The sequence below is a fragment of the Perca flavescens genome, chromosome 5 (genome assembly GCF_004354835.1).
Source record: "Perca flavescens isolate YP-PL-M2 chromosome 5, PFLA_1.0, whole genome shotgun sequence".
Taxonomy (NCBI): domain Eukaryota; kingdom Metazoa; phylum Chordata; class Actinopteri; order Perciformes; family Percidae; genus Perca; species Perca flavescens.
In genome coordinates, this window is record NC_041335.1 from 38,895,700 (window position 1) to 38,966,464 (window position 70,765).

Consider the following 70,765-nt stretch of genomic DNA (forward strand, 5'->3'; position numbering starts at 1 on the left):
GGAGAAAACACAAGACTTTCACCCAGGAAACAGGTGTTCATGTAGTGGAGAAGTTAAAGAGAAAACACAAGACTTTCACCCAGGAAACAGGTGTTCATGTCCTGGAAGAAGTTAAGGAGAAAACACAAGACTTTCACCCAGGAAACAGGTGTTCATGTCCTGGAAGAAGTTAAGGAGAAAACACAAGACTTTCACCCAGGAAACAGGTGTTCATGTCCTGGAAGAAGTTAAGGAGAAAACACAAGACTTTCACCCAGGAAACAGGTGTTCATGTCCTGGAAGAAGTTAAGGAGAAAACACAAGACTTTCACCCAGGAAACAGGTGTTCATGTCCTGGAAGAAGTTAAGGAGAAAACACAAGACTTTCACCCAGGAAACAGGTGTTCATGTCCTGGAAGAAGTTAAGGAGAAAACACAAGACTTTCACCCAGGAAACAGGTGATCATGTCCTGGAAGAAGTTAAGGAGAAAACACAAGACTTTCACCCAGGAAACAGGTGTTCATGTCCTGAAGAAGTTAAGGAGAAAACACAAGACTTTCACCCAGGAAACAGGTGTTCATGTCCTGGAAGAAGTTAAGGAGAAAACACAAGACTTTCACCCAGGAAACAGGTGTTCATGTCCTGGAAGAAGTTAAGGAGAAAACACAAGACTTTCACCCAGGAAACAGGTGTTCATGTCCTGAAGAAGTTAAGGAGAAAACACAAGACTTTCACCCAGGAAACAGGTGTTCATGTCCTGGAAGAAGTTAAGGAGAAAACACAAGACTTTCACCCAGGAAACAGGTGTTCATGTCCTGGAAGAAGTTAAGGAGAAAACACAAGACTTTCACCCAGGAAACAGGTGTTCATGTCCTGGAAGAAGTTAAGGAGAAAACACAAGACTTTCACCCAGGAAACAGGTGTTCATGTAGTGGAGAATTTGAAAACACAAGAACCCAGGAAACAGGTGTTCATGTCCTGGAAGAAGTTGAAGGAGAAAACACAAGACTTTCACCCAGGAAACAGGTGTTCATGTCCTGGAAGAAGTTAAGGAGAAAACACAAGACTTTCACCCAGGAAACAGGTGTTCATGTCCTGAAGAAGTTAAGGAGAAAACACAAGACTTTCACCCAGGAAACAGGTGTTCATGTCCTGGAAGAAGTTAAGGAGAAAACACAAGACTTTCACCCAGGAAACAGGTGTTCATGTCCTGGAAGAAGTTAAGGAGAAAACACAAGACTTTCACCCAGGAAACAGGTGTTCATGTCCTGGAAGAAGTTAAGTAGAAAACACAAGACTTTCACCCAGGAAACAGGTGATCATGTCCTGGAAGAAGTTAAGGAGAAAACACAAGACTTTCACCCAGGAAACAGGTGTTCATGTCCTGAAGAAGTTAAGGAGAAAACACAAGACTTTCACCCAGGAAACAGGTGTTCATGTAGTGGAGAAGTTAAAGAGAAAACACAAGACTTTCACCCAGGAAACAGGTGTTCATGTCCTGAAGAAGTTCAGACAAAAACACAAGACTTTCACCCAGGAAACAGGTGTTCATGTCCTGGAAGAAGTCGAGGAGAAAACACAAGACTTTCACCCAGGAAACAGGTGTTCATGTCCTGGAAGAAGTTAAGGAGAAAACACAAGACTTTCACCAGGGAAACACACAGAAACACAGAAACACACACACGGTTTGTAGCACTATCTCTGTGGGGACCCGTCATTGACATAATGCATTCCATAGCCCCTTACCCTAACCTTAACCATCACAACTAAATGCCTAACCTTAACCCTTACCCTAACCTTAACCATCACAACTAAATGCCTAACCTTAACCCTTACCCTAACCTTAACCATCACAACTGATTGCCTAACCTTAACCCTTACCTTAACCTTAACCATCACAACTAAATGCCTAACCTTAACCCTTACCCTAACCTTAACCATCACAACTAAATGCCTAACCTTAACCCTTACCCTCACCTTAACCATCGCAACTGATTGCCTAACCTTAACCCTTACCTTAACCTTAACCATCACAACTAAATGCCTAACCTTAACCCTTACCTTAACCTTAACCATCACAACTGAATGCCTAACCTTAACCCTTACCCTAACCTTAACCATCACAACTGAATGCCTAACCTTAACCCTTACCTTAACCTTAACCATAACCTAATTCTAACCCTAATCCTAAAACCAAGTCTTAACCCTCAAACAGCCCTTTAAAATTGGGGGGGTCCAGCATTTTGGCCCCACAAAGCTGTCGGGACCCCACAAGTATACTGGACTCCCAGTTTTTGGACCCCACAAATATAGTTAAACACAAACACACACACACACCATTAGCATTCATGCATTCCTGCAATTCTTTACTGAGTGATGAGCTGCAAAACATTAATTTTCTCTGGTTCCACTTTCCCTCTGCCCACATTGTCTACTTCTGCTTTAGATAATCATCTCCTATATTTCCCAGAATTCCACAGTACAGCCCCCGCAGGACAGGCGTGAACTTGTTGCATGCAGCGCTGTGAGTTGTGTAAACTGTGTGTGTGTGTGTGTGTGTGTGTGGGCAGAGGCTGTGGTAACAATAGAGAGAGCGAGAGCCAGCGAGCTGAATGTTTTCACTCAAGAAAAATGAGTCACACTCCTACTCACAACACAGGACGGAGAAAAGGCTACCTCGGCTTCTTCTTTCGCTTCATTTCTCCATGTTTAACTAACGGAGAAGATGGAGAGCCAAAGAAACAAGCCTCGCGCTTTAATGTGGAAGGATTCACACACTTTGTTTTTAACTGCAGGTGTGTTTAGGGCATGTCCAAATCCACTTTTGCTAGTTTTGATGGTGGTAAAAAGTGTCTGTGTTTAGGGTGCCTGGTTCTAAAGGGTTGTCCTTAGTGTCTTCATTAATCAGAGGTGTGTTTTGGGCGTAACATGCAATCAACCAATCAGAGATCATCTCCCATTCCCTTTAAAAGCCAGGCGCGTTTAGACCTTGGAGCATTGCTGTTATGATGGAGGATTTGCACCGTAATATTTTTATTTGTAATCTTCTGCATGTGTGTGTGCTGCTGTGCGCGCGCTGTGCACGAGCCTAGGAGCATTTTACACACACACACACACCCACACACACACACACACACACACACACACACACACACACACACACACACACACACACACATCTGCAGCTGTTTCCTGACATGAAAAAACATTACTAAACGTGAACTTTCTGTCTGTTAACAATGAAGAGAACAACTCCCACGATCCCGCACACAACTTCATCACATCACCAAAAGTCTGTACCCACCCCCACGTTGGAGAGACCCTATATGGTCCTATAATCTCATCTGTGTCTGTATCCACGATGGAGAGACCCTATATGGTCCTATAATCTCATCTGTGTCTGTATCCACGATGGAGAGACCCTATATGGTCCTATAATCTCATCTGTGTCTGTATCCACGATGGAGAGACCTTATATGGTCCTATAAGCTCATCTGTGTCTGTACCCACGATGGAGAGACCATATAGGGTCCTATAAACTCATCTGTGTCTGTATCCATGATGGAGAGACCATATATGGTCCTATAATCTCATCTGTGTCTGTATCCACGATGGAGAGACCCTTTATGGTCCTATAAGCTCATCTGTGTCTGTACCCACGATGGAGAGACCATATAGGGTCCTATAAACTCATCTGTGTCTGTACCCACGATGGAGAGACCCTATATGGTCCTATAATCTCATCTGTGTCTGTATCCACGATGGAGAGACCCTATATGGTCCTATAAACTCATCTGTGTCTGTACCCACGATGGAGAGACCATATCTGGTCCTATAAACTCATCTGTGTCTGTATCTACGATGGAGAGACCCTATATGGTCCTATAAGCTCATCTGTGTCTGTATCCACGATGGAGAGACCCTATATGGTCCTATAAGCTCATCTGTGTCTGTATCCACGATGGAGAGACCATATATGGTCCTATAAACTCATCTGTGTCTGTATCTACGATGGAGAGACCCTATATGGTCCTATAATCTCATCTGTGTCTGTACCCACGATGGAGAGACCCTATATGGTCCTATAAGCTCATCTGTGTCTGTACCCACGATGGAGAGACCCTATATGGTCCTATAAGCTCATCTGTGTCTGTACCCACGATGGAGAGACCATATAGGGTCCTATAAACTCATCTGTGTCTGTACCCACGATGGAGAGACCCTATATGGTCCTATAATCTCATCTGTGTCTGTATCCACGATGGAGAGACAGACCCTATATGGTCCTATAAACTCATCTGTGTCTGTACCCACGATGGAGAGACCATATATGCTCCTATAAACTCATCTGTGTCTGTACCCACGATGGAGAGACCATATATGGTCCTATAATCTCATCTGTGTCTGTACCCACGATGGAGAGACCCTATATGGTCCTATAAGCTCATCTGTGTCTGTACCCACGATGGAGAGACCATATAGGGTCCTATAAACTCATCTGTGTCTGTACCCACGATGGAGAGACCCTATATGGTCCTATAAGCTCATCTGTGTCTGTATCCACGATGGAGGGACCATATATGGTCCTATAAACTCATCTGTGTCTGTATCTATGATGGAGAGACCCTATATGGTCCTATAATCTCATCTGTGTCTGTACCCACGATGGAGAGACCCTATATGGTCCTATAAGCTCATCTGTGTCTGTACCCACGATGGAGAGACCCTATATGGTCCTATAAGCTCATCTGTGTCTGTACCCACGATGGAGAGACCCTATATGGTCCTATAAGCTCATCTGTGTCTGTACCCACGATGGAGAGACCCTATATGGTCCTATAAGCTCATCTGTGTCTGTACCCACGATGGAGAGACCATATATGGTCCTATAAACTCATCTGTGTCTGTACCCACGATGGAGAGACCATATATGCTCCTATAAGCTCATCTGTGTCTGTATCCACGATGGAGAGACCATATATGGTCCTATAAACTCATCTGTGTCTGTATCTACGATGGAGAGACCCTATATGGTCCTATAATCTCATCTGTGTCTGTACCCACGATGGAGAGACCCTATATGGTCCTATAAGCTCATCTGTGTCTGTACCCACGATGGAGAGACCATATATGCTCCTATAAGCTCATCTGTGTCTGTATCCACGATGGAGAGACCATATATGGTCCTATAAACTCATCTGTGTCTGTATCTACGATGGAAAGACCCTATATGGTCCTATAATCTCATCTGTGTCTGTACCCACGATGGAGAGACCCTATATGGTCCTATAAGCTCATCTGTGTCTGTACCCACGATGGAGTGACCCTATATGGTCCTATAAGCTCATCTGTGTCTGTATCCACGATGGAGAGACCATATATGGTCCTATAATCTCATCTGTGTCTGTACCCACGATGGAGAGACCCTATATGGTCCTATAAGCTCATCTGTGTCTGTACCCACGATGGAGAGACCATATATGCTCCTATAAGCTCATCTGTGTCTGTATCCACAATGGAGAGACCATATATGGTCCTATAAACTCATCTGTGTCTGTATCTACGATGGAAAGACCCTATATGGTCCTATAATCTCATCTGTGTCTGTATCACTTGCAAACAGAAGACCTGAGGAATCTATGGGTACCAACTTAGAAACACTGCAAAGTCAGGCTGCACAAAGTTTTTAAATCAGATCGGTAGCCCAAAATTAAACAGCTGACTCTGCTGCAGAAACTCAGGACAGACATCTGGATGCACAAGTCCCCCCCCCCTTTATTTTTTTCACTCTCATTCACTAAGACAGCTGATGACGTTCGCTCGCCTGGAATCTGCGACTACTGCCAACAAGAGTTGTGAATGGACACACACACAGACGCAGACACACACACACACACACACACACACACACACACACACACATGCACAGACACACACGCAGACACACACACACACACACACACACACACAGACAGACACACACACACACACACACACACACACACACAGACACATGCACAGACACACACACACACACACACACACACACACACACACACACACAGACAGAGACACACACACACAGGCACACACACAGTAGAGATGGGGACTCGTTTAGGACTAAGACTCGAGTCGAACGGAGTCAGAAGAGACTCAGAGCCTTGACCTGGACTCTAGCTCAGAGCCTTGAAGTGGACTCTAGCTCAGAGCCTTGACTTGGACTATAGCTCAGAGCCTTGACCTGGACTCTAGCTCAGAGCCTTGACCTGGACTCTAGCTCAGAACCTTGACCTGGACTCTAGCTCAGAGCCTTGAAGTGGACTCTAGCTCAGAGCCTTGACCTGGACTCTAGCTCAGAGCCTTGACCTGGACTCTAGCTCAGAGCCTTGAAGTGGACTCTAGCTCAGAGCCTTGACCTGGACCCTAGCTCAGAGACTTGACTTGGACTCTAGCTCAGAGCCTTGACGTGGACCCTAGCTCAGAGACTTGACTTGGACTCTAGCTCAGAGCCTTGACCTGGACTCTAGCTCAGAGCCTTGACCTGGACTCTAGCTCAGAGCCTTGAAGTGGACTCTAGCTCAGAGCCTTGACCTGGACTCTAGCTCAGAGCCTTGACCTGGACTCTAGCTCAGAGCCTTGACCTGGACTCTAGCTCAGAGCCTTGAAGTGGACTCTAGCTCAGAGCCTTGACCTGGACCCTAGCTCAGAGACTTGACTTGGACTCTAGCTCAGAGCCTTGACGTGGACTCTAGCTCAGAGCCTTGACGTGGACTCTAGCTCAGAGACTTGACTTGGACTCTAGCTCAGAGCCTTGACCTGGACTCTAGCTCAGAGCCTTGACGTGGAACCTAGCTCGGAGACTTGAAGTGGACTCTTGCTCAGAGCCTTGAAGTGGACTCTAGCTCAGAGCCTTGACCTGGACTCTAGCTCAGAGCCTTGACCTGGACTCTAGCTCAGAGCCTTGAAGTGGACCCTAGCTCAGAGACTTGACTTGGACTCTAGCTCAGAGCCTTGACGTTGACTCTAACTCAGAGCCTTGAAGTGGACTCTAGCTCAGAGCCTTGAAGTGGAATCTAGCTCAGAGCCTTGACCTGGACTCTAGCTCAGAGCCTTGAAGTGGACTCTAGCTCAGAGCCTTGAAGTGGACTCTAGCTCAGAGCCTTGACCTGGACTCTAGCTCAGAGCCTTGACCTGGACTCTAGCTCAGAGCCTTGAAGTGGACCCTAGCTCAGAGACTTGACTTGGACTCTAGCTCAGAGCCTTGACATGGACCCTAGCTCAGAGACTTGACGTGGACTCTAGCTCAGAGCCTTGACGTGGACTCTAGCTCAGAGCCTTGACGTGGACTCTAGCTCAGAGCCTTGACCTGGACTCTAGCCCAGAGCCTTGAAGTGGACTCTAGCTCAGAGCCTTGAAGTGGACTCTAGCTGAGAGCCTTGAAGTGGATTCTAGCTCAGAGCCTTGACCTGGACTCTAACTCAGAGCCTTGACCTGGACTCTAGCTCAGAGCCTTGACCTGGACTCTAGCCCAGAGCCTTGACCTGGACTCTAGCCCAGAGCCTTGACCTGGACTCTAGCTCAGAGCCTTGACGTGGACTCTAGCTCAGAACCTTGACTTGGACTCTAGCTCATAGCCTTGAAGTGGACTCTAGCTCAGAGCCTTGACGTGGACCCTAGCTCAGAAACTTGACTTGGACTCTAGCTCAGAGCCTTGACGTGGACTCTAGCTCAGAGCCTTGACTTGGACTCTAGCTCAGAGCCTTGACGTGGACCCTAGCTCAGAGCCTTGACGTGGACTCTAGCTCAGAGCCTTGACGTGGACCCTAGCTCAGAGCCTTGACGTGGACTCTAGCTCAGAGCCTTGACGTGGACCCTAGCTCAGAGCCTTGACGTGGACTCTAGCTCAGAGCCTTGACGTGGACTTTGTGACTTGGTGAATGGTGCATACATTAACAGACAATCACATTAAACCTTAATATGATTCTCAGGGGGTGTGTCATCCCCCCCCAATCGTCCATAAAGTCTCTTCTGCAGAGACCCAGGAAGAAGCAGCTCGGATGGCAGCGGCCCACTCACCCCGTTACGTAACGATCGATTTGATTACACAGCTCAGGGCTGCATCTACTCGTAGTGTAATACCATTTGGCTTCATGTGAGAGAGCTTCACCTATAAAGAGATGCTTCTCCTTTCCTGTGGGAATCCACCAGTTATATTTCTGCTGCGTGATCAACACGAAGCAGCGTATTGATCGGGAATCTGTTCTGAGCCAAAAAGGTTTTTAATCCGACACAGAAGAGCCACTTAAAAACAGCCTAATAAGGCCGGAAAGTTTAGCTTGTGCACATAATAAAAAGTCCTGCACACTGGCTGCGTGGCAAGAACGTGGCATTTTCTACGTCTTTACACACCAGAATTGGTCTGACGCGGCGCTGCTGCTAGCCTTGTCTGGACACATGGATGTTTCCCATAAACATAAATATAAATATATACTGATCTGATTACAGCAAAGACAACGTCGGCAGTATTGACGGCTAAAATAGGCTCCGGAATATTTCCTTCTGTATTGACAGGTGCGATATTTAAATGACATTTTTATATATATATATATATATATATATATATATATATATCTGCATTTATGTCAAAACCTCGATACTTTCAAACATCAACATGTCATTTATTAATATGTATTTGTGTCTAAACGACATATACATTTTTTTCCTGTTCTATTTTATCTGGAAATGCTTCCAACACGCTGGCGTGTCGCATGAAAAATAGGGGTGTCACGATTTCAATTTGAAAATCGATCAAAATGAGCTTCTGATTCCGACGATCACAATCAGAAGAAGGATCAGGGATTCCCCAATGAACAAATATCCAAATCGTTGAATATTCAGATCCAGTACTACTCAAAAAGCTCCCTAAAAACCAAAACACACACTTATAGATGCAGCCTCTCTGTGTCCTGACTAGAGCGCTGAATTTAGGGAAAGACACTTCAGATACAGTATTAGGGGACCACTAAGGTCTATATAAAAGAGACTTCAGATACAGTATTAGGGGACCACTAAGGTCTATATAAAAGAGACTTCAGATACAGTATTAGGGGACCACTAAGGTCTATATAAAAGAGACTTCAGATACAGTATTAGAGGAACACTAAGGTCTATATAAAAGAGGATACAGTATTAGGGGACCACTAAGGTCTATATAAAAGAGACTTCAGATACAGATAGGGGACCACTAAGGTCTATATAAAAGAGACTTCAGATACAGTATTAGAGGAACACTAAGGTCTATATAAAAGAGACTTCAGATACAGTATTAGAGGAACACTAAGGTCTATATAAAAGAGACTTCAGATACAGTATTAGGGGTAAAGTGGTCCACACACACACACACAACAAGTTTGGAAACTGTAAAAGACCCGTTCTGTCCCGCACACAGGCAGGACAGCTGGGACAAACGAGATCTGTCATCATGTCCCACAGGGCTTCCCCTGATTCAGAATGAGCCTTTGGGGAAGGAGGGGCGGTGGGAGAGATGATCGGTCTGCGTACAGTAATAATACAGGCATTATGCAACCCCACACACTGCTTTGAGTACTTTATACATGAAACAAAACAAACATCTTTCGTGGAGGGATTTTGTCAGCTTCCTCTTTGTTACTCCATTAGTTCCCATGAATCTCTCTCTCTCTCTCTCCCAGTCCCCCTTTCTCTTTTTCTTCCAAGCTATGTCACCATGAGATAAATAGAAGGAGCTGCCAGAGGCGCTCAGTCTTCTCGTGCGTCACGCTGTAACTCCACAGAGACTGTTGCCACATGAAACCACGTGCTGCCTGCAGCCAAACTTATGTTTGCACTGAGAGTGAAATGGTGTGAAACCGTGTTACTTCGAATTTACAGCATTGATAGTAAAAGGTTACATAATTTGTCCTGGAAAGACATAAGTATGACACACACACAATGTAACCCCACAGGATAAATGTTCAGCATCAGTTAGAGTCCACTAAAAGTTGTGTTGCTGCTGCTGACATACTCAGATTATTATTCTAAGTGTCTGACAACATTATGGGATGGATCCCTGCACAGATAGACCTTTTAGTTAAAGAGTAAGATCCTTTTAGTTTAACATGAAACAGCCCCGAAATCACCATCACCAAACTCCACCAGACTCCATGTAAATAATCAGGACTTTTAGCATGTATAGAGCCAGCATATCTCCTCCAGACTCCATGTAAATAATCAGGACTTTTAGCGTGTATAGAGCCAGCATATCTCCACCAGACTCCATGTAAATAATCAGGACTTTTAGCGTGTATAGAGCCAGCATATCTCCACATGTAAATGGGTGAATTAAGGGTTTATTTCAACCAAACCAGAGTGCTGATTGTTGGAACAGTGTAAAGATGAACCAAGACGGCTTTTGGTAGTTTTATTTAGTTTCTGTCCACTTTGAATGAAGTGTGTTTTACGATGCTAAAAGTCCTGATTATTTACATGGAGTCTGGTGGAGATATGCTGGCTCTATACACGCTAAAAGTCCTGATTATTTACATGGAGTCTGGTGGAGATATGCTGGCTCTATACACGCTAAAAGTCCTGATTATTTACATGGAGTCTGGTGGAGATATGCTGGCTCTATACACGCTAAAAGTCCTGATTATTTACATGGAGTCTGGTGGAGTTTGGCGATGGTGATTTCAGGGCTGTTTCATGTTCAACAAAAATGATCTTACTCGCCGAAAAAGACGATTGGGATTGGTTCAAAGAAATGCCAATAAACCAGAGCACGTTTTTCACCCATCCAGGAATGCTGTGTGTACCAGCCAGACCTTCCTTTGCATCGCTGTGGAGGAAGGACTGGCATAGTGAGACTATGTTCTTCTTTACAAAGTAAATAAACATCAGACTGACTAAAAGACATGTGATGTGCATTCTTCTTAGAAAACAAATGTTTTTTAGAAATGTCTCATGATATATCGTCTCTCAGGGCTCCTACCTTGCACCCAGTGCAGCCCAAAGCCCGACACAAGCGTCTTTGCTAGTTTAAGACCGACGCAGTTGTCGGTTTACCGTCCAGTGCCCACGTCATTTAAATAACAAATTCACCTGAACCCATCTTTCTGCCCATGGGTGTGCTGGTCTTACAGGGAGGTGTGTTCAGGTGCATTCTGGTAGTATTGCTATCAGCGGGAAGTGATTGCACCATTGACCAACAAAAACAAACAGTATATACAAACAACAAATCCTCATCGACAGATCATCACGATAGAGAGCTTGTTTCCTCTTCTCCCAGGCTTTCTCAAGATTACTGGCTAATTTAAATGTTTCACATATACTTATATATATACGATATATTCCAAACTACAGCCGGCATACATGTGTCTCTCTCAGACATGATGCCCAGAGTCTCTCTCTCTCTCTCTCTCTCTCTGTCCATCAGTCTCATCTTTCGACTGATGGACACACTTCTTCCCTGCTCCAGCGTGTATGAAGTAGGCCTATAGTGCTGCCAGAGGTTCACAGTCATGTTTACAGCGAGAGCAGTGATCCACGAGATCACCTTTACTAGGACATGTTCATGTCTGTATTATTATTAGTGGTATTATTATTGCACATATCTCCAAATAATGAGTATCTCCAAATAATGTGTGCGTATGTGTGCATGTGAGTGAGTGTTGTGTGTGTGTCTGTGTGTGTGATAGTGTGAGTATGTGTTTGAGTGCAAGTATATGTGTCTGTGAGTGAGAGTGTGTGTGTGTGTATCTCAAAATAATGGGTTAGTATCTCCAAATAATGTGTGCGTATGTGTGCATGTGAGTGAGTGTTTTGTGTGCGATAGTGTATGTGTTTGAGGTGTGTGTGTGTCTCAAAATAATGAGTTAGTATCTCAGAATGAGCCTTAATAATGCCCCAGGAGACTCATTTTGATCCAAGATGTGTTCATGTCCGTGTTGTTGTGTTGCTCTATGTGTTGTTGTTGTTGTGTTGCTCTATGTGTTATGTTATTGCCTAATAAGAGCGTAGTGTTTCCCTCCGCAGGCATCTTTACGGGTTATTTCACCTTTTCTATGCACAAAACGTGACACAGCCAGCAGGCCTGAGCTACTTAATGTTTGCACCAACTTACCCTCTCTGGCTTTAAGCAGTACAGTGTTGGCTACTATGTTCTCCAGCTCCATCAAAAAAAAAAAAAAAAAAAAAAAAAAAAAAATAGAAACACACACACAATCCCAGATGCAGAGGTTTCCGGGTCCACGAGAGAGAAATCTGCAGCAGGAACTAACGCGTTTCTTCACTCGGCGTCGCAGATCCCTCTCATATCAAAGTCGTAATGGATAAAACAGGATGTGACAGATCTGCATGCGATGTAACGTTACAGCTAGGCATGGTTCTTCTTGTTGTGGTGCGCGCATTTGTAGTCCAGACGCTTTCCATGCGGCGGGTAGAGGGGGGGTGGGGGGTTTGGCTGCGGAGGGGATTCCGCCGGGGGATCGGGAGCGAACCGGGTCCGTACGGCGGGCTGTGTCCAGCGGGTTAACCACAGCAGGAACACCGCAGCTTTCACATTACAACGGCAGAGCTGTGTGTGCGCGCACCCCTAAGGACAGCAGCGCGCCCCCTCCCTGCCTCCCTGCCCTGCTGCTGCTGCTGCGTCATCAAAAAGGGCTGGGCCTCTGCGTCACGGCTGCGTCAAGCCAGAGACGCAAGGAAACAACTTTACCGGCTGGAACTAAAATCTCTACTCAAGCAGTGCTGGAATGGAGCTAAGTACATTTACTCCACTACTGTACTTAAGTACAAATGTTGAGGAACTTGTACTTTACTCGTTAAAAACTACTTTTTAATCCGTAAGTTAACTTTAATAAGTTTTACTACTTATTAAAAAAAAAAAAAAAAAAAAAAAAAAAAAGGAAAGAAAAACAACACCGGAAGCGAAATAAAAGCACACAGCCAGTATAGTTTCCCGACAGCGCCCCCTGGTGTTTGACAGACAGAAACACAAGCTGAGGGATGCAAGGGACTGTTTTTTTTTTTTATGTGCAGACTTTATTATTGTGGAACAGTGGCGGATCTAGACAATTTTACATTGGGTGGCAAGAGGTCTTGGCAGGGTGGCATGGGTAGACGGTACGTGGGGATCCCTATATGCGAATGGCTTTAACCTACGGAAGCGTATTGCATTCACCATAGAAAAGAAAATGTAGACACCTTATCTCGTAATTACGAGATCATGATCTCGTAATTACGAGATCATGATCTCGTAATTACAAGACAAGATCTCGTAATTACGAGATCATTTTAAACACCTGGAAGGCGGCATATCTGTCAGTAGGCCACGGCTCCGTGATCAACCGTACCCCCGAGAGGTAACGTTACATTCAGCTGGGTTAAGTTAGCGTGATACTTCTAATGTAACTTTATAGTATTAGGTAATGGACATGACTTTGCTCGTAGATTTAAAATTTTTATGATTGTGCTTTTAGTTACCTTTGGTCGATGTGGTCCGTGGGCAACAGAGATTCAATTCAGTTCAATTCAATTCAATTTTATTTATAGTATCAAATCATAACAAGAGTTATCTCGAGATACTTTACAGATAGAGTAGGTCTAGACCACACTCTATAATTTACATTTTACAAAGCCCCAACAATTACAGAGATGCGCCTAACTTTAGCCAACAGGCATGATTGAGTCAATGTTGACGTTAGCATATATCCTAGTCAGTAGCCTAGCTAACAAGAGAGAATGTTTGATGTAACGTAGTTTATGTTTTGCCTCTTAACTGTTCGGTCACTGCAGTGGGAAACGGAATGGCGGAGCAAACGCCACACCAACAACTGTGGGATTTTCTACGAAAGCGAGGTGTAGCCAGAGGCGCGGGAAGTCATTTTCAGCAGGGGGTGTGTGGTGCTGTCGGGGGGGTGCGCAGATTCTACCTCTGCCTCCCCCGCCTCCCCCCCCCTCCCCCCTTCATGAAGTAGGCTACATACGGTGTGAACTAAATGGGCTCTAAATCACATGCCAATCACTACTGGTCAAAAGAGTCCTTTGCAGCGGCTCGGGTTTAAATCCGACCTGCGGCCCTTTGCTACGTGTCTATCCACTGTCATTATCGAATACAAAATAATAAAAAAAAAGATGAATGACTAGTCCAGCTGAGCAGGCATCAAGTATGCCTTTCCAGTTCAATAAACCAAGTACTGCCATCTGACTCACACATCACAAGACAGTGTTACAATTAATTAAATCATACCAAAGCGTTGTATGGCTCAAGACTATGGCGATATAATATTCACTAAAAATCACCCAAGCAGAAAGCACAATAGTAATTCTGAAACGTGATTGACTGAAGATACAACAATGCCATCACACAACACAGCTGAGTGCAGTATGCAAAATAACAGTCACTTAGTCAGCTGCAACTTCACAAACTGCAAAAGCCAACATATAGGCTACTGCACTTGACCACTAAGTCTCACACAGGCCTATAGCAGCATCACAAAATTATGATGCAATACGTCTGATATGCATGGCATTTCAATAAACTAAACAAAATATGTACATTATCTGGTCACACGATCACAACAGATTCTATTAGCCTAGTCAATTTACAGATAGCATAATAGCTCTTACCTTTAGAAGTTATCATTTCTTGTCTTTTTCTTTGCAAAGTCGCAGATCAAATCCTCAAAGTCCAGCTCCCTCCGCAGCTCGCTAAACCTACTACACGTGCGCTGCTGTGTGTTGGGAGCACTTTACAGGCAACGCAACAAATGTCTCGGGTGGACAGTGATCTAGAATCCACTCCCGTGGTTTCACCGTTGGGAAGGTGTCGGGTCAGTGCCTCGTTAGTGAGAGAGCGGGTCTTTCTGCCGCCAGCCTCGTCCCCCCTCCGAGATGCTGGACATTTAGCCACCGATTCTGAAAGGCTAATATCCCTCTGGGTATAACTTCCTCCCGGTCGGTCTCTGTAATCGGTCCCCGTAGTGCAGGCTCTTCAGAGATGATGGTACCTCAGGGGCCGTTACCTTGTTCTGTAATGCTGATGACCGGCCTCATCTCTGTCTCTGTTTTCCACAACAACTTCGCTAAAGTTACCGTTAGCCACCGTTAGCTGTGGCTGAGTGTAGCTGGTAGAAGGCAGCGATTCTTCCAAGCTAACGTTGGCTAGCTCCTCGACATCCTCCTCTTCGTCATTCCCAGCTCTTTTTAAAAAGCTATTTATTCGCGGGACATTTTTATAGCAGCCGCTTTCTCTCCGTTTTCCACACTTTCACTCGCTGATGCAACCCGATCTGACCGGGGATCAGTTACTAATTAATTCCACTCTTTCAATCTCAACTCGTTCTTAGAAAGCTGATCTTGGATCAGTGCGATGTAAACAACCTGCTCTATGCCCACCCACCTTTATCTTTAGCCAATCTACACAGTGCATGCTGCCTTCTCCCAATCATTACATTAAACAACTTGTATTTTATTCTGATTGGATAATTATCACCATAATGATTAATGCCCATTGGGTAATACGGGCTCGATCGCAGTTTGCCAACAAGGGGTGCTGCCGCCAACAGGGGGTGCTGCCGCCAACAGGGGGTGCTGCAGCTCCCCCAGCACCCCTACTTCCCACGCCTATGATGGTGTACCTATATTTAAATAAACACACGGTAGCGGAGTTTATGCAGTGTCTTTTATTTTACTCGTGTTTTTTTTCATGAGTCAGAACGAGACAACAGCTGAGTCACTTGTCTGCTATACAAGACATCTTGATGACAGCCATGCCCCCCCACCCTTCAACCTTTAGCCAACTTGCCATCAAGAGCCGAAATGCTTTTTTGACTCCGTGAATACACTATCCTGTATTAACTGGTTCTCGCAAAACCTGGAGAATAACAGAAAACAGGCCTTATTCTGCCTGCTATTGTCCTGACATTAACAGTACACACATTGTTGTTGCACAGGATGTCCTCTCACTGTATTAAACATTAAGCGATAGGAGTACTTTTTTGAGCTAGAAGCAGGAGTTTTAAAAAGGTGCTCCAGAGCCTCATCTGTGAAATTAACGGAGACGGGAGAAGTCATTGCAACCTTTAACTAAAGTTGTCAACAGAGCTAATTAATAACTATTACTATTTACCTACTTCTAATCACATTTAAGTGATGTTTAGTTTACTATTTCTTTCTAAAAACAATGCCCATCTTTCAAACATTTGTATTACTTAACTTTGACATTCATACCAAATTAATCAACTCACATTTTCAACTATTCCTAATTCAACTACTTTACACATTCAAGCCAGCAATCCTGTGTAGTGTCAGCCATTGAACATACAGCATTCACTATAGTTTTGTGTCCAGTCTACTTTAAAAATCCAATTAGTTTTCTGTAAGGATTTTGATTAGCCAAGGTCTAAACCATCCAAGGCAGACTGAGCCCAAGCTGTGAAACAAAGTTTCTGCTCCTGTAGAAGACAAGTCTGGTAGGGGTGATGGCACAGTGGATATAACACATGCCTTTGGTGTGGGAGATCCAGGTTTGATTACCACAGAGACATCAATGTGTCCCTGAGTAAGACTGTTAACCCTTAGTAGCTCCAGAGGTGTGCAACCTCTGATACACTGTATAGCAAGTGTAAGTACCTTGGATAAAAGAGTCAGCTAAATGACAAAGTCTGTATGAAATCAATAGTTTCCAAATTGTGAGGACTTTCCTGTATTAAGTACTCTACTTTAGTACATTCTCCTGATCTATATAAACCCTTTTACTGAAGTAACTTTTCAAACACAGGACTTGTCCTTTCACAGTGTCGAAGTAACTAAAGTATAGGATTTTAATATTTCTGCCACTGCTGCCAGAACCAGTGCGGTTCAAAAAGTGGGTGGTCACTGTTGAGCTCCATTTCATTAAAAAAAAAAAAAAAAAGTTGATTTTAAATGAATACCAAATGCTTATGGAAGTTGATCATATTTTATCCCTACATTATTTTACTTTCAAAGATTATATAAAAATCCTGTACACTCAAAGCAAGACACAAAACAAGTTCTTCCTGACTCCTTTATATAAAAATAGCAACAGCTGTGCTCATGCAAACAAAGTGATGATCCATCAGATGGTTGGGTTGATAATCCTTCCCAAGAAGAAGATTTCCTTTGTGTTGCGTTCAATGATGACCATGAATGGACGATTGAACTTCAACACAGAGACCTGGATGACCGCCAACCTTTCGAAGCCGAGGCCTGTGGCGGCTGAAGCTTCGGCTCCGGTCTCGTCCACGTCCAGCGTAGCTTGGTGCACAACCTGCGGTGCAACGCAGAGAAAATGAGACTACAGACATATGGAACGTGTTAAACCTAAAACATATGCTCCGTTTACTTACATTTGAGACTGCCAGTCCTTGCCTTTCGGAAATGCCTCTCAAATTTGCACCACCATGAAACATGCCCGTCATTCCCATTTCTGACAGCACATCGTTCAGGTTGTATGAAGTCTTGATGGAGAACTTTGGAATATATAAATTATATCTCCTAAAAACATTGGAGGGGGAGGGGGGGGGAGACAAACATTCAGTGACTCGGCAGGAGTTTAATTTGGCTACGAGGGCCCAAACAATGATGCGGTTTTTAAATAATTGACAAACTCAGATTATTAAGTGTCTAACATTATAGAAAGGATCCCACAGAAAGACTTTAGTTAAAGAGTAAAATTTTTAGTTTAACATGAAACAGCCCTGAAATCATCACCAGACTCCATGTAAATAATCAGGACTTTTAGCGTGTATAGAGCCAGCATATCTCCAGACTCCATGTAAATAATCAGGACTTTTAGCGTGTGTAGAGCCAGCATATCTCCACCAGACTCCATGTAAATAATCAGGACTTTTAGCGTGTATAGAGCCAGCATACCTCCACATGTAAATGGGTGAATTAAGGGTTTATTTCAACCAAACCAGAGTGGTGATTGTTGGAACAGTGGAAAGATGAACCAAGACGGCTTTTGATAGTATTAGTTTCGGTCCACTTTTGAATGAATTGTGTTTTATGACGATAAAAGTCCTGATTATTTACATGGAGTCTGGTGGAGTTTGGTGATTGTGATTTCGGGGCTGTTTCATGTTAAACAAAAAGGATCTTACTCTTTAACTAAAAGGTCTATCTCTGTAGGGATCCTTTCCTCCTGGGTTAAAAAAAACAAACATTAGAAGCATGAATTAAGATTCTCCCAACCTGGGTCTCATAGCCTTCAACCATTTGGTGACGAGGTTCGGGCAGATTGCCTTCTCCAGTGTTGCCATGACGTCCGGCAACATCAGCAGCATGGAGTAGGAGCTGTTGAAGAGGAGCTGAAGGACTGTTGTCTTCAGCTTGTCATCATGATAGGTGTAGAAACTATACTCCAGATTCATCATGAGGACTGGAACCTGGACGATGACAATTTAAACATGACACACGGAATGAACGATTTCATATAAAGTGTGTGTAGTATAAAGCATGTAGTATAAAGTGTGTACAATGTGTAGTATGATGCAAAAGAGTTGAAGAAAGCAGAACAAATTATGGTGTGACAACCATCAGGTTTTCCCAAATTGTGTTAATGGCATGAAAAATACTTTATATCTTTGGTAAATTAAGAATTTCCAACAGACCCCCGCTCTAGGTTTATGCAGAACCCTGAATATTTACAATGGCTGTCTCCACCCCAGTGAATTACTGGGACTCAAAAGCATTTTTTTCCTGAATGGACCTTTTTCACAGCAGACATGTTGACTTGTCATAGTAGGAAAAGCACAGCTGAGATTGATAACCTTAACGATGGCTCAGTTCCATCAAGTGTCCCAGTAAGCCATTTCAGTGAGTCAGCATGAACAATACCAGGACCTCACCTAAGTGGAATGCAGCCATCATTAATAGTTTTGAACACACCTTTGCTTTTCCTACAATGACATGTCAACATGTCTGCCGTGAAAAAGGTCTATTAAGAGGGTTAACTGAACCTTGGTGTTCTCGTCCACGTTGAAGTCGTCCTGCTCAGTGAGCTCAGGGTCAAACGGAGTCGCCCACTTTCCTGTTAGACAAAGAGCAGAAATAAAACAAATTTTGGTTTGATATGTACAATTTAACCTCAATATGTTAACACATTACATTACAGACTGACTAGATCTCATCCCACAGGACCTTCATACCTCTGTAGTAGATGTAGCTGATGAGATACATGACTGTGTTTGGATCCAGGTTTTCCACCAGCTTGTCAATCTTCCCGTTGGTCTTCTCCTCCACGTACTTATTGATGGTATCAGCACTTTCTGTGGCTTTGGTGAAGTCCACATTGAACCCATCTGTGAAGTACGACTGCTTCAGGGTCTGCAGGAACTTTGGTTTTGGCTTGAAGCGGTTGGCCACAAACATGGCGGTCCATTCACTGGAGTCCTCCTGAGATGTGTTGTTGGCCCTCTGGAGGAACCTCTGGAAGGCCTGGTCCACATCTGTCTGAGTCAGGAGGGAGCTTTTGAAGCCCAGACCACTGAAAAGCTGACGGTAAGTTTGCCCCTGCGCTCCCACGGACAACGCAGCCAAGGCGGTCGACACACAAAACGGGGAGAAGATGATATTCTGTCCCCGTGAGTCAGCATCAGCTGCTAACTTCCTGTAGAGTCGGAAGGAAAACCCTTTGTTTGCGTTGTTCACCAGGGAGATGCTGTCTGTGCTGTCGTCAACTACAGCGTCTTGGACTGTCTTGACGTTGCCGTGAACAAAATAGTGATGACCTCTGCCCACGTAGATCACCGCTGATAGGAACCAGAGACCCACGGCTGCATGCATCATCGTGAACTTTAAAAAAAAAAAAAAAAAAAAAAGGGGGGTTGAAGGGTTAGTAAAATGTGAATCTGATGAGTATTTGGGCTGTTTATTTACTCTAAAAGAAATCAGATTAAAGGGTGGTATTTTTCAAGCTGACAGACGCCAATTATCATCCTTAGTGTCTGACAACATTATGGAAAGGATCCCTACAGAGATAGACCTTTTTGTTAAAGAGTAAAATCTTTTGTTTAACATGAAACAGCCCCAAAATCATCATCACCAAGCCCACCACACTCCGTGTAAATAATCAGGACTTTTATAAAATCATAAAACACTACATTCAAAGGGGACAGAAACAAAATTATCAAAAGCCATTTTGGTTGTCCTTTCCACTGTTCCAACAATCACCACTCTGATTTGGTTGAAATAAAACCTTAATTCACCCATTTACATGTGGAGATATGCTGGCTCTATACACATCAAACATACTGACATGTGAATCTCCAAAGCAATTACACCAGTTATAATTCAGAAAGGCAGTCTGGCTTCTTACCTCTCGGACCAGAGAAACAACTCAATGCAAATAAACACAATCAAACTGGTGCAATACCAATTAGACTTGAAGTAACAAAAGTCTAACTCAAACGCTAAATATTATCAGTCCCCATTTTGTCATGAATCAGCTCAAATTCAAGACAAAAGAAGGGAGACCACACTGTATTAAGGATTACATTAAAGCTAATTTTATTTAACCCATAATCAATTATATTCACATATTATTGATATGTATATCAGCTTGATCAGTGAAGAGAATTTGGCAATAATAACACAAACAAACCTCAAAAACAAACCTTTTCTGGATGTGAGGATTGAGAGAGATCACCAGACCTGAATCTCCAGCCCTCTTTAAAGGACAGAGAGTCAATCAAGCTAATGTGAACCAGGTGTAGAATACCACACCTCTGCCTGCCTCCTACCCAGCTCACATGAATGGGAGGGGTCATCACAATTGTTGTGTGTGTGTGTGTGTGAGAGAGTGTCTCCCTGTAACCTGATGCTGTAGCAGAGTAATTTCCCAATTTTGGTTTTATGAAGTCCATCTATCTATCTATCTATCTATCCATCCATCCATCCATCCATCTATCCATCTATCTATCTATCTATCATCTATCTATTTTTACTTGAATAAATAAGTTTAAAAAATAGAAAAAACAACTCCACCGGAAGCGTGACGACTATGAGAGTAGAACTTCACATGCACATGAAAACTATGAAAACTTGAATCAGTAGATAGAAACATTTGACCTCAATGAATATAAACTGTATGAATCCTGATGAATATTTCTATAATAACATCAACCGCACCTGTGAGTATTACACAGATGGACAATTTAAAAGCAAAATAATAATGGATGGTACACTGTCAATTATACACATTAACAGTAGAAGCCTGTATAGCAACTTCTTTAAAATTAAAGACTATATGAAACATTTCTCGATGTTTAGTGTAATTGCAGCATCAGAGACTTGGCTTATAACTGAGAAAGAAGAGGACGTAGAACTGCAGGGCTATGAGCTATTTTCAACTAACAGAGAAAACAAAAACGGAGGTGGTGCTGCACTATTTTGTGAACAATGAATTTAAGTGTAAAAAAGTAAGGGAAATGTAAAACAAAATGGAAAATATCATTCAATTCAAATCAATTCAATTTTATTTATAGTATCAAATCATAACAAGAGTTATCTCGAGACACTTTACAGATAGAGTAGGTCTAGACCACACTCTATAATTTACAAAGCCCCAACAATTCCAGTAATTCCCTCAAGAGCAAGCATTAGCGGTGGCTAATGCGACAGTTGGGAGGAAAAACTCCCTTTTAGGAAGAAACCTCGGCAGACCCAGGCTCTTGGTAGGCGGTGTCTGACGGTGCCGGTTGGGGGGGGTGATGAACAGTGGCGATAATAGTCACATTAGAGATAATGGACCAGTGACTACAATGGAAGTCGTAGTAGTTCATGTCATAGCCGGGCACAGCAGAGCATGGGTAGACGCAGTGGACGCGGCAGGACGCAGCCGGACATTGCAGGGAATCGCAGAGCGTAGCCGGGTGTAGCCGGTCCACTGTGACAGCTGCACCCAAGACCCAGATCTTGGTGTCACCCTAATCCAAGGCGATATTCTGGGCGAAGAAGAAACATAAGGACTCCGGGCAGTAAACTCCTCAGAGCTAGGTTAGTAACTAGCATTTCTGGGACAGGATGCACATAAAAGGAAACAAATGAAAAGAGATCATCATGGGATGCGTTACTGTAGAAATAGAGGTGGAGAAAACAACGAATATATTAATAAGCTGCATCGATAGAACACCTGGATCTTGTCTTGTAACCTTTAATGAGAAGATGGTTGACAGGTATGATAACAGACATAATAATATCAATCGTATGTGAAGACTTTAATTTAGATTTGTTAAAATTAAAGGAAAAAACCCAGCAGAGATTTTTATCGACACAATGTATAGTAAAGGTCTACAATCTTAAAGCCAACGTGAATAACAACTGATAGTGCAACTTTAATTAATAACATCTTTACCAATGAAACTGGAAATAAAGTACTAAGTGGATTGCTTATCAATGATATAAGTGACCATCTTCCCTTCTCTAAGGAAAATACACAGAGAAACTTCAAAATTGCATGTATGACAAAAATTGCCCTTTACAACAACTAAGGACAAATAAATATGAAGACAAACCCTGGATTATTAGGGGACTAGAAAATGCTTGTTAAAAAATGTATTGTACAAGCAGTTTCTACAATTTAGAACAATGGAAGCAGAAAATAAATATAAAAATAAATTGACTAGCATTTTGAGAATAAATAAAAATTATTATTTCAATAAACAATACAGTACAGAAACGACATGCAGAGCACATGGAAGGTGCTAAACGACAATCAAAAAAGGTACTGGGAAATCAGATTACAAAGACCACTTTAATAAAAACAACCAATCACTGATAACAGACACAAAGGAGACTGCTAATGAATTCAATGACAATTTTATGAATGTTGACTATAATTTAGCAAACGAAATTGTTAATCCATTAATAACAGAGGATATAAATGAAAATAGTATTGAAATAAATTCAAATACCATTTTGTTTTAGGCAAATTGAGGATATAGAGTTAATTGATGTGGTAAATAAGTTCAAGAATAAAAAATCTGATAATAATTATATTGACATGGCTTTAGTTAAAAACATTGTACATAGTATAGCGAAACCCGTGACATATCTTTAATCAATCATTACAAACGGACATATTTCAAAATCAAATGAAAATTGAAAAGGTCATTCCCATCTACAAAAATGTAGATAAGCACTCTTTCTCAAACTACAGACCAATTTCTCTCCTTCCACAATCCTAAAACATATTAGAAGAGCTTTTTATCATTAGATTCGATAATTTCATAGAAAAACACAATCTACTGAGTGAACATCAATATGGCTTCAGATCAAACTGGTCCATTACAATGGCAGTGATTGAGCTAATAGAACAAATATATACAGCTATCGATAATCAGGAATTCACTGCAGGCATTTTCATGGATCTAAAAAAAGTCTTTGATACAATTAACTATAAACTATTAATGACCAAACTGGAAAAATGTGGGATTGTGTACTTTTACTTGTTAAAGTAGTTTTTAAAATGTGTACTTTAACTTTTCCTCAAGTATGTTTTGTTTGCAGTACTGTACGTTGCTACATTTAAAAAAAAAACGTTTTGTATCCATCAACAAACCAACATCGAAAGCGTCTTTGTTCCCTTGTCAAAGCACAAAAGACTGAGATTTAATCACATTAATTAATCACACAAGAAGATGCAAAAAAGTATATCTTCCCCCGCTATTAAAACGTATGAGTAACTTTTACTCTGAGTACATTTTCAAGGAGCTACTTTGTATTTTTTTTTACTTGAGTAGATTTTACCAGTAATTTTACTTTAAGTGACTATATGCAACTTTTAAAGTTTCTGAAACTGTATAATTTTTCATCAGATGATCATAACAGCCTGTTCTCATGAACCATTCATTCAAAAAGCTACGAAAAGTTAAGCACTGTACTTCGTAAACATTCGACTATTTTCTTTTCTGCTATATTCACCACATTGAAGGCTTCTGTATAAGAACATGGCTGGCATATAAACCAGAGTGGTGATTGCTGGAACAGTGAAAAACCCAAGACTGTAGTGATGTTACCCGTGGACCCCCTGCTTCGAGGCATGTATCGAAAACATGAACCAATTTGGAATGAAGCTTTGTATCGGAGCTCGATTCGTTTTGGGATAATCACGTGACCAGTGACGTCCGAAGCTTCGGTTCACACACACCCACGTCACTGCTTCGAGGTTGAATTCATAAGCTGCGCGAGTGCGCGACACGGGGCTGGGGTTGTTGCTAGAGATGTTCCGATACCGATACCAGTACCGGTATCGGCTCCGATACTGCCTAAAACGCTGGTATCGGTATCGGGAAGGTACTGGAGTTTATGCACCAATCCGATACCACGTAATAAAGCCCTAAAGAAAATCTACGTTAAAGTAGTTTATTTATGTTAATTGTTTGTGTTTGTTCATGTTTCACAAAGATAGAAATAATATCACATCCATACAGGGGTAGTGGAATACAGCTGTTAAAACATAATAAAATATATGACACACTGGTATCGGATCGGTACTCGGTATCGGGCGATACACAAGTTCAGGTATCGGAATCGGTATCGGGAAGCAAAAAATGGTATCGGGCCATCTCTAGTTGTTGCAGTAGGAGAGTCAACAGAGTCAGGAGAGTTAGTGAATAGAGAGATTATAATAGCCAGTAGAAAGTTCATAGCGAGTAGCCTAGTTTATAGTGAGTAGAGAGTTTATAAAAGAGAGTTTAGAGTGCCTTGCACTGCCTATCTCACCTATTTGGCTGAGGAGACAATGTTGCTCTAGGCTACGTAGGCCTAATCACAGAAATGAGTGTGCAATGTGCAATGTATTTCCCTCCCAAATTGATGTATTTGTTTTCAAACACAAGACAGTTCACAACCAAAATCCTAACTTTATAGTTCTTTGTTTTTGGCGGAGAAGGCAATTACATTTTTATTTATGCAAGGTCCCACATATAGGCTGTTATTTATGTCATTATTTATTTATCAATGAATTCATACTCAAAATGTGTTCATCTTCAACTCTAAAGTAGAGTTTAGATTCTCTGCCCGAGTCCGCCCGACTTTTGGGCAGGGCCCTTGATCAAGCTTATGCGTTTTTTACTAGGCCTATAGCCTTAATTGGGTGGGGGGGGGAAGCTATGTTATAATCAGAAATAGGAGAATTACCTTTGAGCAAGTTTGGAGGAAAGTCGGAGGTATGGAACCATTTTAAACAAGTCGTGGGCAGTGACAATATGTGTCGGCTTTGTTGAGTGCATTAAGTGCGGCACGCTGTCTCCTATAACAACAAATAAAACGGGGACTTGGATGATGAACAGACACATGAAGCAGGCTCGCCGTGGCAGAGAAGATGATAGTCAGCCTTCAACCTCCTCTTTTGTTACTTCTCCAGCCCTCACAGAGAAATACGTTGAGTTTTTTTTTTTACGTTTCTTCATTCAGATCCATTTGCGATCCGTTCCATTCTGAATAAACAAACTGCGCAGTTTACATGCTTCGTCCTTGTTGCATTATTCATTAAGATCATTTTAAACAGATTTCTGCAGTCGAAACAACTCTGAATTGTAGTTGAGAACGTCAGTTATAACCGCCCACGTAGTAAAAAAGTGTCGGGATGAAATCGGGCTCATGATTCCAGTTAATGTGTCGGGCCGGGCTTTGACACAACGCGCATGGGCTCGGGTTGGGTCGGGCTTACTCTAAAGACACCATGGCTAATAATTGTGAAACAGTTTGTGACACAATGCTATCCCTAACTTCACCACCAGATGTCCTCACAGAGTTCTGAAGCTTCGAGTAGTGAACCTTTGTTCGATACAATTGGCTTGAAAAGCTTCAAGGCTTCAGAAAGCTTCAGTTCGCCATCACTACAAGACGGTGTTCAGCTTCTTTTTTTTTAACCTATTGTGGCGGGACAAGAATGGACCACAATCAAATTGCAGTGAAAACCCAATAATGTGGGTGCTTTATTTTTCTTCGTACAGCAAAATAAAGAGTCTAGCGGTGTAGCTCCCTTGTGGTGTGGCTAGTGTGCAGGGTTGGGTTAGGTCTTGAGGAATTCTGCTGGGTAGGCGAGGCGCAGTAGGGAGCTCACCGGTGATGTTGGGCAAGGAGGGGACAGAAGATCTTGAGTTCTAGTGGAGATTGAAGAGTCATTCAGCTCCAGTCGTCCTTGGCTTGGTTTATGGGGCTTTCTGGGTGCAGGAAACAGAGCAGTGGTTAGCTTGAGTGGCAAACACAGACTAACCTACCTGAGTTGGTGTGGCTCCTTTTGTCCTGGCCTAACGAGGGCAAACGAGAGGAAGCCGGAGGCGGTGATTAGTGGTTGCCAGCCGTGTCTTGTTGTAGGCTGGCTTCTTGGCCACGTGCTTATTTTGCCGAACACAATGGGAGACCTTTGAAGGCGTGTACCCGGCATGGCAACACTATGTTATTCTTCTGTATCCTTTCAACACAGAACCGTCATTCATCTTTCTGATTTATCCAGATTCCACTAATACACAAGTTGCATACTGTGTACAAAATGCAGCTTTAACTTAACTTACAGACTTGTCACTTGTTTGCTAAGCAAGACATCTTGATGACAGCCATGCTCCCCTGTCAACCTTTAGCCAACTTGCCATCAAGAGCCAGGCAGCCTTTATGACTCAGTGAGTAGACAGACTGTATTAACTGGTTCCAGCAATACCTGGAGAATAACAGAAACAGGCCGCCTTCTGCCTGCTACTGTCCTGACATTTTTTACAGTACACACTGCACTGGATGTTCAGCAGGGTGACCTAATCTCTTACGGTATTCAACTTTTACTACTTCTTACACAATCTCTAGTTTAGAGTCTGTTTTTCTAAAAATGAATATTGCCCATCATTCAAACATTTGTATTATTTAGCTTCTCAATGACTTTCATACCAAATTAGCCCACTGTCACTTTTTCAACTATTCCTACAACTTCACATACTCCTTACACATTCAAGTCAGTAGTCCAGTGTAGCATTAGCCTTTGAACATAGCATTCACACTGTATTTTTGTATCCCGTCTACTTTAAAAATCCAATTCATTTTCTCAGCACAGTAGCCCCCCAACTGAAAATTTTGGGGGCACAACCAAAAGGTGCTGTAGAGATAAAGTTGCCTTGCCTTACAACCTCAACTGCACCGCAACTGCTTTCGGCTCGCCATAAATATAATTCAGCAAACGCTGTCTGCTTGAAGTTATGAAAAACTAAACCACACTTGAATCCACTTTCAGCGTTTGGGACTCACTGACTTCAAAACTGCGGAGCAGATGTAGTTTGAATCATCTGCAGCTCTGCGTTTGTGTCAGATCTTTTTGTCAATTTTCAGAGGACAGATATGCTTGCACTGCCTGCCAAAAAAATAAAATTGGACCAATTAAGCAAAGTTGGATAATTTCTCATTGCACACAGGGCAATCTCTCACAGCACATTGGTGTAAAACTGGTCTAAACCAGCCAAAGTAGAGGACCAAGCTGATGTAAATATGTATCTGCTCCAGTAGGTGGCACAAGTCCATATAAATGGTTGGCAAAATGTGACGATTTTTCTGCATCAAGTACTTTTACACTTTTAAGTAAAATTTCCTGATAATACATGTGGACTTTTACTGAAGAAACATTTTCAATGCAGGATGTGTTCTTTTACAGTGTGGAAATTGTACTTCTACTTGACTAAACCGTTCAAAAAGTGGGCGGTAACCGTTGAGCTCTAGTGCATTTTTAAAAGTTTCAGTTATAAATGAATACCAAATGCTTATGGAAGTTTATCATATTTCATCACTACATTTTACCTTCAAAGATCAAAAACCGTTTACACAATCAATAAAGCAAGAGACAAAAATGTTTTTCCCCGACTCCTTTATATGAGATGCAATAGATGTGCTTGAGGAAAACAAAGTTATGATCCATCAGATGGTTGGGTTGATAATCTTGCCCAAGAAGAGGATTTCCTTTGTGTTGCGTTCAATGATGATTACCATGAATGGACAATTGAACTTCAACACAGGGACAGGGACAAGGAACCGTATGGCTGTCAGTCCGATGCGGAGGCCTGTGACAGCTGAGGCTTCGGCTCCGGTCTCGTCCACGTCCAGCCTAGCTCGGTGCGAAACCTGCGGTGCAACGCAGAGAAAATGAGACTACAGACATGGAATGTGTTAAACCTAAAACATATGCTCCGTTTACTTACATTTGAGACTGCCAGTCCTTGCCTTTCGGAAATGCCTCTCAAATTTGCACCACCATGAAACATGCCCATCATTCCCATTTCTGACAACACATTGTTTAGGTTGTAGGAAGCCTTGATTGAGAACTTTGGAATATATAAATTATATCTCCTAGAGGAGAGAGAAAGACAAAAATTCAGTGAATCGGACTAGGGCAGGAGTTTCATTTGGATACGATTGCCTTAAATGATATGCAGTATTTTTTTAAACTGACACTCCGATTATTCTTTTAAATGTCTAACATTATGGAAAGGATCCCTACAGAGATGGACCTTTTAGTTAAAGAGTAAGATCCTTTTAGTTTAACATGAAACAGCCCCAAAATCACCATCACCAAACTCCATGTAAATAATCAGGACTTTTAGTGTGTATAGAGCCAGCATATCTCCACCAGACTCCATGTAAATAATCAGGACTTTTAGCGTGTATAGAGCCAGCATATCTCCACATGTAAATGGGTTAATTAAGAGTTTATTTCAACCAAACCAGCGTAGTGACTGTTTGAACAGTGGAAAGATGAGACTGCTTTTGTTTCTATCCACTTTGAAGTGGATTTTATGATAAAAGTATGGATTATTTGCATGGAGTCTTGGGGATTGTGATTTTGGGGCCGTTTCATGTTAAACAAAAAGGATCTTACTCTTAACAAAAAAAGGTCACTCTGTAGGGATCCTTTCCTCCTTTTTAAAAAAAATATAAAAATAAAAAAAAGATTTAAACACCCCAGACAGGACAAAGCTGGGTACCTTATTCAGTGTCAAACCTTCCACATATTAGAAGCATAAATTAAGATTCTCCCAACCTGGGTCTCATAGCCTTCAACCATTTGGTGACGTGGTTCAGGCTGGTGGCATTCTCCAGTGTTGTCATGACTTCAGGCAACATCAGCAGCATGGAGTAGGAGCTGTTTAAGGGGAGCTGAAGGACTGTAGTCTTCAGCTTGTCGTCATGAAAGGTGTAGAAACTATCCTCCAGATTCATCATGAAGACTGGAACCTGGACGATGACAATTTAAACATGACACGGAATGAACAATGACGCTTAATTAGACTGGGACTCCAATCCATTCAGCCCCTTTTCTCTCAAGTGTGTCTAGTATAAAGTGTAGTATAAAGTGTGTAGTATGATGCAAGAGGGTTGGAAAAAAAAAAAAGCAGAACAAATTAAGTGTTACAACTGACAGGTTTTTCCAAAATGTGTTAACCGTATGAAGAAAACTTTTGTAAATGAGGACACTACAATGGACCCCACATTTTTCTGTTTTAAGAGTGAAATGCTGAACCTTTGTGTTCTCGTCCACGTTGAAGTCATACTGCTCAGTGAGCTCAGGGTCAAACTGAGTTGCCCACTTTCCTGTTGGACAATGAGCAGAAATAAAACAAATTTTGGTTTGATATGTACAATTTAACCTCAAAATCTGTAAACAGATCTTACATTATATTAGATCATCTCAAACTGATCAGATCTCATCCCACAGGACCTTCTTACCTTTGTAGTAGATGTAGCTGATGAGATACATGACTGTGTTTGGATCCAGGTCTTCCACCAGCTGGTCAATCTTCCAATTGGTCATCTTCTCCTCCACGTACTGATTGATGGCATCAGCACTTTCTGTGGTTTGGCTGAAATCCACGTTGAACCCATCTGTGAAGTACGACTGCTTCAGGGTCTGCAGGAACTCCGGCTTCGGCTTGAAGCGGTCATCCATGAACACGGCGGTCCCTTCACTGGAGTCCTCCTGAGATTGGTTACTGGCCCTCTGGAGGAACATCTGGAAGGCCTGGTCCACCTCTTTCTGCACCAGGGGGTTGTTGAAGCCCAGACCACTGAAAAGTTGACAGTGAGTCTCCCCCTGCGCTCCCACGGACAACGCAGCCAAGGCGTTCGACACACAAAATGGGCAGAAGATGATATTCTCTCCCTGTGAGTCAGCATCAGCTGCTAACTTCCTGTAGAGTCGGAAGGAAAACCCTTGGTTTGCTTCGTTCACCAGGGAGACGCTGTCGGTGCGGTCGTCAACTACAGCGTCTTGGACTGTCTTGACGTTGCCGTGAACAAAATAGTGATGGCCTCTGCCCACGTAGATCACCGCTGATAGGAACCAGAGACCCACGGCTGCATGCATCATCATCATGAACTAAGACAAAGTTCAAAAGCTCAGCTTCATGGTTTGTTTTAACCAAGAAATGGATTGTACTGGAGGCATTTTCTGAATCGTTAGTATAATGTGAATCTGATGAGTATGTGGGCTGTTTGGTTACGTTAAAAGAAATCTGATTAAAGGGTGGTATTTTTCAAGCTGGACCCCATTCCTTTGTGTTTAACCCTTGTGTGGTCCTTCGGGTCCTTGTGACCCAAAGGACAAAACAAGGGTAAATACAGCACCTTAGTGCTTGTTTGTACAACATTTTGGCCAGCTTAAACGGTGTTTAAATGTGCTCTAGAAACAAACTCTTACTTTACAAGAGACAGGGTTTAGAGAGCAATCATCAAAATAAATGGAAGTACATAACCCTTGTGTTGTCCTTTGGGTCCCAGTGACCCAAAGGACAACACAAGGGTTAAGTGACTGATGTGAACAAAGATGACCCACTTTCACCACTAGCCTACAATCTACAAAAAAAAAGTGTGCACGTGTGGGTTGATGTGCGTTAGAAAAATAACCAGTCAAACCAGCCATGACCACAAATACTCCTCAAACCTCTTAACAAAACCCAAAAGGTGCCAAATGTGTGAATCTCCCAAGAAATTACACCGGTCACCATTCAGAAAGTTAGTCTGGCTTCTTAACTCTCTGACCAGAGAAACAACTCAACGCAAATTAGCACAACCAAACTGGTGCAATACAAATTACACTTAAAGTAACAAAAGTTTAATTCAAATGCATTACAATCCACCACTCGGTCATTAATCAGCTCAAATTCAAGACAAAAGGGGGACCACACCAAATTAAAGACTCCATTAAAGCTAATTTTACTTAACTCAATTAATTATACTCAAATGTTTTTGAGATAGATAGATCAATAGATATATATCAGTATCATCAGTGGTGTAGGGCATGTAAGTGAATAATAACGTAACCAAAACTCAAAAACAAACCTTTTCTGGATGTGAGGATTGAGAGAAATCACCCAGACTGAATCTCCATCCCTCTTTAAAGGACAAAGACTCAATCAAGCAAATGTAAACCAGGTGTAGACAATCACACCTCTGCCTGCCTCCTAACCAGCTCACATGAGTGGGAGGGGTCATCACAATTGTTTTGTGTGAGTGTGTGCGTGTGTGTGTCTTTGTGTGTGTGTGAGAGCGTTTTGTGTTTGTTTATTTTATTTGGATCCCCATTAGCTTCAGCATAAGCTAAAAGCTATTCTTCCTGGGGTCCTACAATCTGTCGTGTGACAGTGCAATTTACGACATCACATTACACACCATACACACACAGACATTACTTTACATTAAACAACATTTGAAAATACAAATCACATTTAAATTTTACAGTTAACGCAAATAATCAAAAAAAGAAATAATAAATCAAAATTAGATATGACAAAAAGCCCTATAATAACCCCCTCTCTAAATTGGTATTAGATATTGAAATTTCTTTGAAGGTAATATTTCTTAAGCTATTTTTCAAAATCATACTTTGTGTTTTGTTGTTTGGTAGTATTTTGGAGAGAGTTCCATTCACACATTGCTCTGTACCTGACTGAACATTGAATTTATATGGTTTTCACTTTAGGCAAAATAAAACTAACTCCTACTTCATGCCTCGTTGGATAATGATGTGTATCAGTACTAAAGGATAGTTTTTTTTATATAAAGTAAAATGTGTTTATTAATTACAATTATTAATTGTTGAAGTGCTGGACCAAACCACAGAGCAGTAATCAAGATGTGAAAAAAAAAAAAATCCTGAAGTACTTGTTTAATGGTCTGTGGTGTTAGTTTTTTGCACATCTTTTAATAACTGACAAGGTGTTGCCCATTTTAGTTACTAGTTTCTGAACATGTTTGTCCCAAAACAATCTATTGTCAATCATCACTCCCAAAAGTTTAGCCTCTTCTCCTTGCTCTACAGAAATTTGCTCTACACTGAGTTCCAGTTTTGGTTTGGAACATAAAGAAAAATGAGTTACAACCATAAACAGGTAGTTTTTTTTTTTTTTTTTTTTCAACCTGGACCAAATTTTTCTATGTTTTTGTGATTAGTCTCCCCGAGTTGGTCCAAAAAGTGGCTCAGAACACACCGAAGAGACAAGATGTAATACGTCTCCATAACAGCAGAAGGCGCTAATCTGTATTGTTGAACGCGTCACGTGGGGTCTGGTTTCTCCGGAAATTCAAAGCCAGACTGTCATGGCGGCTCGTTCAGAATACGATCTCATATTGTACTAAAATAGTTCACCGAAATGTGTTTCTGAAAACATTTTAAGAGAGAAATAGGCCGTGCAGCTGCTGAATCTGTCTTCATTTCAGATCAACAAAGGTCAGTTTAAAAGATTTTCAACAGATTTTCATCAGATTTTCATCCCGCTCGCCGTTTCCGGGTGAGTCCCGACTGCCCTGTCTCCGACTGAACATGTCAGGTCGGCCAAAAGGAAGACTGAAAGCCCCCCAGAGTGACGACGGCACGGAACACACCGAACAGACTTGAGTCACCGGGCGTTTCTCAATACCAAGAATGCAAAGACTTGTGTTCTTGGGGAGAACGTTCTTGCTGGTTGTTCTTGGAAGAATAAACTCGCAAGTTCACAAGCACAGAAAACTCTGTTAACAGTTTGAGACGATCCGTTCTTCCTGTTATTGGTCAACACCCCCCAGCACAGAGGCTACCTGCAAGGCTCCAAAATACCAGCTAGAAATAAAATCCACAACAATATAACCACTTTGTATTAAAACAAGAAAACCTCATAATGCTACAACTATTGCAATAATATTGAATATATAAATACAAAATATAATGTAGGTTATCACCTATGGCATAATTTAAATATGTCTCCCGAAAAGAAACGGGTATATCTCATAGACTAATAATATACAGTCTATGGTATATCTCTCCTCTGCCTGCTGCGCTTTGTGTGTGTGTGTGTGTGTGTGTGTGTGTGTGTGTGTGTGTGTGTGTGTGTGTGTGTGTGTGTGTGTGCTTGTTGAGTTTAACTCCGAAAAGACAGTTAACACAGGTTCCCGTTAATCTTATGACGGACATGTGTTGTGATATTTAAACAAACGATCCGTCAACGGCCAAATAAATTTATTTACGGGACCTCCGAGCAGACCTCCGAGATTATTGTGTTATTGTGTCAGCCATTAGATACATTGAGAATCAGTTTGTTACTCCTGATCCAGTCCACCACTGACTGTAACTCTGTACTTTTGTATTTAGATCAACAATATCAGTTCCTGGTAAATACAGTATATAGTGGAATCATCAGCAAACATTGAAATGCTTGCTTTATCTAAAACAGATGGAAGAGTACATTACATGTCATTTAGCTGATGCTTTTATCCAAAGCGACTTACAATTGCGATATAAGAGGTAACACACCTCTGGAGCAACTAGGGGTTAAGTGCCTTGCTCAGGGACACATTGGTTGATGTATCACAGTGGGATTTGAACCAAGGTCTTCCACACCAAAGGCATGTGACATACCCACTGCCCCATCACCACCATTGGATCATTGGTAAAGATTGTGCAGAGGAGAGGCCCAAGACAACTTCCTTGAGGCACACCATGTTCCACAAGCCTTACCTTTGAAAAGCTTCCATTAAAGTAAACTAATTGTCTTCTATCAGTCAAATAAGTTTTCATCCATAATAATGTGGTTTGTGAAAAAACATAATATTCCATTTTTTAACAGTATGTCGTGATCAATTATATCAAATGCTGCATTTGATATAATTGCAAAAAAAGCATATTATTTTCAAAAAAAAAGCATATTATTTTCCTTTCCTCCATATCCTTGGACCAGTCATTCACCATCTGAGTCAGGGCATTATAAAACACATTAATTATATGAGAAATAGTAGAAGCAATGATTGAAACTATTTGATTTTTAGCATGTGTATGTTGTTGTGATGTCTGTAAGCTTTCTCACATCATCTTCATATTGTTATTGATTGAATCTTGTAAATGAACTTTTCAATATTACTTTTGGACCCAATTTAGCAACGTTTTGCTTACAATTGCAATAAGATTATGGTCACTACAACCAAATGGCACAGATAACCAATTTGAGCAAAATTCTAGTCTAATTATAAACATGTGGTCAATACAGGAAGCTGATTGAGTGCCATCCCTTTTAATACATATTCTAGTTGGTTTATTAATTACCTGTGATAATCCATATGCCGTTGCTGTGCTCATTAATTAGATTTTTCAAGGATAATCAGAGGAATCCAATCTATCTTGAAGTCACCCATTAAGTAATTTTCAAGATTCATACTACTAGCATGATCTAGCATAGCACATATTTTGTCCAAATACTCACTAATGTAGCTCAGCGTGAATTCAGACAGGGAGACTTCTATTACATGGCTTCTCTCCCTTTCACTGATTAGCTGGGCGGTGGGTGTTACGGTTCTGTATACCAATTAAGAGCGGGCACTTAGGTTCTGACCAATCACAGCTGACTACCGTGTTTTAAAGCTGTTCTCTTTCCTGCTTCTGTCAGTTGTTTTTCAGACTATAGTGAGACCCGCCTCCTCCCCTTCCACCTCCCGGCCTTTTATACGTGTTCTCGGTCTTCTCCCGGCTGTCGGCTTGTGTTTTGTCTTCGGCTTTTTCTCGCCACCACCAGTGTCTGGTTTCCATTGGGGGATGTGTTTGGTTTTCCTAAACCATGACATTTGCATAGATACCCCTTAACAATGGAGACTAATCTCCAAATAACTTGTGTTTTTACTGACTTGGTTATCTTGTTAATAAATGTTTGCATATCTGCAACGAAGTCTCTCCTGATTGAATTAGCATTTGGAGGTCTGTAACAGTCTGTGGGCAGTGGTGGCCTAAAGGTTAGAGAAGCGAGCTTGTGACCGGGAGGTCGTCGGTTCAATCCCTAGACTGACAGGATAAAAATCTAGGTGGGGAATGTGAAAGAACAGCGCCACTGAGGTGCCCATGAGCAAGGCCCTTAACCCCAACTGCTCCAGTGGAGCTGCTCAGTCGCCAGCAGATCAAACTGTGGTTGAACTGGGAAGCTTCCAGGTATGATTGTGGAACTGTGTGAATGTGACAGGTTGTCGTTGCAAATGAGAAGTTGTTTCAGACTAACTTTAAGCCAAATTGTGTGCGTGCGTATTGGGCATTAACATACATACACTTTCAAGCCAGAGAGCAGAGTTCACTTCCTGGGGAAAACTAAATTTAACCATAATTTCTGCTGAAACGAGCAGTAGCTCACTGTGCTCTGTACCCGGCTTACAGTCACCTATTTTTGGGTAATTGAACCAACAACTACAGTTGAATCAACAGAGGACATATAGCCGGTGGCAGGATGCTTTGTTGTAGCTTAAACAACTAGAAACTGCCGCTTGGTGTCCTGGAGCTCATAGGCTGCCGACGTCACGTGACCAGCTGGCATCACGTGACCAGCTGGCATCACGTGACCAGCCGGTGTCACGTGACCAGCTGGAGGTCTCCTAATTTACGTTTTAGTGTGCATACATTTTCATATAATATCATACGGACCTGTTCATGAGAATAGGTTTGATCATAAATAACCTGTAACAGCAAACAAGACTCACAGTGCAAAGAATGCTATTTATATATAGTTTTTATAAATGTCTCTGCCCGGGTCAGATTTTTCTCACCAAGTCACAGAATGATTTTTTGGCAGGTAGACGGCGCTACGGTAACACATTCTGAATTGTCACAGATTTCGGTGTAACACCGGAAAAGCCTGTTTTAGTGTATCAAAATTGGCCCTCAGGTATGTTATACGTCTTTTTCATTCATAAAATAACTTCCATTTAGCGCTGACGTTTTATTCCTTTTAGTCCGTGTCTGTGTTGGCCTACTATTTTCTTTTTTATGGACATTTCTGCCTTTAATGAGAGGACAGCTTATACATGAAAGGGGAGAGAGATGGGGGGAAGAGACACAGAAAAACCATCACAGGTCAGATTCAAACCATGGACCTTCTGCATCAAGGAATAAACCTCTGTATATGTGCGTCTGCTCTACCAACGGAGCTAATCGGCCACATACTTTACTTTTCTTTAAGAAACAAAACAAACACTTGGTCACCTATGCACTACTGCATACAAACTTTACACTAAAACATATCCGATCAATACAGTAAATGATCAATCAGCCTGAATCGACAAAAACAATCAATTTTCCCCAGTATTGCCAGTATTTATAAGCCCGTTGATTTAGCGAAAGAGCAATTTTCTCCATACTTTGGTCACAATAATGATCCAGTCAGTCTTTGTTGGAGATTCAGACTGTACCCATTTTCGTGTTATGGCTTCCCTGCTAGCCGCTAACAATATTTGCCTATTATTTTCCTTCCCCTTGTCCCCCTGTACCTGTGTAAAGCGTCCGTGGGTTTCATGAAAAGCCCTTTATTAATCTAGGTTATTATTATGTTGGTTGCTACAATAAAAGATTAATGCAATGCCTCCTGACACGGTGACAGTGAGACCCAGATTAGCTCACGATACATCCAAGGTAGGCTAAGTTACCATATGCAACACTTGAAATGCAACGATTCATCTGTAACTTATTCTCTTATTGTAAATGAATGATTTTATGTCTGAGCAAAACATTCATCGTGACCATATGACCTCCCCGTAACACTAACTCTTAGACCTTTACGACAGCAAGTGTGGTAAAAACACTACTGCTTTTGTCCAAAGGGACTGCTGAAACCAACAAAAACTGAAAGTTAAATTTTTTACAGTACACACACCATTGTTGCAGGATGTTCAGCAGGGTTTCCTATCTCTCACGGTATTAAAAATTAAGCGATAGGAGTAACGGTTTTTGAGCTAGAAGCAGGAGTTTTAAAGGCGCTCCAGAGCCTCATCTCTAGGAAAATAACTCTGAGATGGGAGAAATCATGGTAACCTTTAACCAAAGTTGCTAACACAGAGCTAATTAATAACTTTTACTAATTTATCTACCTCTTACACATTTAAGCGATTTCCAGTTTAGAGTCAGCTTTTTCTAAAAACATAATATTGCCCATCTTTCAAACATTATTTGTATTATTTAACTTCTCAATGACATTCATACCAATTAACCCATTCTCACTTTTTAAACTACTCCTACTACTTCAACCACTTCCTACACATTCAAGCCAGCAATCCAGCGTCAGCCTTTGAACATACAGCATTCACCCTAGTTTTATTGTTTCACGACAACTTTAAAAACTGTTGAGCTCTATTGTATTTTTAAAATCTGATCGGTTATAAATGAATGCCAAAATGCTTATGGAAGTTGATCGTATCTTATCCCTACATTATTTTACCTTCAAAGATCATCATATAAAAACTGTTTACACAATCAATAAAGCCAGAGACAACAAAAGTTTTTCTGACTCCTTTATATGAGATGCAACAGCTGAGCTCAAACAAACACAAAGTGATGATCCATCAGATGGTTGGGTTGATAATCTTGCCCAAGAAGAGGAATTTCTCCGTGTTGCGTTCAGCGATGATGACCATGAATGGACGATTGAACTTCAACACAGGGACAGGGGCCGGGAAGGCACTCCGTCTGATGCCGATGCCTGTGGCAGCTGAAGCTTCGGCTCCGGTCTCGTCCACGTCCAGCGTAGCTTGGTGCACAACCTGAGGTGCAACGCAGAGTAAGTGAGACGACAGACGAATGAGATATGTGTGAAATAACATAAAACATATGCTCTGTTTTACTTACTTCTGAGACTGCCAGTCTTAGCCCCTCTGAAATGCCTGTTAGATTTGCACGACCACCAAACATGTCTGTCATTCCCATTTCTGACAGCACATCGTTCAGGTTGTAGGAAGTCTTGATGGAGAACTTTGGAATATATACATTATATCTCCTAAAACATTGGGGGGGGGAGACAAACATTCAGTGAATCTGACTAGGGCAGGAGTTGAGCTGAGCCATCTATTCCTCTAGCTCTGAGTAGTGATGACTTCATGAGCTTCTTTAATGATAAAATTATAACAATTAGAGATAAAATTCATCACCTTTTGCCCTTAACTTCTAACAGTTCATCTTTAAATGCAGGACCGCTAGAAAGAACGACGACTCCCGACATATACTTGGACTGCTTTTATCCTATAGACCTTCAACAATTAATGTTAAAGATATCCTCAGCTAAGCCGTCTACCTGTCTCTTAGACCCCATCCCAACGAGGCTACTCAAAGAAGCGTTACCCGTGGTAAACACTTCATTATTAGATATGATCAACATGTCCTTACTAACAGGTTATGTACCGCAGTCATTTAAAAATTGTGATAAAACCTCTTCTGAAAAAACCCACCCTAGATCCTGAGGTCTTAGCAAACTATAGACCTATATCTAACCTTCCCTTTCTATCCAAGATCCTTGAGAAGGTGGTTGCTAATCAGTTATGTGATTTTCTACATAGCAACAGTCTATTTGATGATTTTCAATCAGGATTTAGAAAGAATCATAGCACAGAGACGGCACTGGTGAAAATTACTAACGACCTTCTAACTGCTGCAGACAAAGGACTTGTCTCCATACTTGTTTTACTAGATCTTAGTGCTGCATTTGACACTATTGACCATACTATCCTGTTACAGAGACTGGAACACTTAGTTGGCATTAAAGGAATCGCACTAAGCTGGTTTAAGTCCTATTTCTCTGAACGATCCCAGTTTGTTAATGTTAATGATAAACCCTCCAAGCACGCTAAAGTTAGCCATGGCGTTCCTCAAGGCTCAGTGCTTGGACCAATTCTATTTTCCTTATATATGCTTCCTCTAGGTAATATTATTAGGAAACACTCGATTAACTATCACTGTTACGCAGACGATACCCAATTATATCTGTCAATTAAGCCAGATGAAAGTGGTCAGTTAGCAAGACTTCAAACGTGTATTGAGGATATAAAATCCTGGATGACCCACAATTTCCTGATGTTAAACTCAGACAAAACTGAAGTTATTGTGATAGGACCAACGCACCGCCGAACTTCGTTGTCGAAAGATATAGTTACTCTGGATGGTATTACCCTGGCCTCCAGCACTGCTGTCAGAAATCTAGGAGTTATTTTTGATCAGGATATATCCTTCAACGCCCACTTCAAACAAACCTCAAGAATAGCCTTTTTCCATCTTCGTAACATTGCCAAAATTAGGAATATCCTGTCTCAAAACGATGCTGAAAAACTAGTCCATGCATTCGTTACTTCTAGACTAGATTACTGCAATTCCTTATTATCAGGTTGCCCAAATAAGTCCATTAAGACTCTCCAACTGATCCAGAATGCTGCAGCACGTGTTCTGACGAGAACTAAGAGAAGAGATCATATTTCTCCTGTATTAGCTTCTCTGCATTGGCTTCCAGTGAAATATAGGATTGAATTTAAAATCCTCCTCCTGACTTACAAAGCTCTAAATGGTCAAGCACCATCATACTTAGAAGAGCTCATAGTACCTTATTGTCCCACTAGAGCACTGCGCTCCCAGAATGCGGGCTACTTATGGTTCCTAGAGTCTCTGGAAGTAGACTGGGGGCCAGGGCCTTCAGCTATCAGGCTCCAGTATTATGGAACCAGCTCCCAGTCGGGGTTCGAGGGGCAGACACCGTCACCACATTTAAGAGTAAACTGAAAACCCTCCTCTTTGATAAAGCTTATAGTTAGGGACGAGGAGTTGAAGCGTCCACCTAACCCGGCCCACTGCTTCTCCTCGTAGTCATCAGTTTTTTCTATACTGTATAATTAATAATCGAGCGAGAGTAGAGGGAGGCAGGCCAGTACAGCCCGATCCGGTTGGGGGGAGTTCTAGCCCGACCAGGCACCTCTCTTTAACCTGCCTCTCTTAAGTTATGCTATTACAACTCTAGACTGCCGGGGAGGCTGTTCCTCCCTAAGACACACTGAGCTGCTCTCTCATCTCTACTTGTTACTTTTGTATGCATCCTGTCCCAGAAATGCTTGTTACTAATCTAGCTCTGGGAGTTTACTCCCCGGAGTCCTTATGTTTCTTCTTCGCAGAGCTATGCTCTGCGATTCTCTGCATTTCCCGGCCGCATCCTGCTGCGTCCTGCTGCATCCGCAGCCTCCACCCGTGCTCTGCAGCGCCACGTTACATCCCGCAACGCCCTGCTGTGATGTTCATACGCACAGAGTAGTCAGGATCCGGTATAGGAGACTGCACTACTCAGTATGACACGATGTGCCGATATGACATGAACTTCCACGATAACCTTCGAAGTCAATGTGACTTCTAATGTGACTGTTATCACCACTGTTCATCACGCCCCCAACCGGCCCGTCAGACACCGCCTACCAAGAGTCTGGGTCTGCTGAGGTTTCTTCCTAAAAGGGAGTTTTTTCTTGCCACTGTCGCAATAGCCACTGCTAATGCTTGCTCTTGAGGGAATTACTGTAATTGTTGGGGTTTTGGAATTTATAGAGTGTGGTCTAGACCTACTCTATCTGTAAAGTGTCTCGAGATAACTTTTGTTATGATTTGATACTATAAATAAAATTGAATTGAATTGAATTGAGTTTCATTTGGCTACTAGGGCCTTAAATAAAAAAGTCTGACAACATTATGGAAAGCATCCCTACAGAGGTAGATCTTCTAGTTAAAGAGTGAGATCCTTTCAAGTTAAACATGAAACAGACCCACTTCATGTTAAACTAAAAGGATCTTACTCTTTAACAGTAAGTTCTATCTCTGTAGGGATCCTTTCATCCTGGGTAAAAAATACCCAACTTAATTGAGTTGATATGAAGTTAAAACAATACATTTTATTCATGGGCACCATAAGGAAATAGTAAAAGATTAAAGCAGATGTACAACAAAGACCACACAATTACAAAGTAAAGAACAACTACAGACTAATACTATTAAATTAAACTCTGTTTCCTTTTCTTTCCAAAACGGGACTTGAACCCCGGTCTCCAGGGTGAAAGTCGTTGTTTGACCCACCAATCTGCCTCCTTACGAGAAAATTTGGTGCTTTTATACTTCCTCACCTTAGTTCCTGCTTTGCTCCCATCAGAACTACTACGGCCACTAGAGGGCGCCGCCACTACAAACATAAATATAGGTCTGAATGATGCTGGAACAAACCACTTATGGGGGCATTTTGTTGGGCGAGGAGAGTCTCTATCGGACAGGACAAAACTGGGTACCTTACTTACTCAGATTTTCCCAACCTGGGTCTAATCATAGCCTTCAACCATTTGGTGACGTGGTTCGGGGAAATGCCGTTCTCTAGTGTTGCCATGACGTCAGGCAACATCAGCAGCATGGAGTAGGAGCTGTTGAAGGGGAGCTGAAGGAACTTCGTGTTCATCTTGCGGTGGTGATATGTGTAGAAATCATTCTTCATATTCATCATGTCGACTGAAACCTGGACGCTGACAATTTAAATACTTTATATATCTTTCGTAAATGAAGAATTCCCATCGGACCCTCGCTCTAGGTTTGGGCTGAACCCCGAATGTTTACCATGTCTGGCTCCGCCCCTGTTAATTACTGGGACTCAAATAATTTTTCTCAATTAAGAGTGAACCTTGGGGTTCTCGTCCACGTTGAAGTCGTCCTGCTTGGTGAGTTTCCAACTTTCCTGTTAGACAATGAATAGAAATAAAACAAAACTTATGGTTTAATACGTTCAATTGAACCTCAAAATATGTAAATAGATCTTACATTACTACATTAGATTATTACTGACTGACCAGATCTCATCCCACAGGACCTTCTTACCTTTGTAGTAGATGTAGCTGATGAGATACATGACTGTATTTGGATCCAGGTCTTCCACCAGCTGGTCAATCTTCCCGTTGGTCTTCTCCTCCACGTACTTATTGATGGTACCAGCACTTTCTGTGGATTGGCTGAAGTCCACATTGAACCCATCTGTGAAGTACGACTGCTTCAGGGTCCGCAGGAACTCTGGCTTCGGCTTGAAGCGGTTGTCCACGAACACGGCGGTCCCTTCGCTGGCATCCTCCTGAGATGTGTTATTGGCCCTCTGCAGGAACATCTGGAAGGCCTGGTCCACATCTGTCTGAGTCAGGAGGGAGCTGTTGACCCAGACCACTGAAAAGCTGACGGTGAGTCTCCCCCTGCGCTCCCACGGACAACGTAGCCAAGGCAGTCGACACACTATCCGGGGAGAAGATGATATTCTCTTCATGCGAGTTAGCATCAGCTGCTAACTGCCTGTTGACTTCATTCAGAGAATGTCTAATAAGGGGAGAACTTCCACTCTCGGGAAAATTCCGGGTTGGTACAATGGGGCTAGTAGGGAGTGAGATAGGGAGTGAACAGGCTCTCCATAGACAGGCTCTGCTTTATTCTTTGTTGTCCATCGGATGCCGTATTGCTTGCCTTATAAGGGCCTAATATGTGACGGATCTGCCTTCTATTGGTTGACAAAACGTCAACAAGCTCTCGTAACGCATCATGGGAAAAATTGATAAATTATTGACATCAAGTATCATGGATAAACATTGACATCAAGAATAAATCATGGATGTAAGAGTTTGGATTTATTGCTCAACGACCCCAAAAAAAGGAACAAGTTCCAGGCTGGATAGAAAACCTAAAGTGCTACAAAGACATCAAAGACACCCCCGTGATTGCCAGAGTGTTAGCTTTTAGCTGCAAAAGATGGTAAGTCTAGCTCTTATAGCTGTAAGATGATTAAAATATGAATAATAAGAGCCTCATCTCTGTGAAAACAGACAGGAGAAGTCATGGCAATCTAAATTTGGTAACAGAGCTAATTAATAACTTTTAGTACCTTACCTACTTTTTACACATTAAAGCAAATTCCAGTTTAGAGTTAGCTTTATATATAAAAAACATTTTGCCCATCTTTTGAAACATTTGTATGAAACGTCAATGACCGTCATACTAAATTACCTAATTTTCACTTTTTCCAGCCATTCCTACCACTTCTTACACATTCAAGCCAGCAATCCAGTGTAGCATCAACCTTTGAATATACAGCATTCACACTAGTTTTGTGTCCCACCAATTTCAAAAATCAAATTCATTTTCTCTACAAGTATTTTGATAAACCACAATGTCGAATCCATCCAAGGTAGAGTACTTTACACTTAAAGTACATTTTTCCTAATGAGACTTTTACTGAAGTAACATTTTCAATGCAGGACTTTTACAGTGTGGAAGTTATACTTTCACAGAAGTCAAATTTTCAATGTAGAACTCCGTATGGAAGTATTACTTTGTCATTTTAATACTTCTGCCACCCCTGACAGAACCAGAGCAGTTCAAAAAGTGGGCTCTATTGCATTTTTTACATTCGATCTATATGAATACTAAATGCTTAGGGAAGTTGATCATATTTATCCCTACATTATTTTACCTTCAAAGATTATATAAAAAACGTTTACACACTCAATAAAGCAAGAGACAACAGAAGTTGTTTTCAGATTCTTTTGAGATGCAACAGCTGTCCTCGAGCAAACACAAAGTGATGATCCATCAGATTGTTGGGTTGATAATCTTGCCCATGAAGAGGATTTCCTCCGTGTTACGTTCAATGATGATGACCATGAATGGACGACTGAACGTCAACACAGGGGCCGGGGCCACGAAGGCAAGCAGTTCGATGTTGAAGCCTGTGGAAGCAGCAGCGGTGGCTCCGGCCTCGTCAATGTCCATCGTAGCTTGGTGCACAACCTGCGGTGCAACGCAGAGTAAGTGAATTGACCGACAAATTAAAATGTGTCAAACAAAACATATGCCCAGTTTACTTACATCTGAGACTGCCAGTCCTTGCTCCTCTGAAATGCCTCTCAAATTTGCATGCTCACCAAACATGTCTGTCATTCCCATTTCTGATAGCACATCATTGAGGTTGTAGGAAGTCTTGATGGAAAACTTTGGAATATATACATCAAGTCTCCTAAAACATAGAAAAAAAAAAAAAATACCCATGTGAGTTTTTAAATCACTGACTGACTATTCAGTGTCAAACCTTCCACATATTGAAAGCATAAATTAAGATGCTCCCAACCTTGGCTTCATCCACTGCAACCATTTGGTGACCCGGTGTGGGCCAATGGTTTTCTCCAGTGTTGCCATGACATCAGGCAACATCAGCAGCATGGAGTAGGAGCTGGTGAAGGGAAGCTGAAGGACAGTCCCGTTCAGCACGTTGTCGCGATAGGTGTTGAAACTATCCTCCAGATTCATCATGAGGACTTTGACCTGGACAATGACAATTTAAACACAGAAGGAACAATGATGCTTAATTGGACTGGGATTCAAATCCATGCAGCCTGTGTCAAAAAACAGCAAAAGGGTGTAAGAAAGCACATCAAAAACCAATTAGGGTGTTACAACTATCAGGGTTTCCCAAATTCTGTTAACAGCATGATAAATCCTTTAGAAATCTTAGGTAAATCCATTCCCCACAGACCCTTGCTCTAGGTTTAGGCTGAACCCTGAATGTTGACGATGTCTGGCTCCACTCCTGTTAAATACTGCCAGTCAAATCATTTATTCTGAATTAAGAGAAAATCTGAACCTTGGTGTTCTCGTCCACATTGAAGTAATCTTCCTCGGTGAGCTCCGGGTCAAACGGAGTCGCCCACTTTCCTGTTGGACAATGAGCAGAAATAAAAAAAAAAAAGATCTTATATTATATCATTACTGACTGACCAGATCTCATCCCACAGGACCTTCTTACCTCTGTAGTAGATGTAGCTGATGAGATACATGACTGTGTTTGGATCCAGGTCTTCCACCAGCTTGTCAATCTTCCTGTTGGTCTTCTCCTCCACGTACTTATTGATGGTACCAGCACTTTCTGTGGCTTTGGTGAAGTCCACATTGAACCCATCTGTGAGGTACGACTGCTTCAGGGTCTGCAGGAACTCCGGCTTCGGCTTGAAGCGGTTGTCCACGAACACGGCGGTCCCTTCAGTGGTGTCCTGACATGTGTTGTTGGGGCTCTGGAGGAACATCTGGAAGGCCTGGTCCACATCTGTCTGAGTCAGGAGGGAGCTGTTGAAGCCCAGACCACTGAAAAGCTGACGGTGAGTCTCCCCCTGCGCTCCCACGGACAACGCAGCCAAGGAGGTCGACACACTAGCCGGGGAGAAGAAGATATTCTTTCCCTGTGAGTCAGCATCAGCTGCTAACTTCCTGTAGAGTCGGAAGGAAAACTCGTTGTTTGCTTCGGTCACCAGGGAGACGCTGTTGGCGCTGCCCACGTAGATCACCGCTGATAGGACCCAGAGACCCACGGCTGCACGCATCACCATCATTGTGAACTAAGACAAAAGTTAAAAAGTTCAGCTTCATTGTAGTGAGTAAACCAATTTTGTACTGGAGGTATATAAAGAGTAGGATCCTTTTACTTTAACATGAAGCAGCCCCAAAAATCACTATCACCAAACCCACCATTGATGATCTCTGCTCATGTTGAGGCAGTTACGCTGTTAGTTTTAGACTGCCGGGGGACTACCTACCTACCTACCTTCCTTCAACACACTAAGCTGCTCTCTCCTCTCCCTCTCTATTACTATTTGTGTGTATCCCGTCCCAGAAATGCTTGTTACTAATCCTAGCTTCTGGGGAGTTTACTCCCCGGAGTCCTTATGTTTTTTTCCCCCCCATCATATTTCTGCTGTCGCCGTGGTCCTGCTGCACTCCCTGCTGAGCTCAGCGGTGCCCTGCAATGTCATGAACTACTACCTAACGACTACCATTTGAAGTCACTGTTCCATTATTAATGTGACTATTATCGCCACTGTTCATCACACCCCCAACCGGCCCATCAGACACCGCCTACCAAGAGTCTGGGTCTGTCCGAGGTTTCTTCCCAAGAGGGAGTTTTTCCTCGCCACTGTCGCACTGCTTGCTCTTGAGGGAATTACTGTAATTGTTGGAATTGTTGGGGCTTTGTAAATTATAGAGTGTGGTCTAGACCTACTCCATCTGTAAAGTGTCTCGAGATAACTCTTGTTATGATTTGATACTATGAATAAAATTGAATTGAAGCAGAGATGGAAATTGGGTCACAAATCTTTTTTACCAAGAAAAATTATAAAGCTGTCATTTGTCATGCATATACAGGACTCAGGAAGATGGCAGTCTAAACACACCCACAGTCCTGGGGAAAAAAGGTCAATCAGCCAGGTTAACTGAAATCACCTGTGGTGTTCAGAGCCTTTAAGCAAGACCCCTGCAGTGGTGAAACAAGCTACAATTTAACATTTGCCTTTCATTTTCCATCCACTAAAAGTTACGGGTTTTGCCGCTGACAGACTTACATTATTTTAAGTGTCTGACAACGTTACGAAAAGGATCCCTACAGAGCTAGACCATTTTGTTGAAGAGGAAGATCCTTTTTGTTTAACATGAAACCCTAAAATCACCATACTACACCAGACTCCATGTAAATAATTAAATAAATAAATCATAAAACACACGTCAGTCAAAGTGGACAGAAACAAAATTAAACCATGAAAAGCTGTCTTGGTTCATCTTTCCACTGTTCCAACAATCACCACTCTGGTTTGGTTGAAATAAACCCTTAATTCACCCATTTAAATCTGGAGATATGCTGGCTCTATACACGCTAAAAGTCCTGATTATTTACACGGAGTCTGGTGGAGATATGCTGGCTCTATACACGCTAAAAGTCCTGATTATTTACATGGAGTCTGGTGGGTTTGGTGATCGTGATTTTGGGGCTTTTCCTCAACTACTCTGTAGTTTAAGGATTAAGCAAGCCAACACATCACATGAGAATAATAAAGTAAACAAAAAATCAAAAACCAACCTTTTCTGGCTGTGAAGATTGAGAGAGATCACCAGAACTGAATCTCCAGCCCTCTTTAAAGGACAAAGAGTAAATCAAGAAAATGTGAACCAGGTGTAGACTACCACACCTCTGCCTGCATCCTACCCAGCTCACATGAATGGGAGGGGTCATCACGATTGTGTTGTGTATGTGTGTGTGAGAGTGTCTCCCTGTAACATGCTGCTGTAACAGAGTAATTTCCCAATTTGGGATTTATAAAGTCTATCTTTATATTTTTACTTGAATAATGAAGTTTTTAAAAGAAAAAACAAATCCACCAGAAGCGTAAAAAAAGCACACAGCCAGTATAGATCCCCGACAGCGCCTTCGGTGTTTGATAGACAGAAACACAAGCTGAGGGATGCAAGGGACTGTTTTTTTTTTTCTGTGTGCAGACTTTATTATGGTGGAAGTTGATTTCCCATGGAATGCCGTATTATTCAATATAAAATTAATTAATGAATAAATATATACATAAATAAATGAATAAATACATAAATAAATGAAAAAATAAATAAATATTCCTTTGAAATACATCATGAAATAAATAAATGAGCCAATAAATACATAAGTAATTAAATAAATATAAATATTCATATAAAAATAAATCAATGAGTTAAATAAATATATTAAAAGGTTCGACTTTTAATTATTTCGTGGTACTTTTGTTTCATAAGTGCACGTTTATTTATTTCCCTCTCTTTTTATTTCAAGATCTTATATGCAAATCAGGGGGCTTGTATGCATTTCTAAAATATAATCTTGAAAAGAATGGCTTCAATGTGGAATCTTGTCCTGAATTTTATGAAGTTCTGCAGTACTTATTTTTTCGAGGCATCAAAACTTGTTAGGTCTCCGTATATGTTGAAAAACTTCTGCAAATCCAACCTTGAAATGACTGAACTGAATAACGGTGGACTAACTGCGTGACCTGGGTGTGAACACCCAACACCTGCAAATGGATCAGGGACTTCTTAACAGGTGAATGATGTCTGTGTTGTGGATTAAAAAAAAGACATTAGGGTACCTGAAGGCTGCAGGTTGTTGGCTGAGTTTTTAAGTTGTATGGAAAAAGAGTTTGGAAATGTGATAACTCCAAAATGTGATTACTTGATCCATTATTCTCGTCTAATGTTGTCCTACGGTCCTCTACGGTCTTTATGTTGCATGATATTTGAAGGGAAACAGTATTTCAAACTGGTAGGTAGTTCCTCAAGCAACTTTGTCAATGTTACATCAACTTTAACCCCTTAACGCCGACTGTCGCTAATTTGCATCAAACCCCTTCCATTCCGACTACATGCGAGATAGCGTGGGTGTATTCCCCCCAATGCCGGTTTGTTTACATGCGATACATACCTAGGAACCTTTTGCATGCACTGGTTTCTTGTAGGACCGGTCGGAGTGGGAGATACATCCGGTTCACGGAAGCGAAATTAAACCTAACCCTACCCCTAACCCTACCCCTAAACCTAACCCTACCCCTAAAGAAACTACTGTCAATGTTAGGGAGTAGGAGAGTGTTTTCTTTCTTGCCGTTGTCAAGATCCATGTATTTGTCATTTACAGTTTAGAAGTTCTAACAACTTTGTGACATGACTGAAATCTACTATGTGTTTTATTAATTTTACCATTTTGTAAAGAATTTTACCATAATGCCTGTTGTCGCTAATTTGCATCATACCTAAATTTATATCTATTCCATATAAGCTATAGACAAATTAACAATCTCAACTTAATTTAGCATCAGCTTGGAGCCAGAAACACACATAATATTTTGTTTGTATAATTGTGAATAAATTCAGGCGTCAAGGGGTTAAGCAGCTGCCATCAATTCAGACAGTGTTGGGAACTAATCAAGCACAGTGTAAATTCCTTCAGGAAGACATCTTAATTTATCACTTTTCTCTCTCTTCTAAAACTGAACAGCTGCTAGAGGCGTTCACTTTCTTTTAACCAATCAGAACAGTGACAAACACCGGCCAACGAGCAGCAGTCAGAGGATGGGGAGAGCAGCGTCTTACAGGGCAGAGAGAAACGTCTTGGATCGGTGCCTTGTTTAACTTTTGCTGCCCGATATCCATTTCTCCCCAGCAACCTGAGAACTTCTGAGACGCTGGTCCATATTAAGTGTTTATCTTTCTCCATTCACTGCACCTCTCCGCTGACGGGCTACGTGCTGCAGGCCCACAGGGATCAGGGCGAGCAACGTCAGTGCAAGTCAGAGCTAACTACTTGTAGAAGGACTGCTAAGGGTAATGATCAATTTCTTACTTAGCATCTGTACTTTACAAAGATAACTCAGCGTGGCCTAAACTGATGTGATTTACCGTGTTGACCCAGAAATAAGACGACCCCCGACTTTATGAGGAGCAAATCTTTTTTTAACTTCACCGTCTTCTATGAACTTGTCATTCCGGATCAAAGTTGAAAAATGCGTTTTTTTTGGAACTTTTTCCGACTTTTTTGACGCTGTTTTTATGCTTTTTGCCGCTTTAAAAACTTTTTTAACACTCTTTTAACGCTATTTTTATTTATTTATTTATTTATGGTCAATGAATCTAAGAAAATAACATTATACCTCATTTTGGAGTTTGAAAAAATGCAGATATGATCAATTATTTTGACAAATAGAATAGTTAAGATCAGAGGATGTTGAGTAAATCACAGACTGGTTTATGTCAAAGTTTTGGTCAGGATGCTGTTTTGAAACCATTTAAACATTTCTTTCTCAAAAGCCTTCAAATTAAATAAAACCAAAATTTAATTTTTTGGATCACATATTCACACAACATCCGGTCCATCTCACAGAAGAGGCCGGTTTGGGGACAACGGTGTGCTTCTTTTTGACTTTTGCCGTTTTTAAGAAAGCCTTTTTGGGCTCAGTCAAAATCCATTTTGACAAAAAGAATTCAAATAAATTAGAAAACTTTTTGAATATTTTGGGGACAATAAAAGTTGTGATTTTTATGAGCAGCAAATGTTACGTTTTTAATACGAATTCTGTTTGGGCTCTCCATCTCAGTACATCACATCCTGTGACTCCATATTTTTGGGCTGATTGGCAGTTGTTTGCGTTTATCACCATCATCTTAAATAGGGAACAACCAATTTTTTTTACAGGAAGACTAATTAATAGTTACTTCTGGTTGTTACAACTAACTACCCACAATCCTGAGCTTTACCAGTGACCTTTCTGATTGGTTGAGCTTATTGTTACCATAGAAATGTTTAACTATTACCACTCAAGTCTCTGAGCTTTTCTTTACAGGGTTGTTCTTTTTTTTTTTCAAAATGTTTTTTTGCACCGAATCAAATTACTTATGGTCATGATTCATCTCGTAGCTGATTGGCTGGTTCCAGGCTTAAGAGTCTTTATACCAGCACTTAAAGCGCCCATATTCGGCTCATTTTCAGGTTCATAACTGTATTTTAAGGTTGTACCAGAATAGGTTTACATGGTTTAATTTTCAAAAAACACCATATTTTTGTTGTACTGCTGCAGCTCTCTCTCACTGCTGCAGATCCTCTTTTCACCTGGTTTCTGTTTTAGCTACAGAGTGAGACCTCTTTTCTTCTTCTTCTTCTTTCTATCTTTGATTGCACTCGCACATGCTCAGTAGCTCAGATCGTAGATCATGTCAGCTAGCTCCATAGACAGTAAAAGAAAGGCTGTTTCTCCAACTTTGGTCAGTTCCAAGGCAGGATCAGCTGGGAGACTTCTTCTAAACCAGGGAGCACATGGAAGTAGTTCTTTTGGGGATTATGGTGAACTTGTGTGTGTTGTAGCAGTGATTTGCTATTGAGAACGAGGTAGCATGCTAGCGTTAGCATTAGCGTTACCATGCTAACGCTAACGCTAACGCTACGAGCTAACGGTTGTGGTTAGCCAGCTCGTTTCGGATTGTGACGTCACAGTCCGAGCCGATTTTGACCAGCTCACCAGGAGACTGAAGGCAGGACACATTCAGAAACCAGATCTCACTCAGAACACCATGGATGGATCTTTTTCAAAGTGTGTATGTGTGTGGAAGCACCAGAGACACAAATAACAACCCAAATCCCAGAAAAAGTGTTTTTTTTCATAATATGGGCACTTTAATTAAACGCCAATGGAGATGTTGAACGGTGAAAATCAACTCCGGGGCCAAAGCGGTTCAAAAGGTGGGTGGTCACTATTGTATTTTTTAAAAGCTAATCTTTGGTATAAATGAATACCAAATGCTTATGGCTGTTTATAATATTTTATCCCTTCATTAATTTGCCTTCACAGTAGCCGAGTTTGCTACACACTCGGTCAATAAAGCAAGAGACAACAAAACAATAGTTTTTCTGAACAGCTGTGCTCCAGCAAACACTAAGTGATGATCCATCAGATGGTGGGGTTGATAATCTTGCCCAAGAAGAGGATTTTCTCCGTGTTTCTTTCAGTGATGAGGACCATGAATGGACGATTGAACTTCAACACAGGGGCCGGGAGGTATGGGTTAGACTTTAATCTCATGTTGATGCTTGTGGCGGCAGCAGCGGTGGCTCCGGCCTCATCCACGTCCAGCGTAGCTTTGTGCACAACCTGCGGTGCAACAGAGAGTAAGTGAGACGACAGACGACTGGAATATGTGTGAAATAATAAAACATATGCTCTGTTTACTTACTTTTGAGACTGCCAGTCCTTGCTCCTCTGAAATGCCTCTCAAATTTGCACGACCACCAAACATGTCTGTCATTCCCATTTCTGACAGCACATCGTTGAGGTTGTAGGAAGTCTTGATGGAGAACTTTGGAATATATACATCATGTCTCCTAAAGCATTGGGGGAGTGGGGGGAGAAAGACAAACATTCAGTGAATCTTACTAGGGCAGGAGTTTCATTTGGCTATGAGGGCCTTAAATAATACTGTGCCGTTTTTAAATCACCGACAGACTCAGATTAGTATTATTATAAGTGTCTGACAACATTATGGAAAGGATCCCTACAGTGATAGACCTTTTAGTTCCCACCTCTGATTCCCACAGGACATAACGTGAATGGTGACGTTTTCAGTCGGAAAAACGTTTTTTTTAGTCACATCCCTCCCCCCCAACCTGCTTTCTTACCAGGACACTTCCTCACCTTACTTCCTGCTTTGCTCCCATCAGAACTACTACGACCACTAGAGGGCGCTGCCACTACAAACCTAAAAACAGGTCAGAATGATGCTGGAACAAACCACTTATGGGGGCATTTTATTGGGGAGGAAAGTCTCTATCGGACAGGACAAAGCTGTGTACCTTATTCAGTGTCAATCCTTCCACATATTAGAAGCATAAATTAAGATTCTCCCAACCTGGGTCTCATCATAGCCTTCAACCATTTGGTGACGTGGTTCGGGGAAATGGCGTTCTCCAGTGTTGCCATGGCGTCAGGCAACATCAGCAGCATGGAGTAGGAGCTGTTGAAGGGGAGCTGAAGGACCATTGTGTTCAGGTCGTAGTCGTGATAGGTGTGGAGACGATCCTCCAGATTCATCATGTCGACTGAAACCTGGACGATGACAATTTAAATACTTTATATATCTTTCATAAATGAAGGATTCCCAACGGACCCTCGCTCTAGGTTTGGGCTGAACCCTGAATTTTTAACTATGTCTAGCTCCGCCCCTGTTAATTACTGGGACTCAAATAATTTTTTCTGAATTGAGAGTGAAACTCTGAACCTTGGTGTTCTCGTCCACGTTGAAGTCGTCCTGCTTGGTGAGCTCAGGGTCAAACTGAGTCGCCCACTTTCCTGTTAGACAATGAGCAGAAAAAAAACAAAAATGATGGTTTAATAAGTTCAATTTATACTCAAAATATGTTAACAGATCTTACATTATTACATTAGATTATTACTGACGAGCTCTCATCCCACAGGACCTTCTTACCTCTGTAGTAGATGTAGCTGATGAGATACATGACTGTGTTTGGATCCAGGTTTTCCACCAGCTTGTCAATCTTCCCGTTGGTCTTCTCCTCCACGTACTTATTGATGGTGTCAGCACTTTCTGTGGCGTTGGTGAAGTCCACATTGAACCCATCTGTGAAGTACGACTGCTTCAGGGTCTGCAGGAACTCCGGCTTCGGCTTGAAGCCGTTGTCCACGAACACGGCGGTCCCTTCGCTGGCGTCCTCCTGAGATGTGTTGTTGGCCCTCTGGAGGAACATCTGGAAGGCCTGGTCCACATCTGTCTGAGTCAGGAGGGAGCTGTTGAAGCCCAGACCACTGAAAAGCTGACGGTGAGTCTCCCCCCGTGCTCCCACGGACAACGCAGCCAAGGCAGTCGACACACTAGCCGGGGAGAAGAAGATATTCTTTCCCTGTGAGTCAGCATCAGCTGCTAACTTCCTGTAGAGTCGGAAGGAAAACTCTTGGTTTGCTTCGGTCACCAGGGAGACGCTGTTGGCGCTGCCGTCCTCTACGGTGTCTTGGACGGTCTTGTCGTCATCGTGACCCAAATGGTGATCGTGACCTCTGCCCACGCAGATCACCGCTGATAGGACCCAGAGACCCACGGCTGCACGCTTCATCATTGTCAACTAAGACAAAAGTTCAAAAGTTCAGCTTCATTGTTTGTTTTAATGAGGAAACTGTACTGGAGGTATTTTCTGAAGGTTTAGTATAATGTGAATCTGATGAATATGTGGGCTGTTTAGTTACTCTCAAGGAAATCTGATCAAAGAGTGATATTTTTCAGGCTGTGTCTAAGTGACTAATTTGAACAAGAATCTTTTGAAACTGGTCCATTATTGAACGAGAACGCTGTAACCAGCAGCTCTGATCCAGGATGTAATGTAAACAAAACTCAAAAACAAACATTTTATGGATGTGTGGATCGAGAGAGAGAGATCACCAGAACTGAATCTCCAGCCCTCTTTAAAGGACAAAGAGTCAATCAAGCTAATGTGAACCAGGTGTAGAATACCACACCTCTGCCTGCATCCTACCCAGCTCACATGAGCCACCCATAAAGTGGGAAGGGTCATCACAATTGTTAAACTAATAAATATCTATCTAGAAATTACAGGAACGTCTGTCTGTGTGTCTGTGTGTCTTTTATTCGCATATCGCTCGAACCGTTATTACAATGGATTTCAAACTTGACGGGTGTCTTGCTATGGGCACGAGTAAGTGTAGTTCCAAGTTTGACAGTGTTTGGATTAGAAATGCAAAAGACATACTGTAATTAAATATATATCGGTAAAAGACGCAGAGATTGGCTTTTGCCGCTGTAGCTGCTTGCCACTCCCCCTCTCACACTGCACAGCTCAGGACCAGAGACGGAGAGGGTCTAAGAAAGCAGCGGAGCTTTGGCAGCTAAAAAATGAAATACAGCTCAGACCCACAAACACTTGCAAAGTAACACTACTTTGGACTGTCTTTGACTTTGAATAAACAAACAACAAGTCCTGAATTTCAGGATGTTTAAGAATCCCACTCATGCAAAGCACAACCGGCTACAGACAACAAGTAGCAGACAGAGTGTGATGCCACTTATAGGCAGGCTACCAGAAATTGTTTTTAAGTTTGCAACATTTGCAAAGTAGCACTACTTTGGATTGTCTTTGACTTTGAATAAACAAATGACAATTCCCGAATTTAAGGCTACCAGACACTGTTTTTGAGTCACATCGTTGCAAATATCTCATCTTCAAGTTATTCAATAGGCCATCTATTAGGCTACAGGAACGTCTATATGTCAGTGTGTTTGTTATTCGCGTATTTCTCAAACCGATCAAACTTGACAGGTTTCTTGCTAGGGGCACGAGTGTGCAGTGCCAAGTTTGACGTTTTTTGGATAAGAAATGAGAATTTGATGATTGAAAGAACCATAAATAGCTTCTTGTCACTCTAATTACCCTCCCCCCTCTTAAAGTAGTAGCTACCTGCTCCGGCCAACCTCCCCCTGAATCTTTGCCCATTAAGGCTCCGACACACCAACCCGACAGCCGACCGTCGGACAGACTGCCTCCCCGAGTTGGTCAAAAAAGTGCTTCAGAACACACCGAAGCGATGCCGACTTGAACGTATGTTCTGCGTGTGCGAGACGTAATACGTCTCCATAACAGCAGGCAGCCCTAATCTGTATTGTCGCCCAAAAAATGAAAACTGGCAGCTGATTGGACGAACGCGTCAAGTGGGTCTGGCTTCTCCTCGACCATAATGTTCAGAATACGATTTCATATTTTACAAAAATGGTTCACGAAAAGTGTTTCTGAAAACATTTTAAGAGAGAAATAGGCCATGCAGTTGCTGAATCTGTCTTCATTTCAGATCAACAAAGGTCAGTTTAAAAGATTTTCGTCAGATTTTTAGAGGCGTACGTCAGGCTAATCCCGCTCGTCATTTCCGGGTTAACACTCCACCAATCAGATTGGATTACTGTTCTTTTAACTGCACATATCCTCACTATACACCATACCACTTCATTTACTGTCTACACTGCACTATATGTCATATACAGTGCTGTTTATACTGCACTACCTGTCTATACTGTTCACATTGCACTTTTCTGCATTTTTGCACCTCTGGTTAGACGCTAATTGCCTTTCATTGTCTTTATAATTGTACTCTGCACAATGACAACAACGTGGAAATTAATGTAAATCTAATCTGCTACCTGTACACAGATACCCAAATACATGTCACCTAATATCACCACTTAAATTGTTATGCAACCATGTAGTTCAATTTTCCATATTTAATGTATGTTATGTCACTATCAGTATTTGCTTTCTACCATGAACAAATAAAACTGTCACTGGATGTTTGCTGTGTAATTGTAACAATGAGCACTCAAACACACCAAACCAACAATTACTAAAACACACAAAAACAGATTTTGCAGGGACACTGCACTAGTAACAAATAATACTAAAAAACATCAATACATTGATTGAACTTCCAAAAGGAGAATGAGTAGAGTAAATCTAGTCATCTCTGAGGGATTTACAGTTCCAGTGTGCACAGTTACATCTTAAACTCAATGTGTTAAACTGTATTTAACTGTTGGCAGAGTATTCAAACTTGTATGTGAAACACATGAAAACAATCCATCTTTCTAACAGCTTACCTTCTCCTGGTTGAAGCGCAGACAGAGAAGCACTGACGGGACAAAGAGAGATGCTCATTTTTATAAGAATAAATCAGAGAAACTGCACTTTGGCTTTGTTTATTCTCTGTCTCAAAGTCTTATTTGCTCGGCCCCTGCATTCGTTCTGTGTAATCATGTTTCACCGTAACTCACATCAAACTGAGGCTGCAGCAGATAAACACACAAGCCATGAACCATTTGACCAATTTAACCCTACAGGACAAATGTTCAGCGTCAGCGTTCCTGTATTTGAAGCAGGCACAGCGTTATGGGTGGGCCTGACCGGCCTAGGCCCAACTACTTTTCAACAGGCCCACCCAAAACTTTTCTTAAAAAAAAAAAAAAAAAACTTTTAATATTATAATTTGGTGAAGAATTATTAAAAATCGGCAAATAATCTCAAAATTTGTGCTAAAATAGTCTAAATGTTTAGTTTTCAAAAACAATTTTAAAGAACTGGTCATGTCTATTTTTATGTTTCTGCGCAAGTTCAGCAGACAGTGAGGTTCGGGATTGGATGTAGCTTGTCGGTATGCTAGGCTAGGCTAGGCTAGCTCCCAGTGATCTGAGAGTGTGAAAATCATTTCCAGTAAAGGACAAGGTTGCAACAGTGGTTGTTTAGGTACCTTAAACGTGCACAAACGTTTTCAGAGTCATCGCTGCAACCAGGAGATGAAGGAGAGCTGAGATCCACAACGCCGAGCACATCTTTGTCTCGGACACCGCAGGATGCTAACGCAGTTAGCGCGGCTAGCGCGACCAGCGCCGGTGCTAATGCCTCTGTCTCTGACTCACGAGTGGATGATATAGTCCTATGGATATAGCCCTGTGGATATAGCCCCTATATATAGCCCCTATGGATATAGTCCTGTGGATCATGTCTTCCGTGGATGAGCCCGCAACTCAACCAGTGCTAAAGTATCCGGTCACTTCTTCTGCTTTAGCGAGTTTAATTGTGTAGGACGGCCAGAGGATAACAGTAAGGTATGTGGCTACTCTGCCTGTATTGTATTATGTCGTTATATGAGATATATGGATTAAAATAATCAATTCATAACCCCGCTACAGAGCTGCAGGCGCAGTTCTATTTCTATAACAGCTTGTTACTGTTGTCAAGTTGTTGTTCCTCGTGGTTTTCTCTTGTTATGGCCAATGATGCTTTAGGGCTTGTTAATGTGATTTATTCATTTTGATAAAACATGTTTATAACATGAATCATCACACTAAAGTAACAGTTTGTCTCAGTAGGAAATAACTTGAGTCATGTTTTACATGACAGATGACGTTGTCAGTGAACACGTTCTGTGGCCGAGCATTGATTGAAACTGTCGGGCAGTGTTGTTGATCTGTATATTCTTGAAAACTCAAAACAATTAAATAGAATTGTGAAATATTCGGCCTCATGTTATATGAGCAGAACTAAACTATGTTTTGGTTAAATATTAGATTCCTGACCACTTTTACAGTCTATAGGCCTTAGGTTAGGAGAGATGTGCTATAGCACAGTCAGATATGGTGGTAATGGAGAGTCCAAAGCGCTCTTCTTTTGGGCAGAACCAAGGAGAGCGATTGCGGATAGGTCCGTCATTTGCACCGAAACTTTTTACAATGCAAACATATTGAAAGAACATCAAGCTATTACAATCTTTATTATGTAAGCACATATAATATATATAATATAACAGTATATTAGTCAGTCATTTGTATTAGGTTAAAAAGAGATTTGATAACGTTTTTAATTTAAGGCCCACCAACAATTGGTCTGGCCCATCCAAAACTGGAATCCTGGCGCCGTGCCTGATTTGAAGGCTCCCCTTTTACCTTTTGTAATGGCGCTTTTCCATTACATGGTACCTACTCGCCTCGCCTCGACTCTACTCGCCTTTTTTGGTTTTCCATTACGAAAAAAAGTACCTGGTACCTGCTAACAGGTACTTTTTTTAGTACCTGCTCAGTCGAGGTTCGAAGCAAGCTGAGGCAAGCCGAGAAGGTGACGTGAAACCCTGCAGGCTGCTGATTGGTCGGAAAGAAGTGTCACTGATCACTGCGTTGCTAGCGAGAGACGGCAGAAGTGAGAGAGTGACGGCAATTATCTCCGCAGCGAGTAGCGACTCTAGAGTCATATATATGTGAGAGAAACAAAGCGAGTAGTGACTCTAGTCATATATATGTGAGAGAAACAAAGCGAGTAGTGACTCTAGAGTCATATATATGTGAGAGAAACAAAGCGAGTAGCGACTCTAGAGTCATATATATGTGAGAGAAACAAAGCGAGTAGAGACTCTAGAGTCATATATATGTGAGAGAAACAAAGCGAGTAGCGACTCTAGAGTCATATATGTGAGAGAAACAAAGCGAGTAGCGACTCTAGAGTCATATATATGTGAGAGAAACAAAGCGAGTAGAGACTCTAGAGTCATATATGTGAGAGAAACAAAGACTCTAGAGTCATATAGTAGCGACTCTAGAGTCATATATATGTGAGAGAAACAAAGCGAGTAGCAACTCTAGAGTCATATATATGTGAGAGAAACAAAGCGAGTAGTGACTCTAGAGTCATATATATGTGACCACGGTGGGAAATCTGGAGCAGTAAACGTTAACTATCTCTTCGATATCATGTTGTTTACGGAGACGGAAAACCACGAAATGCGTCGGGGATATGTCAATGGGAAAGCAAGCTACTAAGCCACGCCCACGGCAGTCGCTATGACGACCAGCCACGCTGAGGCGATACTAAAATCTGCAATGGAAAACGGACGCACAGCGAGTCGAGGCAAGTAGAGTCGAGTAGAGTCGAGGCGAGTCGAGCAGGTACCATGTAATGGAAAAACGCCATAACTGCACGCAAGTTGACAACTTCCTGGAAAGCAGTTTTCTTAGTAAGGCTGCTGTACAGTGTTCAGAGTAAATAATAGAACTCAACATATATTTAATATTACGAGTTCACTGTCTGTGTGTATGAGTGTTAGTGAGTGAGTATGTGCGTGAGTGTGAGTGTGTCTGTGTCTCGCTGTGTGTGTGTGTGTGTGTGTGTGTGTGTGTGTGTGTGTGTGTGATTTGTGGGGCGGGGAAGGGTTAATGGCTTTTCACACAGGGAGCACTGCGTTATTATGGAACTTATGCAACTTCTAAGAAACGCCCACCCTTCACACACTACTATTGGCCATGCGTCCATGCTTTCACAAGGTAACGGAACCTGATTTGTTGAGAACTGTTTAGAAAACAGGTTTATATTTTAGTGAACTCACAAACAGAAGAATCTATCTCTTGTTCATAGGGTAGGGAAAAGTTCAACACAGTTCAACTCTTGCAGCGAGCGTGTGACGAGCACGAATGCGACACTTTCACGCTTCTTGCGTCACCTGTCAAACTGCCCCCCCACCCCCACCTGCCCTCTTCCCTCTCATTGGGAATAAATTACGAGGTGCGACAGTGAGGAGGGGATGGAGATAACTTTGCTTCGCTTATACAGTCTATGCATCAACCCACCTGAGGAATCAGCAGACCGGGAGGCCAACATTGGGCGTTAACATACAGGACTTTCAAGCAAGAGTGCAGAGTTCACTCCCCGGGGAAAACTAAAGTCTTTCCCCCAGGAAATGTGTGTAAACTTTGGTCATTTTGTGGACTAAATTTAACTGTAATCCTTTATTAATCTAGGTTATTATTATGTTAGTTGCTACAACAAACTCTTAATGCTATGCCTCCTGACACGGTGACAGTGAGACCCAGATTAGCTCACGATACATCCAAGGTAGGCTAAGTTACCATATGCAACACTTGAAATGCAACGATTCATCTGTAACTTATTCTCTTATTGTAAATGAATGATTTTATGTCTGAGCAAAACATTCATCATGACTATATGACATCCCCGTAATGCTAACTCTACGACAGCAACCTTTACGACAGCAAGTGTGGTAAAAACACTGCTGCTTTTTTCCAAAGGGACCGCTGAAATCAACACAAACTGAAAGTTACATATATTTAGTCCTCATAAATCCACCGGAGTTTAGAACGGCAATACAAAGGAACAGGAAAGTTACATACACCCAGTCGAGTAACAGCACCTCAACAATCCCAGAAATGAAACATCGTGGATATAGACTACACTGACACACACCGGGCAAAGAGCAGTCTAATCTAAATTGGTTATGATGGTTTCTACAACAATCTCTTAATGCTTTGGCTCTGGACCAATGACAGTGATAACCGGTTTATCTCATGAGACATCAAAAGTAGGCTAAGTTACAGTATGCAAATAAAACAAAACTTTTTTTTATAACTTTCTGATTTAACTACATTCCACTATTACACAAGTTGCATACTGTGTACAAAATGCAGCTTTAACTTAACTTAAAATTGTCACTTGTTTGCTATACAAGACATCTTGATGACAGCCATGCTCCCCCCTCAACCTTTAGCCAACTTGCCATCAAGAGCCAGGCAGCCTTTTTGACTCAGTGAGTACACTATCCTGTATTAACTGGTTCCAGAAATAACAGAGAATAACAGAAACAGGCCTTCATCTGCTGGTTACTGTCCTGACATTTTTTACAGTACACACACCATTGTTGCACTGGATGTTCAGCAGGGTTTCCTATCTCTTACGGTATTCAAAATTAAGCGATAGGAGTAACGGTTTTTGAGCTAGAAGCAGGAGTTTTAAAGGCGCTCCAGAGCCTCATCTCTACGAAAATAACTCTGAGATGGGAGAAGTCATGGCAACCTTTAACTAAAGTTGGTAACACAGAGCTAATTAGTAACTTTTACTATTTTACCTACTTCTTACACATTTAAGCAATTTCCAGTTTAGAGTCAGCTTTTTCATTCCCTACCCATTCCCTACCCAGGTAGGGAATGAGTCCTTACCCCAAGTGAAGGAGTTCAAGTACCTTGGGGTTGTGTTCGCGAGTGAGGGGACAATGGAGCGGGAGATTGGTCGGAGAATCGGCGCAGCGGGTGCGGTATTGCATTCAATCTATCGCACCGTTGTGACGAAAAGAGAGCTTAGCCAGAAGGCAAAGCTCTCGATCTACCGGTCAGTTTTCGTTCCTACCCTCACCTATGGTCATGAAGGCTGGGTCATGACCGAAAGAACGAGATCCAGGGTACAAACGGCTGAAATGGGTTTCCTCAGGAGGGTGGCTGGCGTCTCCCTTAGAGATAGGGTGAGAAGCTCAGTCATCCGTGAGGAGCTCGGAGAGCCGCCGCTGCTCCTGCGTCGAAAGGAGCCAGTTGAGGTGGTTCGGGCATCTGGTAAGGATGCCCCCTGGGCGCCTCCCTAGGGAGGTGTTCCAGGCACGTCCAGCTGGGAGGAGGCCTCGGGGAAGACCCAGGACTAGGTGGAGGGAGGTCCAGCTGGGAGGAGGCCTCGGGGAAGACCCAGGACTAGGTGGAGGGAGGGCCAGCTGGGAGGAGGCCTCGGGGAAGACCCAGGACTAGGTGGAGGGATTATATCTCCAACCTGGCCTGGGAACGCCTCGGGATCCCCCAGTCGGAGCTGGTTAATGTTGCTCGGGAAAGGGAAGTTTGGGGTCCCCTGCTGGAGCTGCTCCCCCCGCGACCCGACACCGGATAAGCGGACGAAGATGGATGGATGGATGGATGGAGTCAGCTTTTTCTAAAAACATAATGCCCATCTTTCAAACATTATTTGTATTATTTAACTTCTCAATGACATTCATACAAAATTAACCCATTCTCACTTTTTCAATTATTCCCACTACTTCAACTACTTCTTACACATTCAAGCCAGCAATACCGTGTCAGCCTTTGAACATACTGTACAGCATTCACACTCTAGTTTTATTGTGTCCTGTCAACTTTAAAAATCCAATTAATTTTCTCTATAAGGATTTTGATTATTAGCTACAATGTCTAAACCATCCAAGGTAGACTGACCCCAAGCTGTGAGGTTGGGAAACAAAGTTTCTGCTCCTGTAGAAAACACCAAGTCCATATGAAATGAACTGATTCCAGTTTCCAAAGTGTGAGGATTTTTCTGTATTAAGTACTTTTACTTTATACTTTAAGTACATTTTCCTGATGATACTTACTTTATACTTTAAGTACATTTTCCTGATGATACTTACAGACTTTTACTGAAGTGACATGCAGGACTTGTACTTATACAGTGTGGAAGTAGTACTTTTACTTAAGTAAAGGATTTTAATTCCCAGAACCAGAGCGGTTTAAAAAGACCTCTATTGTATTTTTAAAATCTGATCTGTTATGAATGAATACCAAATGCTGATGGAAGTTGATCATATTTTATCACCACATTATTTTACCTTTAAAGATCATTATATAAAAACTGTTTACACTCTCAATAAAGCAAGAGACAACAAAACAAAAGTTTTTCTGACTCCTTTATATGAGATACAACAGCTGTGCTCGAGCAAACACAAAGTGATGATACATCAGATGGTTGGGTTGATAATCTTGCCCAAGAAGAGGATTTTCTCCGTGTTACGTTCAGTGATGATGACCATGAATGGACGATTGAACTTCAACACATCGCCTGGGAGGTCAGACGTCCGTCCGATGAGGATGGCTGTGGCAGCTGAAGCTTCGGCTCCGGTCTCGTCCACGTCCAGCGTAGCTTTGTGCACAACCTGCGGTGCAACGCAGAGAAAATGAGATGACAGACGACTGGAATATGTGTGAAATAATAAAACATATGCTCTGTTTACTTACTTTTGAGACTGCCAGTCCTTGCTCCTCTGAAATGCCTCTCAAATTTGCACCACCAAACATGTCTGTCATTCCCATTTTTGACAGCACATCGTTGAGGTTGTAGGAAGTCTTGATGGAGAACTTTGGAATATATACTTCATGTCTCCTAAAACATTGGGGGAGTGGGGGAGGGAGACAAAAATGCAGTGAATCTGACTAGGGCAGGAGTTTCATTTGGATATGAGGGCCTTAAACAATGATATGCTGTTTTCTATCAATGACAGACTCAGATTATTCTAAGTGTCTGACAACATTATGGAAAGGATCCCTACAGAGATAGACCTTTTTGTTAAAGAGTAAGATCCTTTTAGTTTAACATGAAACAGCCCTAAAATCCCCATCACCAAACCCACCAGAATCCATGTAAATAATCAGGACTTTTAGCGTGTATAGAGCCAGCATATCTCCACATGTAAATGGGTGAAACCAGAGTGGTGATTGTTGGAACAGTGGAAAGACGAACCAAGATGGCTTTTGATATTTTTATTTTGTTTAGTTTCTATCTACTTTGAATGAAATGTGTTTTACGATGATAAAAGTCCTGATTATTTACATGGACTCTGGTGGGTTTGGTGATGGTGATTTCCGGGCTGTTTCATGTTAAACAAAAAGGATCTTACTCTTCCCTCTGTAGGGATCCTTTCCCTTTTGGGTAACCCCCCCCCCAAAAAAACAGACTTAATTAAGTTGATATAAAGTTAAAACAATAATAATACATTTTATTTATGGGCACCTTTCTTGATACCCAAGAACACATAAACAAAGAGTAAACGATAAAAGCAGATGCACAACAAAGACTACACAATTACAGACCAATAAACATCTACAGACATAAAACTCGGTTTCTTTTTAATTTTAAACGGGACATGGACCCCGGTCTCCTGGGTCAAAGTCCTGTGTTTGTTCGACCCATCCCCCCAAACTTGCCTCCTTACCAGGACATTTGGCGCTCTTATACTTCCTCACCTTACTTCCTGCTTTGCTCCCGTCCACTAGAGGGCGACGCCACTATTAACCTAAATATAGGTCAGAATGATGCTGGAACAAACCACTTATGGGGGCATTTTACGGAGGAGAAGAGTCTCTATCGGACAGGACAAAGCTGGATACCTTATTCAGTGTCAAAATTCCACATATTAGAAGCATAAATTAAGATTCTCCCAACCTGGGTCTCATCATAGCCTTCAACCATTTGGTGACGTGGTTCGGGGAGATGCCGTTCTCCAGTGTTGCCATGACGTCAGGCAACATCAGCAGCATGGAGTAGGAGCTGTTGAAGGGGAGCTGAAGGACCGTTGTGTTCAGCTCGCGGTCGTGATAGGTGTGGAGACGATCCTCCAGATTCATCATGTCGACTGAAACCTGGACGATGACAATTTAAACATGAAGACACACAGAATGAACAATGATGGTTAATTGGACTGGGGCTCAAACCCACTCAGCCCTTTTTCTCATCAACAAAACTGCAAAAACGTTGAAAAAAGCAGAAGACGTCAAAAACAAATTAGGGTGTTACAACTATCAGGTTTTCCCAAATTGTATTAACAACATGAAAAATACTTTATATATATTTCGTAAATTAAGAATTCCCAATGGCTTAGGTGTGGACTGAACCCCAAATGTTTACGATGTCTGACTACACCCCTGTTTTTTTATCTGAATCTTGATCGCTAGATGTATCCGAGTACTATCGATAGGGAAAAAAATGACCAAAATCGGTGCTAGCAAACTGGAGTTGCTGCAGCTAATGGCCAGAGCTCCCAGTTGGGTAAAATGCCAGTTGTGGGGGCAAGTTTCTGGGTGTCCACATCTTTGAAGACCTCTCCTGGACCCTCAACACCTTTACCCTGATCAAGAAAGCTCATTGGCATCTCTTCTTTCTGAGGAGACTCAAGATGGTCCACTGGTCTCCTCAGATCCTGGTGAACTTCTACCGCTGCACCATCGAGAGCATCCTCACCAACTGTGTCACAATTTGGTATGGCAACTGCTCTGACAAGGACCGGAAAGCACTGCAGAGGGTGGTAAAAACTGGTCACACACCCATAGCAGCAGGTTGGACGCAAACTGCATTTCGTTGTCTTTGTAATTGTACTCTACACAATGACAATAAAGTTGAATCTAATCTATCTAATCAGTGACTTTGTAACTTCATGGAAATGGTCCAAATGATGCCTGTGGCTTGCACAGCAATATCGTTACTGAAGGCTGGCTCTAGTCTCGCGCTGAAGTCCCGAAATGGTAAACAAACAAACGCAAACGATTTATTTTCCACAGTAGATCAACACACATTATGCTTACTCCAAGATTCTTCCCTTGCGATCTTCACTCTTCACACACTACGCTCCGATCTGCACACTACTGTTTACCATTTCCTGCAACAACTGAATTCCCACGGGACTTCAGCGTAAGACTAGAGCCAGCCTTCAGTAACGCTATTACTGTGTAAGCCACAGGCATCATTTGGACCGTTTCCATGTAGTTACATAGTCACTGATATGGTCATAACCACTACAGCGCTCAATTCCCTATTTCTGAGGGGGGAAAAAACTTCAAGTTTTCGTTGCGAAGGCATGACCTCCGTGATCGCCTCTTCTGGATTCAGATAAAAATTGGTCGGATTTCTCCTTTAAAGGAGCACTCCGGGCAATTTTTACGTTAATCTTGATTGCTATATGTATATGAGTACTGTCGATAGCAAAAAAATCGAGCTGAATCGGTGCTAGCAACGCGGAGCTGCTGCAGCTAATGCCGAGAGCTGAAGAAGGTAACTAGCAGTGTCCAACTAGCCACAACTGCAGAATATCATGGTCATGGAAAGGAAGACGATGAAAGTTTAGGTTCTTGTATTTTCTCATTCCGTTGCCACAATTCTGAAAGGCAACAACGCAAACCATTTCTTTTCCACAGTAAATCAACCCTTGTTTTTCAAACTCTAAGCTTCTTCCCTTGTGAACACCTCCAATCGTCACTTTTCACACACTACGCTCCTCCAACCTGCACACTGCTATTTACCTTTTTCACGCTACAACTGAATTCCCACAGGACTTCAGCGCGAGACTACAGCTAGCAGTCTAAAACACTATCTTACTGTACAGGGCATAAACATATATTGCTCCGTTTCCATCTAGTAACATAGTCACTAATATGGTCATAACCACTACAGTGCTCAATTACCTATTTGTGCCTCGGCAGGCGAGGGAGGCGGGGAGGAAGTAGAAGGATGCCGGTCGGGGCTGCTAGCCTGGCTAAGGAAACTACCACACAATTTGCCACTGCAGAGACTCATATTCACCAACGACAGCAAACAAAATGGATATATATGCTACAAATACACATGGAACTGCTGCGTGATGATTATTACCGGAGCCTGGCTGAACACACTCACTCATCCCAGACGGCAGCTAGCAGCTAAGAGGGTAGGTGAGTTTAAACAATGGCTAAGTTGCTAAATGCATCTTGTTGTCATGTAAGGGCCCTGTTCATGTTGCACAGACATTTTAATTGCATTTTGTGTCTGTTAAGAGGCACAAAGACACTCTTTATCTTATGCCCCATTAACTGCCGTTTGAGCTGAGTGGGAGCTCTCGGCATTAGCTGCAGCAGCTCCGTGTTGCTAGCACTGCTATCGACAGTACTCATATACATATAGCAATCAAGATTAACGTAAAAATTGCCCGGAGTTCTCCTTTAATTACTGGGACTCAAATCATTTTTTTCTGAATTAAGAGTGAAACTCTGAACCTTGGTGTTCTCGTCCACGTTGAAGTCGTCCTGCTTGGTGAGTTTAGGGTCAAACTGAGTCGCCCACTTTCCTGTTAGACAATGAGTAGAAATAATACAACAACTTGTGGTTTGATACGTTCAATTTAACCTCAAAATATGTAAACAGATCTTACATTATTACATTAGATTATTATAGACTGACTAGATCTCATCCCACAGGACCTTCTTACCTTTGTAGTAGATGTAGCTGATGAGACACATGACTGTGTTTGGATCCAGGTCTTTCACCAGCTGGTCAATCTTCCCGTTGGTCTTCTCCTCCACGTACTTATTGATGGTACCAGCACTTTCTTTGGATTGGCTAAAGTCCACATTGAACCCATCTGTGAAGTACGACTGCTTCAGGGTCTGCAGGAACTCCGGCTTCGGCTTGAAGCGGTTGTCCACGAACACGGCGGTCCCTTCGCTGGCGTCCTGAGATGTGTTGTTGGCCCTCTGGAGGAACATCTGGAAGGCCTGGTCCACATCTGTCTGAGTCAGGAGGGAGCTGTTGAAGCCCAGACCACTGAAAAGCTGACGGTGAGTCTCCCCCTGAGCTCCCACGGACAACGCAGCCAAGGCAGTCGACACACTAGCCGGGGAGAAGAAGATATTCTTTCCCTGTGAGTCAGCATCAGCTGCTAACTTCCTGTAGAGTCGAAAGGAAAACTCTTGGTTTGCTTCGGTCACCAGGGAGACGCTGTTGGCGCTGCCGTCCTCTACGGTGTCTTGGATGGTCTTGTTGTCATCGTGACCCAAATGGTGATGGCCTCTGCCCACGCAGATCACCGCTGATAGGACCCAGAGACCCACGGCTGCACGCATCATCATCATAAACTAAGACAAAAGTTCAAAAGTTCAGCTTCGTTGTTTGTTTTAATGAGTAAACTGATTTTGTACTGGAGGATTTTCTGAAGGTTTAGTATAATGTGTATGTGGTCTGTTGTTACTCTCAAAAAGGTGGTTATTTTTCAAGCTGGATATATCCCTATTCATTTGTGTCTAAGTGAGTGAAAATCTTTTAAACTGGTCCAGTAGTGAGCGAGAACGCTGTAACCAGCAGCCGTGAACCAGGCTGCAGTGTAAACAAAACTTAAAAACAAACTTTTCCTGGATTTGATGATGGAGAGAGAGAGAGATCACTAGAACTGAATCTCCAGCCCTCTTTGAAGGACAAAGAGTCAATCAAGCAAATGTGAACCAGGTGTAGACTACCACACCTCTGCCTGCCTCCTGCCCAGCTCACATGAGCCACACATAAATTGGGAGGGGTACTCACAATTTTTAAACTAATGAATATCTATCTATAAATTACAGGAACATAATACATCTCCATAACAGCAGGCAGCGCTAATTTGTATCGTCGCCCAAAAAATTTAAACCGGCAGCAGATTGAAAGAACGCGTCACGTGGGTGTGGCTTCACCACGACCATAATGGTGGCTCGTTCGGAATACTATCTCATATTTTATGAAAATAGTTTCACCGAAACGTGTTTCTGAAAACATTTGAAGAGAGAAATAGGCCGTGCAGTTGCTGAATCCGTCTTCATGTCAGATCGATAAAGGTCAGTTTAAAAGATTTTCATCAGATTTTGAGAGACTCTAGTCACACTTATTCCACTCGTCATTTCCGGGTTAGCTCTCCATCAATCAGATTTTTCATTGAGTCCGACTGCCCACCCACCGATTCAACAAGTCAAAATCGGCCCAAATGAAGGCCCATGGCTCGTCAGACAGACGACGGCATGGAACACACATAACTGACTCAAGTCACCGACCTTGCAAGACTGTCCGTCGGCCGATAATCGGGTCGATGTGTCAGTGCCTTTGCTCGAATTGCCCTTCCCCCTCCTAAAGCAGCACCTACTCCAGCACTAAAACTTCTCTCATTATGTTTTTTGTGGATGTTCGTTTTTCACCTTAAGTAGTAGCCTTCTCTGAACCTCACCTGAATTATTTGTGGATGTTCATTGAATCTGTAAGTCAGCTACAGTGTTTAATTCTGAATATTGTATTTCATTCTGGTGCGCTTAATGTTATCGTTTTTTGAGTTTAGGCTACTGTGTAATAGTAGCCTAGGCTATTCAGCAACTCAAACACACGCTAGGCTGTTTCAGCAACTAAACATGTCCTAGTCAATGCGTTCATAGTGTCTTTCACGGCCTTGCACTGCCCCAAACCACCCATAGTATTCTATTTATATTTATATGTAGTGTATCTACATTTATGCATACACATATTCTACTGCTCTTTATAGTGTTCATACTGCACATACACTTATTTTTCATACTCTTAAAGGGGAACTATGCGGCTTAACTGAACAGCTTCAGAGTCATTGGAATGGTTATATGACTTTTTTTTCGAGTTGAATGGTGGTCGTCTTGCTCCCCCCTAGCGCCCGTGAGCGGAAAAAACATCCTTGCAACGTTAGGAACTGTGGAGTGATATCAGGTCTTGCGATGTAACGAATTGCTTCACGGCACTGCACACATACGCCCACTCAGGAACCAGCTAACAAGGTAGCGATGGAGTTTTTCACACTATCGTCATGGCTTAGCCGGCAAAAAAGAAGCAGAAAGCTAGGAAAGCATTGTCGGAGGAACAGAGTAAAAAGAAAACGGCAGACTGACCGAGAGAGGAGTCAGACACGAGTAAACATAGGAACTACCAAATATCTATTCTGAAGCTGTAGGGGGAGCTCTATAGAGAAACCTGTGAGCAAAAAGTGAGAAAACAGCAAAGAAATGCCCCTTTTAAATGTTACTGTTACTACAATGCACATATCTGTCTATATTGTTCATACTCTATATCCATATTTATTCTGCTCTGATAATGTTACTGTTAATGTCCCTGCACATATCCTTACTGTACACCCAACACCGTCTCACGGCAGTTTGTGAAATGGTCACGTTATTTTTAATCTATTGATTCGTGTATATGGTAGGGCTGGGACAATTCGTCAACGTAGTCGACATCATTGACTACGTAAATGTGTAAACACAAATAATTTGCGTCGACGCGTCACTAAATAAAATAAATAAAACTGACGTGCAAATGAATTAATGTAATGCGGAACTAATGGAATACCGAACTACTGTTAGATATGCGGGTTCTAGGGGCACCTAATCTGTACCTCCGCCTTAGCTCTGAAGCTAACCCAGCTCATCCGCCTACATGATGGTCCAGTGAGTGAGTCAGAGATAGCAGCACGAAAAGACGAGTATGGCGAGTGGTGGCGACCCACAAGAGTTCCCCACCGGCCTCTTTAAGATCGCAAGTTTGGCAAAACTTGGAGACTGTATGCCTGCAGCCTGGAGTCTCCTGTGTCATGCCTTCTCGTCTCACGCCGATCCCGCCTCGAAAACTTCGGTCTTTGGGTCAGTTCCAGTAGTAGACTACAGGCGAGAGAGTGGTGGATAAGACGAGTTGTTCAGCAGTTGTTGGGTATGTGAGTGGAAATACATCTAACATGCTAACTGGAACTGGAACGAGACAACAACTGTCCAACTTCTCCTCCCTACAGTGCTTAACCAGCCTTTAGATACAAATAATTAAAGTTAAAAGAGCTTGGATGTTAAACAAGAGCTTATTCAATATTTTACCTACTGTTAAAAAAAGCATTTTGCTTTTTGCACTTGCTCTGTTTACTTTAAGTTTTTATTTTTGTATTCCTTGTGAAAGTGACTGTTTTTTGCTGTTGGATTGATAGCCTACATCTGGCTTCAGGTTGCACTACAAATTAATTTTACTTGAACAGTGCGGTGTTAAACAGTTTGAAGAAATAGACATTTGAACCTTATTGAAATTTGTTTTGTGTAAATTGTTAATAATTGAGCAATGGGTAAATAATCGCTAATTGTCAAATTAGATTAATCGAAAAATTAATCGTGAGATTAATCGAAAAAATAATCGCTAGATTAATCGTTTA

The 70,765-nt window shown here is 42.1% G+C and overlaps 6 protein-coding genes and 1 pseudogene across 8 annotated transcripts in view; all 7 read right to left on the bottom strand.

The window, feature by feature from the left end:
* Positions 1–1,966, bottom strand: part of trpm6 (transient receptor potential cation channel, subfamily M, member 6) — a 69,274-nt gene extending 67,308 nt beyond the window's left edge. Inside the window, exon 1 of the mRNA XM_028579214.1 lies at positions 1,952–1,966. Within this exon, the coding sequence (XP_028435015.1) occupies positions 1,952–1,966 (15 nt within the window). The remainder of the gene's footprint in view (positions 1–1,951) is intronic.
* Positions 1,967–17,028: 15,062 nt separating this feature from the next.
* On the bottom strand, positions 17,029–20,730 carry LOC114556092 (serpin A3-1-like). Of its 2 annotated transcripts, none has more exons than XM_028578945.1 (6): positions 20,635–20,730; positions 19,168–19,813; positions 18,979–19,049; positions 18,212–18,405; positions 17,365–17,512; positions 17,029–17,285 (listed from the first exon to the last, which is right to left on the bottom strand). In XM_028578945.1, the coding sequence occupies exons 2-6, from the start codon at positions 19,805–19,807 to the stop codon at positions 17,094–17,096; spliced, it is 1,245 nt and encodes a 414-aa protein (XP_028434746.1). In that variant the 5' UTR covers positions 19,808–19,813; positions 20,635–20,730; the 3' UTR covers positions 17,029–17,093. The 2 variants fall into 2 exon arrangements, with proteins under 2 accessions (XP_028434746.1, XP_028434747.1); XM_028578946.1 differs by having other exon boundaries at positions 20,622–20,716.
* Positions 20,731–27,849: 7,119 nt separating this feature from the next.
* Positions 27,850–31,435, bottom strand: LOC114556091 (serpin A3-5-like). The gene is made up of 6 exons (XM_028578944.1): positions 31,334–31,435; positions 29,723–30,371; positions 29,517–29,587; positions 29,037–29,230; positions 28,198–28,345; positions 27,850–28,120 (listed from the first exon to the last, which is right to left on the bottom strand). The coding sequence occupies exons 2-6, from the start codon at positions 30,366–30,368 to the stop codon at positions 27,917–27,919; spliced, it is 1,263 nt and encodes a 420-aa protein (XP_028434745.1). The 5' UTR covers positions 30,369–30,371; positions 31,334–31,435; the 3' UTR covers positions 27,850–27,916.
* Positions 31,436–37,831: 6,396 nt separating this feature from the next.
* Positions 37,832–43,328, bottom strand: LOC114556309 (alpha-1-antitrypsin-like protein CM55-ST; annotated as a pseudogene).
* Positions 43,329–43,827: 499 nt separating this feature from the next.
* LOC114556093 (alpha-1-antitrypsin-like protein CM55-MS) lies at positions 43,828–47,304 on the bottom strand. The gene is made up of 6 exons (XM_028578947.1): positions 47,200–47,304; positions 45,100–45,685; positions 44,938–45,008; positions 44,425–44,618; positions 44,166–44,313; positions 43,828–44,087 (listed from the first exon to the last, which is right to left on the bottom strand). Exons 2-6 carry the CDS (start codon positions 45,677–45,679, stop codon positions 43,890–43,892), a joined length of 1,191 nt encoding a protein of 396 aa, XP_028434748.1. The 5' UTR covers positions 45,680–45,685; positions 47,200–47,304; the 3' UTR covers positions 43,828–43,889.
* A 3,999-nt stretch (positions 47,305–51,303) lies between these two features.
* LOC114556094 (alpha-1-antitrypsin-like protein CM55-MS) lies at positions 51,304–53,781 on the bottom strand. Its single transcript, XM_028578948.1, has 5 exons — positions 53,124–53,781; positions 52,917–52,987; positions 52,548–52,744; positions 51,876–52,023; positions 51,304–51,793 (listed from the first exon to the last, which is right to left on the bottom strand). The coding sequence occupies exons 1-5, from the start codon at positions 53,767–53,769 to the stop codon at positions 51,593–51,595; spliced, it is 1,263 nt and encodes a 420-aa protein (XP_028434749.1). The 5' UTR covers positions 53,770–53,781; the 3' UTR covers positions 51,304–51,592.
* An 8,915-nt stretch (positions 53,782–62,696) lies between these two features.
* On the bottom strand, positions 62,697–67,702 carry LOC114555665 (serpin A3-5-like). 2 transcript variants are annotated; one of them, XM_028578217.1, is made up of 6 exons: positions 67,614–67,702; positions 67,028–67,550; positions 66,816–66,886; positions 64,237–64,433; positions 63,033–63,177; positions 62,697–62,950 (listed from the first exon to the last, which is right to left on the bottom strand). In XM_028578217.1, exons 1-6 carry the CDS (start codon positions 67,668–67,670, stop codon positions 62,756–62,758), a joined length of 1,188 nt encoding a protein of 395 aa, XP_028434018.1. In that variant the 5' UTR covers positions 67,671–67,702; the 3' UTR covers positions 62,697–62,755. The 2 variants fall into 2 exon arrangements, with proteins under 2 accessions (XP_028434018.1, XP_028434017.1); XM_028578216.1 differs by having other exon boundaries at positions 67,028–67,679.
* Between the last annotated feature and the right edge of the window lie 3,063 nt (positions 67,703–70,765).

Excerpts from the sequence above, each read along its gene's own strand:
- LOC114556092 (XM_028578945.1), bottom strand. The coding sequence starts at position 19,807 with ATGATGCATGCAGCCGTGGGTCTCTGGTTCCTATCAGCGGTGATCTAC. Across the intron at positions 19,050-19,167 it reads CAGCTACATCTACTACAGAG|GAAAGTGGGCGACTCCGTTT; the intron begins GTATGAAGGTCC and ends TTTGTCTAACAG. Across the intron at positions 17,286-17,364 it reads AAGGACTGGCAGTCTCAAAT|GTTGTGCACCAAGCTACGCT; the intron begins GTAAGTAAACGG and ends GTTGCACCGCAG.
- LOC114556091 (XM_028578944.1), bottom strand. The coding sequence starts at position 30,368 with ATGATGATGATGCATGCAGCCGTGGGTCTCTGGTTCCTATCAGCGGTG. Across the intron at positions 29,588-29,722 it reads CAGCTACATCTACTACAAAG|GAAAGTGGGCAACTCAGTTT; the intron begins GTAAGAAGGTCC and ends ATTGTCCAACAG. Across the intron at positions 28,121-28,197 it reads AAGGACTGGCAGTCTCAAAT|GTTTCGCACCGAGCTAGGCT; the intron begins GTAAGTAAACGG and ends GTTGCACCGCAG.
- LOC114556093 (XM_028578947.1), bottom strand. The coding sequence starts at position 45,679 with ATGATGGTGATGCGTGCAGCCGTGGGTCTCTGGGTCCTATCAGCGGTG. Across the intron at positions 45,009-45,099 it reads CAGCTACATCTACTACAGAG|GAAAGTGGGCGACTCCGTTT; the intron begins GTAAGAAGGTCC and ends ATTGTCCAACAG. Across the intron at positions 44,314-44,424 it reads TTGCAGTGGATGAAGCCAAG|GAGACTTGATGTATATATTC; the intron begins GTTGGGAGCATC and ends TCTATGTTTTAG.
- LOC114556094 (XM_028578948.1), bottom strand. The coding sequence starts at position 53,769 with ATGATGAAGCGTGCAGCCGTGGGTCTCTGGGTCCTATCAGCGGTGATC. Across the intron at positions 52,988-53,123 it reads CAGCTACATCTACTACAGAG|GAAAGTGGGCGACTCAGTTT; the intron begins GTAAGAAGGTCC and ends ATTGTCTAACAG. Across the intron at positions 52,024-52,547 it reads AAGGCTATGATGAGACCCAG|GAGACATGATGTATATATTC; the intron begins GTTGGGAGAATC and ends CCAATGCTTTAG.
- LOC114555665 (XM_028578216.1), bottom strand. The coding sequence starts at position 67,670 with ATGATGATGATGCGTGCAGCCGTGGGTCTCTGGGTCCTATCAGCGGTG. Across the intron at positions 64,434-66,815 it reads ACGTGGACGAGAACACCAAG|GTTTCAGTCGACATGATGAA; the intron begins GTTCAGAGTTTC and ends GTCATCGTCCAG. Across the intron at positions 62,951-63,032 it reads AAGGACTGGCAGTCTCAAAA|GTTGTGCACAAAGCTACGCT; the intron begins GTAAGTAAACAG and ends GTTGCACCGCAG.